We start from the raw sequence: 72089 nt of genomic DNA, 5'->3' as shown, positions 1-72089 counted from the left end.
TATTGCACAATGAACTGGTTAACTGTGCAATTACCTTGAGACCCGCTACACATACAAAGTACCCATAATGCCATAAAAAGCTGCAACCAGATATAAAGTTAGACTTCAAAAAAGGGTATAAACTTTATAGCTGGTTGGTATCCATCTTTAATTTGCATATGTAGCAGGGTCTCCCTGGTGGCTGGGAGTCCTGCAGCTGAGGGGATTTTCAACCCTAGCAGCTCCCAGCAACTGTAGACTCTGGGTCCCAGCAGTGCCCCACAGCTGCCAGGGCCCAGATTCTTAAGATTCCCCGCAGGTGCAGGGATACAGAGTCCATGGCTGCAGGACTCTAGGTCCCAGCAGCTTCAGGGTGTGGCTGCAATCCACAGCCCGAAGGATACGCTGAGAGTCCCCACTACTCAGAGATTGCAGCTACTGCAATCTCCCAACCATGTGGTGCATGAAGCCCCCTGGGAGATTGTAGCGTACCCCATGGCTGCTGGGACCCAAACCGAATGCACCACCAGAGCTGGGAGACCACAGGTACTGTGATCTCCCAGTCACATGGTGGGGGCTCCTTTCACCCCCAGGGCTGGAAGACCACAGCTGCTGTAGTCTCCCAGTTGTAGGGGGATCAATGCACCCCTGGGACTGGGAGACCACAGCTATCAGGGTCCACAGAGGCATTTTGCCTAATGGGTAGAGCCAGAGCTGTTACTAGTATCTGTACTCAGAGGGTAAGCTGAAGTCAAACCAAAGTTTACATGCTGAGCCAGGGTGTTATGAGAAGCGATGTCATGAAGCAAGCCAAAGTCAAACCAGGGTTCTGAAGTTCAGGGACTGGGTACAGAGGCAGGAATGAAGAAACAAGCACCAAAAAAGTCACACGGGTGAGAGCTATTCACAGACTAAAGCTAGTTTATTGTGTACCAGGGTCCAGGTGCTGCAAGATCTCAAGAGCAACCCTCTCAAGAGCAGTCTGCAGGCTGAGGCTCAGTTGGCCCTGCTTAGGGAGTTGAGTGTTGCTGACCTACTTGCTCAGCTGCAGCACAGAGGCCTTACAGTTATTGCCCCACCCTCAAGGGTGGCCTTCAAATGCCCTAGGTATAGGTTTGTTTGGATGAGCCTCATGAAACTCCCTTATTAGGTCTGGTGCATGGACATTACTGGCCAGTTCCCAGGAGCATTCCTCTTGACCATACCCCTCCTAATCTATCGGATAATGCAGTTCCCCCCGATCCTCTTAGAATCCAAGATATGGTGGACCAGGAATTCTTCCTGTCCCTGAACCTGCACAGGAAGTTGAGGAGTGGGTATACAGCCTGGAAAAGAATTTTCCTTATGAGGTCTTAGTAACAAGACATGAAAGACTGGATGTATTCTCATTTTCCTGGGGAGCCTTAATCTTTGGGTAACTGGGTTAATCCAGTTATGGGGAAGGGACCCAGGTACCAGTACTTGACTTTGGTGGATGGTCATGTGGACCACATACAGCAGGTAGACAACTAAACTATCTCCCATGGAGAAGACTGATGATTCTCAGTGACCTCTATGAATTTCCTGTAAGGATCCTTGGCAGCTTCCAGGTGCTCTTTCAACTCCCTTTGGACCTGGTGATGATGCATAACTAGATTAGCTGCAGCTGGTGTGTGGAAGGGCTGGGGACTAGGGTGGGGGATTAAGAGATGAAGACAGGGTGGAAAGTATAATTAGAGAAAAAAAGAGACTAGCTGGTAGAGACACATTCAGCATTACTGTATGCAAATTTTGTGAGGGGAAGCAGAGACCCAATTATTTTGGTGGCAATTTAGAAAGCACCAGAGGTACTGTTCAAAGTATGACTGACTGACTTGTTCTATCTATCAATTGGTTTGTGGATAGTGGGCAGATGAAGTGAGTGGCTGGATGTCCACTAGCTTCAGGAGTTCCCTCCATAAATAAGATATGAATTGTGGTCTGCAGTTTGAAATGATGCTCACAGGGAGACCATGTAGCTGGAAAACATGGTCAATGAATAGCCACACAGTCTCAAGAGCTGTGATGTTCTGAGGGAAGTGCACAAAATGAGGCATCTTGGTCAAAAGATCCACTACCACCTGTATGCTGGAGTGACAGAGTGGGGGACAGGTCTGTGATAACAATTAACACATATCATGTGCCAAGGTTGGTCTGATACTGGTAGTGGCTAAAGGAGGCCCAGTGGCTTCATGCACGGGGTCTTGGTATGAGCCCAAACTTCACAGGAAGCAACATAGCTCTGTTAAAATGCCTTGGACTCAGGACCATGAAGCGAGTCATGGGAAGAGGTTCCAAATATACCTCTTTCCAGAAGAGGGTGTCTGCCTTACTGTTCTTGGTGCCACGGTGGTAGGTAACTGTGAAATTAAACCAGGTAAAGAACAGAAAACATGAGATCTGTGTCTGGTTGAGATTCTGGATGGTCTGCAGGTATTCCAGACTTTTATGATCAATTAGTATCTACCACTGGAAAGTGAGACCTTTCTAAACGGTGCCGCCATTTTTTGAATGCTGCCTTGATTGCTAGAAGCTCCTGGTGCAGAGACTGCCTGGACACTGGTGTGCTTTTTCCTCTGGGCAGAATCTTTTTCTTATTGTCTCCACCTGCATGGGCTCCATGGCTGGGGACCAGAGATCCTTCTGGGTTTTTGGCAGGTGCTGGAGACCAGAGCATCCTTCTACTGGTGTTCTGATAGGGGAACATAGGATCATAGGAAATTGGGGTTGGAAGGGACCTCAGGAGGTCATCTAGTTCAACCCATAGCTCAAAGAACCACCCTCAATTATATCATCACAGAAAATGCTTTGTCTACCCAGGTCTTAAAAACCTCCAAGTATGGAGATTTCACCACCTCTCTGGGTAGCCTGTTCTAGTGCTTTACTACCCTCTTCATGAGAAAGTTTTGATAAACCTGAACCTCCCTTGATGCAACTTGAGACCATTGCTCCTTGTTCTGCTATCTGCCACCACTGAAAACAGTCAAGCTCCACCCTCTTTGTAACCACCCTTCAGGTAGTTGAAGGATGCTATTAAATCCTCATTGTTTTCTCTTCTTCGGACTAAATAAGCCCAGTTCCCCCAGCCTCACCTCATAAATCATGTAACCCCTCCCCCCTAAATATTTTCATTGCCTTCTGCTGGACTCTCTGATTTATCCACATCCTTTCTGTCATGTGGGGCTCACAACAGGACGTGATGTGGCCTCACCAACAGACTCACTTCCTTTGATCTGTTGGCAACACTCCTACTAATGCAGCCCAATATGATGTTAGCTTTTTTCACAATAGTGGCACTGTTGGCTCATATTCCTATTGTGCACTATAACCCCTACATCCTTTTCTGCACGGGTGCTGCTTAGCTAGTCAGTGCCCAGGCTATACTGGTGCACCAGATTTTTTCCATCTTAAGTTCCATCCTTGTTGAGTCTCATGAGATTTTTTTTGTTCTAATCCTCCTATTTGTTGAAGTCTCTCTGAATCCTAGTCCTATCCTCCAGTGTATCTACTACTCCCCCCAGCTTGGTGTCATTTGAAAACTTGCTGAGGGTGCATTCCATTCCCATCATCCAGGTCATTAATGAAAATATTGAATAAAACCAGCCCCAGGACCAACCCCTGAGGCACTTCACTTGACACCAGCTTCCAGCTAAGTTACCATTTGAGCCCAACAGTCCAGGTAGTTATTGCCATTAGAGCCTAACGGTCCAGCCAGTTTTTTATCCACCATACAGTCCAGTCATCCAAGCTGGACTTCCTTAGCTTGCTTGTAAGAATGCTGTGAAAGACTACCAAAAGCCTTGCTAAAAACAAGGTACATCATATCCACTGCTCTCCCCACATCTACAGAGCCAGGCATCTCATCACAGAAGACAATCAGGTTGGTCAGACTCAACTTGCCCTTGGTGACTGTTCTTAATCACCTTCTCCTCCAAGTGCTTAGAAATGAATTCCTTGAAGACCCAACTCCATGATTTTTCCAGGGTCTGAGGTGAGGCATTGCATCCAGCCCCATGTACTTGTACACATCCAGGTTTTCTAAATAGTCCCTAAACTGTTCTTTCACCTCTGTTGGCTGCTCACCTCCCCCCTGAACTGTGCTGCCAAATGCAGTAGTCTGGGAGATGACCTTGCCCATGAAGACTGAAGGGAAAAGGGCATTGAGTATTTCAGCCTGTTCCACATCATCTGTCACTAGTTCACCTCCTCCCATTTAGTAAGGGACCCAAACTTTTCCTGATCTTCCTCTTGGTGTTGACATACTTGTAGAAACCCTTCATGTTCCTTGCTAGCTGCAACTTCAATTATGCTTTGGCCTCACTGATTTAATCCCTGCATGCATGACCAATACTCTTATACTCCTCCCTTGCTGTTTCTCTATGTTTCCACTTCTTGTAAGCTTCCTTTTTGTGTTTTAGGTCACTGAGGAGTTCCCTGCTAAGCCAAGCTGATCTTCTGCCTTACTTGCTGGTCTCCCTGTGCACTGGGATCATTTGTTCCCGTCTCCTTAGTAAGGTTTCTTTAAAATAGAACCAACACTTCTGGACTAATTTCCCCTTCAGACTGGCCTCTCGGGGCATCCCTCCCATTAATTCCCTGAGTTATCTGAAGTCTTCTTTTCTGAAGTCCAGGGTCCTTACTCTGCTGCTCTCCTTCCTTCCTTTCCTTGGGATCCTGAACTCAGTCATCTCATGGTCACTGCTGCCCAAGTTGCCATCCATTTCTACATTCCCCACCAAATCTTCCATGTTTGTGAGTAGCAAGTCAAGAAGAACACAGCCTCTAGTTGGCCTCTCCAACACTTGTACCAGGAAGTTATCCCCAGCACTTTCCAAAAACTTCCTGGATTGCCTGTGCACTGCTGTGTTGCCTTCCTAACAGATATCAGGGTGATCAAAGTACCTCATGAGAACCAGGGCCTGTGATCAAGAAACTTCCATTAGATGTTTGAAGAAAGCCTCTTACACTTCATCCTCCTCGTCTGGTGGTCTACTGCATACACCCACCATGACTTCTCCTCCCCTCCCTGTCATTCCTGAACAGTTTGTACTCATCCACAACAGTACTCCAGTCATGCAAGCTATCCCTGTTAACCAAATCTCTGTTATTCCAGTCATGTCACAGTTCTGTGCAGGGACTTTCAGGTCTTCCTGCTCATTTCCCAGGCTCTGTGCATTCATGTTCACACACCTGAGATTACTAAATGACTGCCCTACTTCCTCAGGAAGAATGAGAAGACCTCCCTGTTGCCCTTTCCTGCTTGTGCTTCCTCCAGATCACCCTCTTCCCCACTTATTTCAGGTCGTCGGTCTCTATTCTCCAGTGAACAAAATTCAAAGCCCTCCTGCCTAGGTTAGCCAGCCTGTGCATGAAGATGTTCTTCCCTCAGCAATAAGGGGATATGGGATCTAATGCATGTCAGAAGGGATGTATGGACCTCACAGCAGATCCCATTACTCTTTTACCTGCACATGTAGAGGGGCCCATAGTCTTAAGAACTAATTTGGGGGTTATTTTTCTTTATTATAGTTCAGTGAATAAAATCAATTGAGTTCAGCATGTTAGACCAAGGTATTCCATGGGCACTGACCAACTGGAATACAGGATTTCCTAGTCCTCTATTATAAATGAAGAAATTCTATTTCCTTTATTAATTTGTTTAAACAAAAATGTCCTCTTATTCTGTTACTGACCTTGTATTTTTGAGGGATAGGAAATGCAAGTCATGAATACTGTACTGCTTAAATAAAAGTAATGCATTAACTGTATAAAGTTGGATACAATATTGTTTTTATCATTTATTATATTAATGTGTATTTTTCTTATTAACTTAACTTTACCTTCACCAAGAATCTGGCCTTGTATCTTCACACACCAAATTATCCTTCTGTGTTTCTACATTGAATGCAACTTGACAGTTACACTGATGAAGCGGAAAATCATTGTTCGGTTATTTCCTAGTAGTTTGCTAGATGATGTTTATATCCTGAAGGAATTTGTATTGGGTTCTCTCTTAATAGGACATTTTCTTTCATGAAAAGGCCCTGTGCATTTGAATTATTATCATTAGGAAGCCAAGCATTTTGTATTTTATTAGGGTGGACATTATAAAGAAACTCAAGCATCAGTGGTTTGGGGAGATAAGGTATAAAAACTTTATAAAGTAATCTTTCAAAAGAAAACATTTTTGTAACAAATCTAGCAATGGCAAAGAGTGAAAAGGCATTGATTCTCCTGTCTAGACTAATGTCCTATTTTACTTATGCTTTGATGTGCGTTCTCAGTTTAAGCAATCATTTGCTGCTTTGGTTCTAAGAAGGTACATTTGTGTGTGTGAACTGTGAATGAAAAACAGAACAGGTTTTGTTGGAGGAATGCTAATTCCTAGGCAGATATTTTAGCATACATGTTCATCAAAAGCAGACAACACACTTTTTGGCACAGGATACAGATTTGCTAAAAACTATTTTTTTTTCACAAAAAGATATATGTTTCTACAAAACTGTCTCATCCCCAGGATAGAATTCTGGAGGAAAGAGAGGGGAACACTTGAGCTTTAGCAATACTTTCTGAAGTCTAAAATAGATTTTATGTTGATAAAGAGATGCTCAAATAGCCATTGGTCCCAGAGTCAGGACACATACCTAGGACTTCTATGTCCTTTGTGGGTGCTTGTACACGTGATGGGGGTTTAATCCCCATGAATGCTTCTACACAGCTCCATTCCCCTCCTGCTTCCTGCTGCTCACTACCTTTACCCCACAGCACAGACCCCTGGAATGGAAAACCAATGGGAATTTGCCTCATTGCTCCTGAAGACCCAAAAGAGGCTGCTTTTCACCTGCTCCTCAATCTGGAAGCCCCAGTCTGGGGAAGGCATGGCGGGGCACAGGGTTTTCCATGCCTCTCATCCCCACTCCATACCCCTGGGGACCAGGAGTGCAGCAGCTACTAATCTTCGGGATCAGTTCTGTCTGAGGAAGTACAGAGACCAATGGAGCAGGGGCAGGTATAGGATGAGTGCCTCTATTGCTCTCTCCCCCCCAAAAGGTATCTCAGTTGAAATTTCTCAGAAATTTCCAGCACTAGAAATGAATTCCTGTTCATAACATGTTTTGGCAGAGACTATTAATGGAGATGTGGCATATGCTAGCAGAATTATGCTGCTGGTATAATTTTATCACCACCCTGAATGACAGAAGCTAAAGCCTTCTTCTGTTAGTGTAGCCATGTCTGCTATGTGGGTGTTATCTTTTCTTGCATCTAGCCAAAATAGCTAAGCCAACAAAACTTTGCAGCGGTGACCAAACCTCTCTGTCAAGAGACTGAATTTCCTGTCACAGTAGATATGCTAGCCTTGAGGCCCTAGGAATTTGGAGACTATGAGCACATCTACATGAAACATTTACTGGAGAGCTACTTAAATTAGTGCCACAGTAAAGTTTCAGTGTCTACATGTGCAGTCCTATTAGGCCACGGGAAACTAATCAACTCTACTGCAGGTTAGTACTTGTAAATAGAAGTACTATTTGGTGGTGGTATTTAGTGTGCAGCAACTCACTTGTAGCTTCTGATGGGGCTGGCGGGGGCATGAGGGTGCTTCAGTGCGGGGCTGTCTGCTGGCTAGCCCTGCACTGGAGTATCCTCATGCCCCAGCCAGCCCTTCCACAGCACATTGAACTGGGTTGGAGTAGCCCCAGGCTGGCAGTCTGACCCCACAAGCCTCCTGTCAGCCAGGGCTGCTCTGACCCAGCTCAACATGCTGCAGTCCTGGACACACATGTAAAAGTGGTACCCAGGAGCAATAAACTACAGTGCAATATGCCCTTGAGTTTATTGCTCTATGCTAATAATACATGTAGATGCACCCTGTATGTACCAATATTTGGTTTCTTTTCCATTATTAACCCAGTGCTCTATTCGACTTCTGTTTGCATGTTAAATGCCTCCTAAAAGCAAGGTTTTCTGCAGCACCCTCCTTTGGTTGTGTATATCTGCCTTTCAAGTAATTTAAAAAAAATGATGAATGGCTGTGCTTTTCTCTTTCTTTTATGAAGCAAGCTTCTAGCACCAGAAATAAAAAAAATTAAAAACAGAATAGGTTTCCTATATCTCACTGCATCTTAACCTTGACGTTGGAAGACAAGTAAAATGAATGGGCTAAATCAGTTCCATGCCTATTTAGTCCTCAAATTCCTTGTTGAGAATGCTGAGAGGAACAGTGACAACAGTGACAGGGACATTTGTTCACCACATCAAACTTCAGCCATCAACTCATTTCATATAGCCACAAAGCAGCCAGAGTGTACTAATTTTCAGCCACTATGGATGTTGGCTTACATTCGGTCACTGGCATGAGGTTGAAAGGCCCAATAATCCTGATACTAAACCTGTGTTCCATCCAATTCTTAAAAACTAAATCATTAAAATTCACTCCAGGCTGAAACTGGGCCTACAGTAGGCACACAACATTTATACTAATAAGATTTCTTCTCCCAAAGGAACTAAGCATTCAGAAAATATCAAGGGGAAAAAAGAAGTAACACAAAAATAAAACAAAAACATTCTGAAATAAGATCAGAAGGGCTGAACTAATAGGGATTTGCAGAGTAGAGGGAAAAAAGTTGATTTAATTTATTACATAATGTGGGGATAGGGGTGAGGGGGGAACTTCCACAGGCACTAGATACATATGTACTCTAAAATACTTGGGCAATGTTAACAGACAGTTTCAGATGCTGTTCCCATCACGTTTTAGATGTTGCCACCAGAAGTACAATGCGTTTCTGTGTACTGTCATAAGTCAGCTAAAACATGTGTAAACATATGCTGTGTCAGTCATTAAGAAAAAGGCTATAATTACACTTTTAAATGTGGCAAAGCATTTTGAAAGTAGCATATAATTTTCCAGAGAGGGAACCTTTATGAAACATATCTTTCCCTGAGTGTTTATACAGCCTGACATCTTCAGGTTTGTCAGATCAAGAGCCCCACTGTGAACAAGAAAGCTTCAGACAAAGGAGCCAATTTGTTCTTTAGGTGCCATTTCAAGAAGTGTGGGGGGGGGGGAGGGAGGAGGAGGGAAAGAGAGAGAGAGAGAGGAGACAGGAGAAGAGCATACCATATTACTTCATGCAATTAAGAAATGTACAGGATCTGGTGTAATTACCAAGGGAATGAATGTTAGCAATTGCTTTGTGTCAAGGTGCAGTTTTCAGTACTGGTAAATGACAAAGTTATAGTCTTATGCTAGATAGGGTCAATGAAAGATATATTTTTTAAACTTTTAATTAAATTAAATAAGTTCACTTCTGGTTTAGACAAAGTGAAATCACATGATTTTACTATAAGGGAGAATTGTTTGGATTTACCATGAGTGAGGAAGGGAAAGTAACACTCCTTTCTGTGCATGATCCCACAATGATGAAAGGAAGATTTGCAAAGCCACCTAGGAATTCTTTTCACCTGCTTCCTATTAAATTAATGGTAAATGGGCAGGTAAATCCTTTGACAAGTTTTGAAAATATCAGTTTAAATGCCCTTATTCCTCAAATCACTTTAAAAAATAAAACAGAACTGAACATTATTATCTTGCAACTGCTACTGAGTGATACTCATTTTCTTTGGAGGCAAAGGAAATACTTTCCTGCATCTTTTATTGAGAATGAGGTTTTCAATTAATTGATTAAAGAAATGAAATGCTAGTGATAATTGCATGATATAATATACATATCACAGAACAAGTCCTGGCCCCTGTTCTTAGGGGTGAGCTTTTCCAAAACTACAATGGGAAGACTGTAGTTTCTTCATCACTATTAAAATAGTCGAAAATGATGTGTGTCAAGGAACTTAGCACCAGAGACAGTCACCCAGTTTGTACCTTATTGTGTTGTTTCTCAGTTCTAATTTTCTTCCTGACAAGTAGATATGGCCAAAAACACACTCCTAGTGATAGGCAGTAGAAAGTAACTGAGTGTCTCTACTACAAAATTACCTCCATTTTGAATACCTATACTTGCCCATAGTGGTAAAACACTATAAATCAGGGGTTCCCAAAGTTTTTATGCCATGGCCCGGCAAACCACGGCCTGGAATTGGCTGCAGCCCAGCAAACTGTGGCCCAGTGGCCACAGCCAACTGCAGCTGGAATTTCCAGCCAGAAGATGGGTAAGTATACCCCCACACCCACAGGCATGGGGTGGTCCACAGGTAGGGGAGGGGTGGGGGTGTCCAAAGCCTGTGCCGCTGCAGGCCCTGCAGAAGGGGCCACAGCCTCTCTGCCCAGCTCTGGAGAGCCGGGGTTTGCTGGTCCACAGCCACTTCTGGTCTGGCAGCCAATCGTGCTGCAGACCGGCAGCCAACCCACCATGGCCTGGCACCAGGCTGTGGTCCAGGGATTGAGAACCGCTGCTATAGAGTATTTACCTACAAGAGCAATGAAAGTTATTTATACATGTATACATAGGTTAGACTCTTGTACCTTGTAAGTATAGAAAAAGCAACACGAATACAAGTCCAGCATTTGACTTATCTGTCCCAAGTAGACTATTTTACACTTGTCATTTTTATTGAATATAATGCAGTTAATATATTGATTTTTAGTTTGTTGAACAGCTTTACAGCATTGTTTGGTTATCTGTAACTAGGAACATGGGTAGTCTTCCTCACAACCATCTGAGCACTCTCTTCTGCATTTTAAAAAAAGATGCCACCTATCCCTCTCATCATAAGAGAGACCTGATTCAACTTTACATGAGAAACAGCCCCAAAAGAAGAACAGCATGTACTGGAGAACACAAGAAATTACCCAGGGGTAAGCAACCCTCAGCATGGGTGCTAGAGTGTGGCACATGAAGGCATTTTGCTTGGTGCACGCACCTCGGGGTGGATGGCAGGGAGGGGGCAACAGCTGCACTGCCAAAAGCAGGATTGGGCCCCTCATGATTCCTCCACCATCTGCCCCTGGCATGCCAACATCTTATAAGTCAAGGTTGTGGGTGTTTTTGGCACTCTGCCCAAAAACACAGCTGACCCCTGGACTAACCCATTATCTTGTAAGGACTGCCCACCTCTCTCTGGCCAGCTGGAGGATGGAAATTAATTGGCCCTTCCTTTCCCACCTGTGATTCTTTTCAGGGAGGATGAAATTCAGACCAGCTACATATTATGCCCATAGAAATGTAATGGCTTAACTTTATCTCAGTATTTAGACTTCTTGAGGTTCTCCTACCTCCATTCTATCCTTTAATGAAACCTACAATATGTTTCGTCTCCTCTCCCACAATCCTTCAGTAGGCCTTGGTTCCTCTGGTAAGTTCCACATCTACATGTGAGATAAATCTGTAAAAGAAATAGTATCTAGCAGCTGGCACTGAAAAAAACAAAAAACCAACTTTGCACATTATGGCCATGTCCACACGCGCAGGGGCATCTGTTTGCAGTAAATTTGTGCCGCTATTTTGTGCTGCAGTGTACACCCCTGCTCATGTGGTTTGCACTTGGACACAATGTCCTGCTACTTCATGTACTGCAGGGCAGGCTGGCTAGGACACAGACTGCCTCAGTGCAGGGGTAGCTGGCAGGTGGCCCCCACGCTGAGGCACCCTTTGCCCCAGCCAGCCAGGGACGGGCACTCAGAGACAGAGGAGCCGAGGGCTGCCTGCTACCATCTGTGTGCTGCAGAGCCCCCATACAGGGGGCACCCTGCACACCAGCCAGTTGCTCCCTAGCTGGCTGGGCCTCAGTGTGCCTAGAGATGGGGAGCAGGCAGCTCTGGACTGGCTGCTCCCCTGTCTCTACATGCCTCAGTGCTAGGACTCCTCCGCGAAGCCCCTGGCTTGAGGCACAGTGCACGCTAGCCAGCCACAGAAGTTGGCTGGAACTCACTGTGCCCCAAGACAGAGAAGTAGGGAGCCTCCTCCTCCCCTGTCTTGAGGCACACTGTGCCCCAACCAGCCAGGAAGTCAGTTTGTGGACTCCACAGCACACAGAGACAGGGGAGCCCCCATCTCTGCATTTGACTCACCACACTGCACTTTGATGTGCTTTGCGCCACTTTTTTTTTTTTTTTTTTTTTAGCGTTTTTTATTGCTAGCGGGAAGTGTCAGTAGCAAATTTTCCCCAAGTGCTGCAAATTAATAGTGTGGGACATGATTTAACATGCAACATGTGCAGTTTGTGATGCAGCAAAGAGGACTGTGGTGCCACAAACCTCATGTGCCTGCACATCTGGATCCAGCCTATGGGGCTATCTAGACCAGGGCCCAGGATATCTAAATCCAGAAACAGGACAGTCAAGACACAGTAGCCAGATCTAACAAGCTACTGGGTTCCTAAAACTCATAGCAATAGTGGAAGAATGAGGCAATCCAGGCTTTTTGTCATATTACTTTGAAGGACCTCAGGCTTACTGAAGAGTTGCAGACAAGATAAAAAGTCAAGAGTCTACTGGAATACAATAGAGCCCCTATTTCCGTCCAGGTTGAGTGCTTTCCACATATTTAACAATAGAAATATTATCTTCGTTCCTAAGAGGTTTGTCATGAACCACAATTCTATTGCGCCTGTCACTGTTCAAGACGTAGAACAAAAAAGATCATCTTTGTTCTAAATTGAAATTTCTCTCTCGTCCTTTCTCCCTTCATTTCTCTAGGACAGAGAAACTTGATATTATAGCATTGTATGTCTTTACACTGTTGATGCAAAAAACATTGGTGGTGGTAATTGGGGAGAAAATATGGGTAAGGAGGTAGGCAATGGGTAAAATGGAGGCCACTGAAAAAAAGTCTTAAAGTTGTAACGAATGATCCTGGGAAAGGCAATAAGAGATTTACCATCAGGAAATGGCTCATAGCTGTGGGATAGCCTATGAAAAATAATTAATTCATGTATATACAGCAAGGAATGTTGATCCTACTGTGTGAAGATCTTTGATCTGCCAAAGAGGTAAAAAGGAATAATCCTTTTCTTTTCCCTCCAGAAGCTGAATTTCAGAGACCTTTCCTGAGGATGGACAGGTTTTATTTTAAAAGTTGCCCGGGAGTCGCACTGAGGATGAGTCAGTGGAGGTTGAAACTGTGATTATTATTGAACTTGAAAATTCAAATTCTTGGAATGTGTTAGAAGAAAGTCATGCTTTGCTATGAAATGAGAAGAGAGATGAGTTGGGGGAAACCACCCGGACAAAATGCAGAGCTCTCCTACTACTGTAACAGCTATTCACCAATTTGAAAATAGATGATTCCTGGCTATAAGTGCAGAACTAGTATACCACTTCTACCACTACTAAAGCTCTTCTGAGTGCACAGTTCTATCCCTAATTTCAGGTGCAAAACATGCCTCTGTTTTATAATAGCCAGGAGATAAACTGACCTAACATTGCATTTTGAAACTGATGGTACAGAGTTTTTGCTTTTCCTTTTTATTTATTTTCATATATTCTAATAAATATAGCTGGGTTATATTTGCATTGAAGGCATTATTCCTGAAAAGCCAGAATTTTCACAAGATTCACAAGGAGAATGGAGTGTGCACTTAGGGCCTGATTCAAAGTCTAATGAAGTCACTAGAAAGACTTACCAGGGGTTTACAAGTCTGCTGTGTGTACTTGCCTCTGCTATTTAAAGTAGCTGGTAGCATCCTGATGAAATAGTGTAGCTCTCTAAAAATGCCTCAGAATACTTTTGATAATGCACAATTTATGAGAAAACTGTTCAATTCTGACTAGGAAGGCTATATTTCTATCATTAGAGCTAGTAAATGTTTTTCACATATTATATTTAAATTGTCAGTCTTGATGAGAATATAGAACAGGCTAATCATAATTACATGTGGCATGAATTTCAGGTAAAGCCTACACTAAATAGAAAGAGTGACAGTGGATCTATAATCATAATAGATCATTACATAATTATATGTTGCTCTGAAGATTAATGGGCATCAAGCTTTTGATATACCCAAAAGAAACAAAGCTGAAGTTCCAGTGTCTGTTTTTCTGTCAGAAGATCTCTCTTTTTTAAAGCCACTCCAATGGCAAGTTGCCTCTGACAACTCTAGGATCAGGGAAAAGCCACACTTATCTGTATTACAAAGGTGACATCTAAAGTGCAACCAGTCAATAATCAGCCTTAGATTTTACAGGCTTATGTAGTACTGTTCAATGCACTAATTTTGAGCTTCATGGCTCTCCATGCAACTTTTTGCTCAGGTCTGAATAACGATTCAGGTAACATCCTAATTTGAATGTAATATTTTACAACAAAAACAAACTCCATCAAACAGACACACATACATGTCAGGATAAAGGGTCATATAGTTTTTTTAAGTTTTCATGTATGAACTATATAACCATATGTAGCATTATCAAAGCAACAAGGAGGTTCATAAAGTAAATAAAGCTGTTCAACAAACTAAAGATCAATATATTAATTGAATTAAATTCAATAAAAATGACAAGTGTAAAGTAGCCTACTTGGGATAGATCAGTCAAATGCACAAATATACACTGCGATGACTGGCTAGGCCACAGCATGTCAGGAAAAAACATGAGAGGTTATAGTGGACCACAAGCTGAATATGAGGTCACAGTGTACTGTTGTTGGAAGAAAAGAAAAAGCCAATAGCATACCAAGTTGTAATTCTTCTATTCTGTTCAACACTGGTGATGCCTCATCTGGAGTAGCATGTCCTGTTTAGGACACTACAAATCAATGAAAATATAGACAAATTGGAAAGATCCAGTGGAGAACAATAACAATAATTATTAAAAGTCTAGGAAACATGATTTTAAAAGAAAGATTGGAAGAACTTGATTTATTTAGTTTAGAGAAGAGAACACTGAAGTGAGGTTTGATAGTCTTCAAATACATGAAGGGTTTTTATAAAGAGGTTGTTGATAGGCTATTTTCTGTGGCTGCAGGAGACAGGACAAGAAAAAGATGTTAATTGTACAGGGGAGATTTAGGTTGGATATTAGGAAGAACTTTCCAAATATGAAGGTACAATAAAATATGAGTGCAACCGATGAATACACACATCTAGTATTTTGTATTACATACCAACTTGGAGAAAAAACAATTATATCGTTACCCAATGTCAACTACTGGCAATAAAATAAACTAATCTCTTGTGGATTGATTAACCTTTGATCATCTGTATACCCACACCACACTGGCATTAGGACACTGTTACCAGGATCTTCTTGCATCTTTTCACCACATTTGACCATTTTGTTATACATATTTGTGCTTGTTTGGTGTACTCTGCAAGATCTTTCATTGTACATGTGCCTGTAAGCAGCAGGCATTACAGCAGGTGTTGCATTGTCTGAGGCACTGTGCCAGTCACAGGTGGTTGAACCAATGGCAAAGCCCCACTGCTTCATTAGCTCCTTGAAACATCTGACTCTGGTACATAGGTAGTTGAGATATCGCAACCTTTGCTATGGCACATCAGCCCCTGGTGGTAAGGGCTCAGCTTCTGGAATGTATATTTGTTTTTTACTGACAAGCATTTTTTTCAGTCTCTTGTTCCACAGTTGTAGTTGCGTCTCCTTGGGTGTCGCATTTAGAAGTTGGGTGCTGGCTTCAAACGTTTGTGTACTACAAAATGGTCATACAACAGGTGTCTCAGATCTTCAGTTTGTCTCAATCATTGTATCCTGCTGGTCACTGCTCTTCTGATGTCAGGTGAAACAATGCCAGCCAGCAGGTACACACTGTTTAGACTGGTAGGTTACCAGGATGACATGTCCATGCTCAATTGAACCCAGGAGAGATTAACTAAATTGCTACTACCACTATTCATTTCTGCCCTTCCAGGAACATTTAGCACTACAAACACGTGCTTTGCTTTGCTTTGCCTGTCATTCAGAGCTAATTGAGGGAATAGAGATGGTAATGAGTAATGAGCCATGGTCTAACATGGATGAGGGACTAGAGGTGCAGCAAAACATAGCATTAGTCATTTCAAACAGAAAAGTATGTTTTATTGGTTTGATGCAAATAGAGTTGGACAGGTGGGCTTGCCAAAAAAGTCAGGACCTACAAACTTCAAAGGCATGCAGGGAGGGCTACAAGGATTTTTATTTTCCTTCTTGAACACAGCCTTTAAAATTTTTTTTTTTTTTTAATTTAAAAGTTTGAAAGGCATACCTTGGAAACAAAGGGCATAATTCCAAAATACTGCATAAGGTGATATAATATGTATACTCTCTTTGAGGTACCTGGAACAACTCTACTAATCTTTAAGGAAGTCTTAGTGAAGTTAATTTATGGTACAGGCTGAACAATTAACAGTTAAGGAAGCTCCCACCCAACTTTAACTTTTACCTTCTTTCAGTTTTGATACTGCAAAAAAGTGAGCTCTATCTGGGCCTGCTTCACATGCTGCAAAATCCAGAACTGAGGAGATGAGGTACTTTGTGGATGCTCCCTGCCACCACTCTGTTGGCACTGGATTTATGGTCCTGCAAGACTGTTCTAGACTGGACATAAGGAAAAACTTATTTACTGCCTGAGCCCCCAAGGCCTGGAACAGACTCCCCCCAAGCACCTACTCTGGACACTATCAAGAAACATTTAGATACTTATCTTGCTGGGATCTTTTGACCTTAGCTGACTTCCTGCCCCTTGGGCAAGGGGCTGGACCCAATGATCTTATGAGGTCCCTTCCAGCCCTAATGTCTATGAAATACCTTCTTCTGGGCTGACCCAAATCCTCAGACCAACCACAACATCTCTATTCAACAGTGGGCAAGCTTTATTGATACACATTGATAGCAGATGAGAATAATGCAGGCAAGGCAAACAAAGTAACTCCCCAATTCTATAACTACCAGTCCTCGAGCTGTCACAGAAGGGAGGTACGTCTGGCCAGCACACGAGCTTCACCTGTGGTTCTCTCTTGAATGTCAGCAGCCTGGAGGTTGATGGCCAAGGCTCACCCCTTCCCTAGTGGGATGGGTGGGACAGGCTGTGCCCTCTATCCATGGTGGCCTGGGGATCCCCCCCTTGCTCTGAAATCCCTCCTTTTGTATTTTCTTTCTCCCCTCTGATGACTTTTCATCTCCAGGCATCATTGATTGATTCCCCGTCGTCATCATACTATGCAGGAAAGACAACAGGGGTCAGGTGACTCCAGCAAGGTGACCGTCCAGTCTCCTCTTGAACATTTCCAGAGTAGGTAACTGCACCTCCTCTGGATAGTTGCCTGGGCACAACACTGGCCCTCTTCCAGTTTTCAGGGACCTCTCCATACGCCACAAGTTTTGGAGGAGTTTCACCAGAGGTTCCGCAATGACTTCAGACAGCTCCTTCAGCACTCCCGGATGAAGTTCACTGGGCCCTGCTGACTTATAAATGTCTAACTTTTCTAACCAATCATGCACCAGCTCAACATCAATAGTAGGAAAGTGGTCATTCCCACCATGCCCATTCTGATCTAGCCGTGAAATCTATTATACATTAAACACAGTTGACCTGCGGTATGCAAGTAACGCAACCAATTGCTTTGGGTGCAAAGAAATGTTCACCACATTTAGTCTAGGTTTTAGACAGTTTACTTTAAGTGGTGCGTCCAGCTATTTGCCACTGCCAGGAGAAGCACCAGCAGCCTGGAGGTAACTCAGGGTGAAGGTAGGGATAGTACAACCCCAGAGCTGTGATGAGCAGCTGGACTTTCCTGGGGTTGTCCTGCAAATGTGTGCAGGAGTCTGCTAGTTTGGATTAACACTTTCTCAATCTAAGTTAGTACATCTCAGGAGATGCACTAATTTAGATTGGACATGCCACTTTTGGCTCATTTAAACCCTCCAAATACCTGCATGAGTGGGCATTTAAACTGACCTAACCCTGATTGTAATGCTTGTACACACTCATTGTTCCTGAATTTGAGCCTGCCAGCCTACTACACTGCAAATTAGTGGCAGCCTCAGTGAGAAGACAGAATGCCAACAACAAACTTCCTGACTTTCACTTTCCTTTTAATAAACATTGTCAGCAGAACCAGAAGTGGTCTCAAATATTATTGAAACATTTTTTCAGGGCAAATCCTGGCCAATATTTTGTTTTTTATTTGTGAGATATTTTTGCTTTTATGCCATTTTTCTAATTTTCACAAATCTTTCAAAAAAGTCCATGTTCATTAAGAGGGGCTAATATAGACACAGTTCTAAATTCTTTTTTTCTTGTACAGCAATCATTTTACTTTTATCCACTTAACCCAGGGTGGACTTGTGTACCCATTCTTTCACATGTTTACTAGGTTTTTGCTTGTAAATCTCAGAAATATGTTAATAGGTAAACACCACTGCAAAGACAGATCTGCCAGAGATATAGTACGGCTCTAAGGGGCCTCCTGACAGCCCCTCTTCCTCCCTGCGTGCAGCACAGAGTTTTGGAACATATGACTAGAAAGACCTCTTGGGTCTTTAAGTCCACATGCTTGCTGCCTCAGGCAACTACTTCAGATAAATCAAGCTCCATCTTAAAACTAGCACTGGTTTGCTGGCTCCACTGTTCATGCCAAAAGCAGGAGTTAACAGAGCAGCTTGGCACCCTGGAAATGGTGGCTTCTGGCTGCTGGCAGTGGCAACAATTGTTATTTTTGTGCCCTGCTCTAGCCACTCCCTCCCTATTTCCATTACTGACCTAAAGACACATATTTAACATCATTCTTGGTTTTGTCTTAATGTAAAACAGGAACATTTTGAAATGTCAAAAAGTTTCAAAGGATGTCAAGAAAATTCCTACCCAGTTCCAGTCTAGGAACCACCCAGTTCAGTCCAGTGCAGGACATGCACTATAACCATTCCTATCCAAACCATTGCCTCAGCTGGAGGGTCTTGTCTCCTTGTATGCTAAGAAACAACTCTTCCTCTTTCAAAGGCCACAAGAAAGAGCTTGTGACATTGGAAAAGGCGTTTAGAGTACGGTTAACCAACTACTGCTCAGTCTTCTAGGAGGAAGCTTCTTGGAAGTGCCAAATACAGGCTCATAACTTGGCAATCCAATCTAAGAGTGGGTGAACCTCAGAATTCCACACTTGAGAGAAGTGAAGATTTCAAGCCTTTCATCTGAAGGCTATACTCCAAAGGCCCTTGAAAGAGTTCTCAAATGCAGCTCAGCCTATAACCATGACAGATGGTTGCCCAAAAGAATGAATGACAAACATGCAAATTACTAAAAACTGGAACTTTGAAGAACATGGAATATGCCCACACCATGTGTAAAGGGGCCTTTGTATAACTGATGATCAAGCCATTGAGCCTTCAGGATGTATTTTAACAAATACTATCTATCATATGTGCAAACAGTATACAAAGACTATATTACTTTGCAGAAAAAGTATGCCTTTAAAAAGTCAGAAACTTGCATTTTGAGTCTCATTTGACATTATGAGAGGTACATAGTAAAATGTTTTTGTTTTCATTTTGATTTTTGCTTCCAATATGCAGGATGGTCTCTCCCTTTGACTGGGAAACAGAGGTGGGTTTTAAATTAAAGAAGGGGCCACATCTTGCAAAATCTACATCAGATTTCATATACTCTTGCAGTTATTTCTCATGGATTCTGCAAAGCTAATTAAAAATGCACTAAAGCTGAGCAAACCTTCATCCTCTTCCACTGGAGTCTTCCACATTTAAGAAGATATGGTTTAAATGAAAAGAAAGGAGAGATACTGGCAAGACTGAATTTCTCATAGTAGTACTGGAGAGCATGCATCAGGAGGGAAAATCCATCAGATGAACATTTAAGAGGAAAACGTTTTTATTTAGAGACTTATATCATCCAGTATAAAGATTAAGTACAGTCTTCTGCATGTACCCAACTTGATATTTGTTTTCCATGACCTTTTATTATTTCATACACATAAAGGAATAACTTTATTTATTTTGTTCAGTCTATGTTGCACTTGTCAATTCCCACAATTCTCTCTCTCTAGACTCGATAGATCTATATTGAAAGTATATCCTGCAAACAGCTAAGTGGGAGGTAGGAGACTGTTTAACAACATCCCACCAAATTAGGAAGAATGAACTTTCTGGGATTGGCACTTAAAAGTCACAACTACATCAAACGGGAAGTTCAATTGAAATGTATTGTTTGTTTTGGACAAGTGATGTTGATAACAATATTCCACACCAGTTCTTAAGCTATCTTCATCATTATAGGAGCTGAAAGCCTTCCAGTAGTCCACTAAGTAACACAACTCACATTTGATATATATGCTTTGTTTCTCTTTCATCGTTTTCTCAGAGACCGAACTGTTTGTGTGTAAAGAATACTGTTCTGGGATAGATTTTTATTTTTCAAGTATTGTGCTGCAAACATTTAGATATGAACCACAAAAATATTCACAAAATGTTCATTCTTCACCTTGCATACATGGACATTGGTCTGTGACTCCACTTTACATCTGGAGCATGGGCCACAGTATACAAAATGGGTGCTTTGTAACTGGAATTCCTTGCCATTGGAAAAGAGGACAGTGAAGGACAAAACCAACAAACTCAAAGTGACCAATGCAATAAAACCATTGTGATGCTTAGTTTATGCCAGCTCCAGCACATTATCTCCTTCCCCTCTTGAGTTAGGCCAGGAACAGGAATGATATTATGTTTCTCAGAGGCACAGTTACCTCCCTGGGCACACCTCCATGTGCTATTAATTTGAAGCAATAAACTCCAGCACATCCACCCATGTGCTGTTGGGCATGAAAAAAACTCTGCAGTAGGGTAGTCATACATGTAGACACTAGATGTTTACTATAGAGCTAATTAGTCTACTCCACAGCAAATGTCTCATGTAGACGTACCCCCTAAATAGCTTCTGGGATGGGATATTACCTATCCAAAGGGCTTAGTCAAACCTCTTTGTACCCCCAAATACTGACCTGGCCTAGTTCCATCATTAATGCCTAAAATGTACCAAATCACAGTAACAGGCTATTGGGCAAACTGCTCACCTGAAAATAGGAGGAAATACCCATATATTATATAATTTCATTGTCTGATTCTCTTTTCCCTTTATTACATTAGCTGCATGGTAACATCATAAATTTCTTTCTGGTACTGTTGTGCATTACTGTGGGACATTTTTACTGAGCAGAGGGCTCTTTCCATGAAATTTCAGAGAAAGGAACAACTCATTAGATACTTGGCAGTTTTGTTATTTTGAAAGCTGCTCAGCACAGACAACTTTCACCTATTAAATCATGAGACAAATCAGATCTATGTGACCAAAATCCACCAAAGCAAAGAAAAATTGTTTAGCTAAGTCCTTGTGCTTAACAGTCATAAATATGCCCTTTTTATTCTTAAAATAGCATACATTAAAGATGAAATGTTAGCCTGGATTCTCAGGCTTTGCATGAATTTCCATGCATTTGTGGGTGGACGTTAAATGATTATATTTCAACACAGTAAAACGTAGTGCCCCGTTTCCTTGCTGGCATCTTTTAAACTAAGTTTTGTAAAAGATTTTACATAACAAAAAAGGGAAACTAAAAGAATGTCAGAGACCTCAGAGCTGATATAAGCAGTTTTCTAAAGGCTTGAGTTTCTCTTCCACTTAACACTCTTTGTACAACTCAGGCAGTGCAAAAAAACAGCAGAAAACACCCCCAAGTTCCTTGCAGGGCAGTTTTTGAACATAGGAATACCCTAGCCTGTGGCTAGTTTCTCTGCCTCCCTGGCCACAGTTGCAAAGCACACTGCACTCTGCCTATTCCTGGCAGGGAGATGGTTGCTGAATAACCATGCGCCACTTGATCCTGAAGCTGCTGTAACTTGCTTTAAGGGCAACTTGCCATAAGTGCCTCCAGTTACTTCTCATTGTTGGCTCCAGGGCTAAGAGCATAGGAACACATGCCTTAAAGAGATTTCCTGCATCCAGGTCCTTACTTTTGCAGACCATCATATAATCCCTTCATTTACTAATCAGACTCCATCTGACACAGTTACATTTTTTGCCTTCTGCTACTCTGATTGGAAGATATGAACAGAATCTAATTTCCAAAACACATTGGAGGCCAGTTTAGACTCATTTGTCCTTTAGCTTAAAAATCTCTTCTTACTCCCTGCCATATTTATGGAAAACAATTTTATTCCCTCTCATCCATTTCTTTTGTTAAGCTAAACAAACCACTCCCTTTTAGCTTCTTCTTCTCTCCATTCACCTGATCATCCCTATAGCCTTTTTCTGCACCTGCTCCCATTTGAGGTCATTTTTCTTGAACATGCACAATCAATATATTGCATAGTATTCCAGATGAGGTCTCACCTGTACTTTTGACAATAGCATCCATACTCTGCTGTCACTACTGAGAATAACTTAACTCATATACCCCATGATTGCATTTGCCTTTTCTCACAGCTGCATGAGATTGGTGACTCATAATCATCCCATGATTGACTAATTTTCTTTCAGCAGAAAATCTGTCTCAAAATCCCACAAGTTTCTCTAGGCCACAATCTACTCCTGCTCTAAGTGCCTTTAGATGCTTGTAAATCTAAATTGTGGAAGCTCAACTTCTGAAAGTGCTAGACAACCCCAGAGAAAAGCTTTGAGATGACAGAGCCTGTGCTCTGGTGACAGTAATATAAAGTGGTGGGAGATGAGCTACGAACCAATAATGTCATTACCAAACACAAAACACTGGATACAATTAAAGGCTCAATGGGGGAATACACTGCACTATTTACTTGGTAGCTGTGCTGTTAGGTTACTATGTAAATATGCATTGGGAGTGTTTTTAAAATGCATCTTGTTTACTATCCATAAAAGTTGTTAACATGTGTTTCATTTAACCCCAAGGAGCTATTTTAATCTCTTGGGTGAATTTATATTTATGCACGTTTTTATAAAATGCATATTACTTACCCAATCCATCATGAGAGCACTGAGACGTTGGAATGTAAATATGCTAAGACTGAAAGAAAAAGCTTCACAAAAAGGCTGATATTTCCAGAGTGAGGTACTGTTTAACTAAGCAAAAATGGCAGTAAGGGCAGCAGAATCAGGCTCAAGATGTTGATTTGCCATAGCTTGAAGTCTTATGCAAATTTCACATTGTAGAAAAAGGGACAGCATGATTGGGCAAGCCATTAGCAAGGGAAGGCCAAGGAGGAAACAGGGACAGGCTTAACAAATCGTTTAATTATATGAGATGCTTCCTGGTAGAATCTAAAGGGGGAGACAGAAGAAGTGCGATGCCCTGTGTTTTCTGGGATTCACCTAGTTGTGAGGGCTCTTGGTTCCTTCTGGCTTTAGTGAACTAGCCTAGTTTCAGAGGTATAACTGGCAAGTTTTGTGCCCTGGGAAAACCCCTGTAGTGGGGGGCAAAGCCTGACCTCAGTTTTTACTGCTAAGGCAGCAGGACATAGGATAGAAACAAACGCCATCTAATATCCAATTTGTGCCACCTTAAAATTTTTTTAAATGGCACAAATGCTGAGCAAATAGATGTCCCTACCTTTTGTTGTGCCACATGACAGGACAATCAAAGGTGTAACAAAAGGCAGTAGTAGACTCTGCCACTTCATTGCAATGGACACCTATTATGTCTGTGGCTCTTTCCCTGCTCAGTCCAGAAGGCTGTTTGGGCAGGGACAACCCTTCTTTCCCTGCTGTCCCAGACCCAAGGTGTAAACAGAAGAGAGAGAGGAGAGATCACTTCACCCCTTGTCCCACACCATCAGGAGGAAGGGGGCACGGGGCGACATGCATTTTGCCCAGTGAAGCAGATCATCTGTTCTACAACACATCCTGGAACAGATGATCTGCTTTATTTGACTATGTTAATTTCTCGCCAGAGTCCCTGGACCCAGCTGCAGCTACTATAGCTTTGGTGCTGGGCTGCTGAAGCTGCAGAACCATGAAATCCAAGGAGCTGACATTGTGGTATCCTATCTGAGTGGGTGCTAGGAGCTGGTGAAACTCACCCACCTCATGTTATGCTACTGCCCAATTTAAGCATACATTTTTAAGGTGAGTTCATACACCATATGCTTCTTAACTGTCCTCTCCACACCCAGTACCTGCTATACCTTATATGTATAGCTATAATGATACAAGGTAGAGGTAGAGCTACAAGTTACAGAAGGAGCATGTTTTGGCCCTCAGCTTGCAGCTCAGTGGAAACAGACTCTAACTTGGTGAGTAAGCACTGCAGAGAGGCAATAAGAGAGTGAAGGATGATACAGAGGATCAGGTACTGGGGCCATCTATGAAAGTATGACCTCAAACTATGGTCAGAGGATTTAATCATAAGCAAATGATAAGGATGAAATGCAGTTATAATAGAATGTACTACAGATAAAGCTAGGCCAATTATTCATCCAAAACTTTTGGAAAATTGATGGTTTTGGTTTCTCAGCTCTAACTGAAGATGTCTGTACTGAAAGCACAATCCACTCCTTCCCAGAGTAAACAGGAAACATTGCAGAATTTGCTCCCATTCCACTGGCAAGTCGCAAGGTAGCAGCACATTTCCTTGCCTCTGGATAAGCATACATACAAGTTCAGTGCTACTCTCCCATCTCAAATGTGTGTACACCAGTTATTTGGAACCAACGTGAGCACTCCTATCCAATGTACACATGGTAGAGGGAATCCTGGTTCACACCTAGAGCTGCTGACACAAGAGGACTAGCATAGGATTCTCCATGTGCAATACAGTTTATCTGTAATGTGACTGGAAAAAATCTGTTGAATTAAAAAGGTGGGGGGGGGGGGGTTCCTTTGAACAACAGGTCTTTAATATTCCATTTGAATGGAATTACATAGGCCCAGAATTTGAGCAGAGAGAATTACCTTAATCTTTGAGCAATCCCACTGAAGTCAACTGAGTCATATACTTGCCAGATTGTGTAAAGTGGACCTAAACAATAAAACCTATAGAGCCTGAACCTTTTTGCAGTTGCAGATTGACGTGAATGAAATAAACTGCTCTTTATACTAGGAGTTCACCTTAGGCAACTTTTCTCTTAATAGTTCAAAAATATTTCATAGGCTATGACCTCCCATATTAAACTGAAGCTGAGAACACAATGTTTATAGCCAAGCGATAATCTCATAAAATTAAAAAATTAGAGAAAAGTGCCAACAGATCTCCAAAAGGTCTATAAAAAGTGATACTATTATTTCATGTGTTATTTATTAATATGTATTAAAATATAATAAATGTTACTGAGAGCAGCAGTCTTTTTTAAGAAAACACTGTTTTGAAAGCTGTCTGAAATGTCAAACAGAATGCATTTTGCAATAGTTCTGTATACATTTTTATTGAATTCAAACTTTTAAATAAATCTTCCAATATCTAATGCATCTTATCAAAGCACAGAAAACCCATTATCTGATTATAAGAACCACCTCAGAACTCACTGTCTTCAATTTTAATGGACTCCTGATGCTCTTTTCCCTGCCTAGACTGTTTTAAAGACATTTTACAGTATTTTATACATTATAAATGGATTCCATTCTTGGCTTAGTAATTCACCTAATGGACAATGGATACAAAAAAGCTCTAACTCCAGGGACATTAAATTGGTTCTAAACTCTGAAAATTACAGCTTTTACAAAAAGAAGAAAATACTAGAAACATGTCTAATGCAACACTGCATCTAATTTTCCACTACCTTCAGATTATGTCTAAAAGCTCCTAAACTTCTTAATGACACAATATGTTAAAATTGCATTCCTTTATATTTAGATCCCTAAAACATTTTTTTTCCCCTACCGAGGTGGTCCATGAGTACAGGAAAAAAACAGATGTGAAGTTCCTGCAGTAGAGAACACAGGAAGTGTTACACTTCACAAGATGAATGGCCCTTTAACTGCAGTTTTGTTGTGTGTGGTTTTTTTGTTTCTTTTATATAATTTTTTGTCTCTAACAGTGGTCAAAGTTAGATTCTTCAGGAGGAGGCATAACACTTCTCTGTGGAAAATAAAAAGAGATTCAGCATCTTATTCTGGGTAAGCAAGGGCATATAAAACTGCAGAACAAGGAAAGGAAATGCGACCCTGAGAGGCTTTTAATTTGAGGACTGTCTTTCAATTATCCGTAACACACACAAAAATCTACCTTTTACCCATAAACATAGATGTAATCCAAAATGCAGATTGTGTGACCTTTCTCCTTGTATTACAAACACAGGTAAATAAGAATGACTATATGACCTGCTACATGGTTATTCATCATTCTATATCCACACATCTCTCATTCAGTATCTCTTCTCCTTCACAGATTAAACACTTCTAGTTTCATCATGCAAACCTCCCCATTCAAGTAATAGGTTCCATTATGTTCTATTTGCTATTTCTGTTGTGTCTATATTTAAATTTAGATTTTAAAGTATCCAAAACCTGAACCTATATTCCAGGTCAGAATAATTAATGCCAGACAAACAGCTAGAAAAACAAAATTCAAGTTCACAGCCAATTAAAACCTTGAATTTGGATTCATCATTTTACCACCCCTTTGACCACTTGTGAACATTAATGTGATAAAGTTTTGTTTGCATGCTGTTTCTGAAGAACAATTTTTACTCTATTGCAAAACAGAAAAAATATATTTGGCCATCTAAATAAGCCCTAAAACCTAAATGACTGAACTAGACAACAACAGCATTAGAACCAGGGTAATCTGCTTCAAACTTTAAAAGATGCCCCAACCTCTTTTTTCCTAATGGTGTTTTCTTATTACTGTGGTCACAGCATGGCCTACCCAGTTATGTTATAGTCAGGTCAATACGGCACCCTTTTCCACAGCACACTGGCAAGACTCAAAGAAGAATAAAGAATTTTTCACCACATTTTCATACATGATGCAAAATAAGTAAGAAATTTTACATAAACTGAAAAAAAAAAAAAAAAAAAAAGAAGAGGCTACTTCTCTTACTCACCAACTGCAGAACTTATATATGCAAAACAGCATACATGAATAAAGAGGAGCCCAGTCATTTTGAGAAATGCATCCATACAGTTCATAGATTCATAGAAGTTAGGGGCTAGAAGGGACCTCAGAGATCATCAGGTCCAGCCCCCCTGCTCAAGGCAGGGAAGACAGATGACCCCAGTGAGGTGTGCATCCAGTTGTCTTTTGAAGATCCCCAGGGAAGGGGATTCCCATAAGTCTTCTTCTGCAGTCCCTTTCAGTCAAGAATGATTGTCTTCTATGATTGTCTTATCTGTGCATCTGAAGATGGCTGATGAGGCCCATCTGGGATTGACAAAAATCTACTGCAACTCGGACATGCGTTTCTGTACAGGGTGGGTGGTGCTGGATTCTTGATCTGGTCCGCAACATGCTGTTTCTGCCACTCCTGCTTTTCTATCTCCTGTTATTGTTGTGAGGTTTCAAAGTACTGAGATCCTTGCAGGAGACTCTCTCTCTGTTTGAGGTGGTCCTGGACCGATAGTCTCCCACGAGTTGACATCTATGTTGTATTTTAAGTTGGCCTTGAGGATGTCCCTGAAGTGCCTTCTGTACCCTCCTCTTTCCTTTATCATGGAGAAGCTGCTGCACATCAGATTCCACATGGCTCTTGACAGAACGGGACCTTGGGAGATGTATCTACAGGACAAAATCAAGCCCAGAAGCTCCCCTCACATGTCAAGAGAGAGAGGAGAGATGTAGAACAAAGTTACGCACGTAGATAACTGTTACACATGGAACCCTGTATGTTAGGCTGGTCATACCTCCTTCTGGTATTCAACATACCCACCATGAAGATGTGAATGGACAAATATGCAAGAAAAATGAACTTGCTCTTATTTTAGGCAAGTTTTCCATAGAGGAGGAAATGCTTCATTGCTTAATCAAGGGTGGTCTCTTTTTCCACAACATGCCTTTGAATGACCTCTTTCAAGAACACATTCTTCCCATCATTTGTTTATAAACAACTGTAGTTTTAAATGTTGTGTGTGCAGTTTCACTGACCTTTTTTCTCCTGACTTAGGAAAGTAACAGTGGTCAATATAACTGATCTTTCAAAAATAAATGACTTTTTTTTTTTTCCTCCCTTCTCAGCCAAGAAAATTTCTGCCTCAAACCTTGATATTGGATACATAAAGTAATTTCATTTATATGCCTGTTATCCCTAGCTGAATTGTCTTTTTTGTTGCATGCTTTCCCCTGTTTATAGTTTAAAGCTTTTTAATATTCATTACTGCAGTCTTGTTTCTTTTTGTTTGTGGTATAGACCATCCAGTGTATTATAGGTTCTTCCTTCGTTAAAAAACTCCCTGGTTCCTAGTAAACTCAAATTTCTCTTCTCTGTGCAATCTTTTTAACCATGCACTGAGACTCTTTAATTCACCCAATATGCCCCAAGCGAAATGCTAACGCTTCTAATAGCAGCACAGAAACTATTAAGAAACTACAAGTTGTACAGTGGCCTGTGCACCTTCAGGTGTCATGTAGAGGGAGCAGGAAGAAACCACACTTTTGGCTCATTTGGCTGCTTCATCAATTGCCTGTGCCTCAGCCAGCCAAACCAAGAGCACCAAACCACCCACTCAGAGATCTGCTCAAAGTAACTGCCCCATTAGCTAACTTTTGGGATCACAGAATAAGCCACAAAGTGTGGTATGCCCACAGTCTCAGGCTGGTTAGGAGAGTTTGACTTGTCCAGGAATGTGTAGCAAAATAATCTACTGTGGTGGACTTTTTCTGAAGCTTCCTTTGTTCCTACAATTTAAATTAAAGTTACTACAATCTTCAACAATTCCCTAAACCATCAGCACCATGGCTATATGTTCAACACAGTTTTGCATGTTCAATTTTCAGACCTGTTATATTCAATGAAATTTCAATAAAACAAAATGTTTAAAGGTTGCTATATATGTAATAGTCTCACTTTTGAAAAGACCAGACCTCCATATATTATCTTATTAAAGAACTGTGAAATATTTCTAATGAAATTAATTTTGATTCAATGGCTTTTGTGTAAAATGAGAAGTTGCATGTAAAAATTTGGCATTTCAAAACATTATGGATTTTTGAGAAAAATGGAAAAAAAGAAGATAATAAATTGGGACAAAAGAAGAATGGGAAAAGTAAAAGGTGGGAGAAACAGAAAATGAGCTTTTTAACATGAAAAATTTCTGAATAAAGAAAATGAAACAAAACATTATGCCTCCTCAAAAGTTATGTAATAAAAATGACAGAATATGGTTTGGGGGTTTGTTTGTTTTTTAATTTTCCTTTTAAAATTTTTTTTAGATGAGCTCTATTTCTTCATTTATTTGGTAACTGTAATATGTACAATACCATGATTTTGAATATATGAGAGAAAATCTACAATAATATGTAATGGAAACAAGACTATATTTGAAGCTTGAAGGTTATAGTCACGGGTGTCACTGGCTGCATCTGGCCATCACAGCCCCCTCATTTGGCCCCCGGTGTTGCCCGTGCGTGTCATAGATCATCTATATGGCACATGCTGGACCGGCTCCACCCACAGGGCATGAGACACTAGCTGCATGCCTGCTCTGGGATGTAAGCCACAAGCAGCAGCTGCCCCAGACTGGCTGGAGAAGGCACCAAATGTGGCTTATGTTCCAGACCAGCCCAAGTTGGCATTGTATGCACTGGATCCAGGAAGTGGGGGGGAGGGGTTAGTGGAGGGGTCCTTGAGTTGGTGGACCAGTCCTGCATCACGTATCCAGCCTGCATGGCCAGATGAATTTGAAACCCCTGCTATAAAAATTCAATGGAAAAATTAAAGTGCATTATAGAATTAACCAAAATGAAAATATACATCCACTAAAGAATAAGGAATCACTTATATAAGATCACTTTATATATTTGTGATCCCAGCAGTAATATTTGCTATTTTGTTGTATGCAGTAGTCTCACTTTAAAAGTTTCTTTCATTTTGAGAGCTATTACAAGTCCCAGCAGTGTTCCCCACATCAAGTGTAGAGAATCACTCTATAACCAACAGAGTATTTCAAAACTAAAGAAACTTTTTAAAATAACCCCTGTAGATTGCATTTTACTTGTACAGTCTGTGGATGCAGAATAAGAAAACAATCCTCTTCCCCCTAATCCATCTCTCTCTCTGATAAAAAAAAAACTGTCATATTATAGAAGATGCAATGTTTAGCAGAAGTGGAGTAATATCTAAAGATTAAATCAAAAAGTTAAATTGCTCTGACTTGTCAAGCCAGAAAACTTTGGTGGTATAAAAAAGAAGTCATCATAAGCTCTTCTTCACAATAAACCATTTCAATGCATACTTTAACTGATTTTCTAGGCTCTTTCAAACCCCATTTTACAGGTCTTTTTTGTTAGATTTTCCTGTAATTTGAACAGTTTTGGTCTTATGTCATATAAGGTGAAACTATCTTCCTGGGCATCTGGTGAACCTTTTGACATACTTGTCCAATACCATGAGGCACTGACTATAGAATACATGAAAAGAATGTGGGAGACCAGAAAGAACTGATCCATGTTAGTCAACACGATCTGCTAAATACAGGAGAATAAAATACTAAGCATAAAGCTTCCAAGGCTCTATTCTTGGATCTTCTACTAATTTGCTACTTTACTTTGAGCAAACCGCTAAAGTCCCCATTTTCAAACTCAGACAATTATGTGCAAGCATAAACACACACCTTTGCATACAACCACCAAGTGATTACATACACCGGTATCATTTTGTGAGCATCCTTCTGTCCAAACGAATGCAAGCATTCTCTCTCAAAAAAGTATGCATCTATTCTTTGCTGGAACAATTTGGGACTAAGATTTGAAAGTTTGTCCTCTGTAAAATAAGTATCGTAATATCTACCTTATCCTGCCTCACAGGGATGTTGCAGGTCTCAATGAATTGTGCTTGTAAAACACTTTGGAAATCTTGCATTAAAGCTGGTTATAAGAAAACAAAAACACTTTGATTACACTACAGTAAAATCCCTGTTATCTGGCATTTGAGTAACTGAAACACTCTAATAACTAGCATTTCGGTTGGATGTGGGGAGGTGGGGGCTCGCACGTGGCCACGGCTGCCTCCACCCACCACCCTGCACTGTAGCCGCTCTGCATGCGGCCACTGCCACCTGTGTCCAGCCAAAAATTGCTGGCCTCATGTAACTGGCATGTTTAGATACCCAGAACCCCCCATTCCCCACTCATGCTGGATAACAGGGATTTTACTCTATATATTTTAATTTAATTTCAAGTAGCTTTTTAAAACAGGTACTTCTAACCAATATGACACACAAATATGCAGCAAACAACCTGAAGCTTCAAGGCTTACAAAACACCATGTAAGAGGCATTTTCAAAAAGAAGATAAAGAATATACTGGCATTACATCCAATGTGTGATGCACAGAGTTTCCTTAAATATCTGCCATATACATGTCATCTTCTTATTTTCACTTATTTTCTTCATCTTCAGAAAACACTGTTGACACTGGAAAGGAAATTTCATTCTTTTGTTTTTTTGGCAGGGGAGGTTTCACAACTTCAGAGCCAGAAAAAAAACTGGTGCTATTCTCCCACAGAATTTCCATTGTGTGAGAACATACCGCGATTCATTATCTTCATCTTGACATTTGAAGGCCCAGCATGTGGTCTATTTTCCCATCTTTTAAGAGTGAGCAGGGGCACTAGCATCAGAGAATGCAGAGACAGTAGTCATTGAGGATGGGGGCAGGGAAGAGAAATCATAAGCACTGCAGCAGTTGTAGGAGCAGCAGTAAGAATTCAGCAGACATTGAGTCTGACTTTTATTTATATGAAAGGCCCATTTTCACCACCAGCCTTGAAGAAAAGAGAATCGGGCCCAGTGGTTTAGGTATTTCTCTTGCCCTTTCCCCAAGAATCCAAAAGGTGAAAGCTTGGGAAGAGGAGGGGATAAGAGAATATACAGTACAGTAAAAAATATACATGCTATCCATAAAATGCTGAGCATTTCCCTTAAAGAGGCCCTTTGGGTTCAAAACTGACACCTTAAAAATGTTGTTATCTGGTGTGGAATAGATGCAATGAAAATTTCATGACCAGATTGGGGATATATTTCAGGAAATGGTAGAAAGATCTACCCCCTTAATGAAAAAAGAAAATAATTCATCTAATAAAGTTATCATCAGGCAAAGCCAAATTCTATTCTTGATTAAAGATAATCCTTGGAGAAGGTGGCTGGAAATCTTAGGGAATTATTTTAACTATTTAAATATACATTTTATCTATTTCTTGAATGTTTACTCCGATTATATTTAGTATTATATCAACTAAAATTACGTTAGGCTTATTAAAAAGGCATCTTAAAACCTGGAGAAGAATCCACAGATATGGTAAAACATTTCTTCAATCATTTCTTTTTCTCTCTTTTCTATGTATTTATCCTTTCAATACCCATGTGAGATTATAGATGGTTTGTCATCAGAAGCAATTGTGCAACGGAACTGATACATACACTCGACACTTGGAGGTCAGGAGTACCAGGGTTAGTTTTAACCATGAGTTCCAGCTCCCTCATTCACATTGCCACTCAAAATAGCAAAGGCAAGAATGATCAAGACAGAGTTGTTCTTTAAAGCCCCCAAATCATAACAACTTTGGGAATTTATTTAGCATTCCTGTTAATAAAGTGAACCACATCTATATGAGAAAGTGAATCATGTTTTTAGTGATAGAGATGTAACAGGAGGTGACTTAGCATGATAAACTGCTCAAGTGTAAACAAGAGCTATAGCACTGCATAATTGAGAAAGGGAAACAAGGGGATATAGGACGAGATCACTGAGGTTGCTCTAGCAGAGAGAATAGTCTGAGGTTCCTGGAAACAGAGCTTCAAAATATAACTGCCATCAGGGAACAACACAGGGTATAGCACTTAAACACTAAAGTGCTGCTAAGAGACATCTTATAAGTGCCTTTGATAGATAAATAGCTATCTAGATTAAAATACATAACCGGTTAGATAGAAACAGAGGGCTGCCAAGAATTTGTATGCTCATTCACAGATTACAGGTTTCCCTTGCTTTATGCTGTACGTGCATTCCTGGAAAACGGCGCATAACTCGAATTTGCATAAAAGGAATCCACTTTATAATGTAACAAATAGGGATACGTTCCAAAACCTTGACTGTACTGACCTCCAGACCCATTTCTACCACTTTTATAAGACAATTTTGGTATTCACCAACAGCAGACAGTACACACAAGCACAGGGCACTATCATAATGGGAATGGCAACTACAGAAACATGTGTCACAGACAATGACCAAGGAGCACAGATCCACACAGGAAACTATATTTTGGTGCGCCTCAGTCCCACAATGCACTGCACAAAGCAGCTGACTGCAGGCTATTGCATAAGAATTAATTTACCTCACATATAACAAATTTTTGGTATAAAAGGGTCAACGCATAAGAGTGAATTCACACATACAGAACCCACATAAAGTGAGGGAAACCTACATAGGAGGACACGGTGGACTTTGTCTTTCATCCCAACTAAATGAAACATACCTGCCTAAAAAAATCATTACACACACTTGCACAGAAATCGATACAATTACTACAGTTACAATTCCTAATTTAGGAACAAAACAAAGCTCTACTAGGAAATCAAAACTTCAAACATTTAGGAAGGTCTGTCCTACCTTAATAGCTTATTGGGCTAAACTAGTTAAGGCTTACCTAGCCAACAACACACAAAGGAACGATATGGCCAGTATTACATCTGGCCACCTTTGACTCTCCAAGCTAAATGAGATTCCTATTTACAGTTGGATAAACTGGGAGCAGTCTTTGGCATGAGTCTAGACCAGGACTTGAACTATGCCATCAGTACCATAGTAAGATACCACCACTACTCTGCCACCATCCCCCAAATGATTGTGAGTAAAGAGAAAGCAACATGCATTATAAAAGAATGGCAAGTAACCTGTATATGCCTCTCCTGAGCCAAGTGGCCATATATAGAAAGCACATTACGCTCATATGTCTGCTCTTGTACAGCTGGCAGAGAAAATAAACACTCCAATTGAGATTGTGTACCACTAAATCCAAAATTTAGCAACAGCAACATAATCTGCTGCTGGTGAAACATAGATGCAAATGAAAGGAGGTCACCCAGGTAGGCAGGACCAAGATAAGAGCCCATTTGGAGCCAAGCACTGGGGAAAGACCTGCATAGCTGATTGTACCTTCTCTCGAGTCTATCAGCTAGGAAAGACTGACAATGTACTTAGATTCATAGGAGCTAAAAAAATGTAGGAAAAAAGTTTGTAGGAAAAGAGTATGATTAGCAAGATATTTGCAAAGTGGTATCACTGGATCACTTCAGCAGCATGTTCATTTTATGTAAAATTCTTAGATACAATTTTGTGGTAACCAAAAGGAAGTTTCATTTGTAAAAAGACTTGTTTCCCCTCAATCTATAGAAGCAACAAAGCAGCTTTATACTGCGTATCATCTTCTATAGAAATTGGGCCTGTGTGAAGCGGCTAGTATTCACTGTCCTGAATCAATCATTGTCCTGAATCAATTTAGCCAAATCTGATTCAGAGATTTGGCTGCTGCTGAATCACCCAGGCCCATCCCCCGCCTGCTCTCCCAGCCCTGGCAATGGCTGCTCTGCTCGAACCGGCACTTTGAAGAAGAAAGCCCCAACTCACCGGTCCTGCCAGGCGGCCGGCGATTCTCGCTGCCCCCCGCTTCCTCATGCCACTTGGGGGGCTCCATCATGAGTCCCACAAAGCCCCAAGGCCGCTGCAGGAGGGGGGTTCTTAAAGGGCTGGAGCTGGGGTGGGTGGGGCAGCCATGGGGAGGGCTGGGGGAACAAAGGGGGGGGGATCAGGGGCTCTTGGCAGGGCCACCCATGCAGCATGGGGAAGTGGGGGGCAACAGGGATTGCCCCTGCCCAGCAGTACCCCATGAGTCTGGGATTTTTTTAAAGCACTGGGAGCTGGGGCAGGCAGGGCAGCCATGGGGAGGGGGCCAGGGCCTGGTCTCCTCCCCCACCCCTACTTACCAACTCCTAATCCAGCTGCACTTTCCTGCTGCAGCTACCAGGGACCGTCTGAATCAAAGCTCTCCAAATCTTTTCTGAAGATTCAGAGAGCTTCAAATCGATTCGGAATTTTAATTGGTCCCCTGATTCGATTCAGATTTGGAGATTCAGCCACTGAAAATGGGGCCAAATCTCCTCCAAATCAAATCACCACCCAAAACTTCTCACAGCCCTAATAGAACTAGGCAGTTCCTTCTGAGAATATTCCCAGGATCAACTCCTTTTCCACCCAGGAAGGAATCCTCAAGTTATGCAAACTATCTAAGAAGCAAGCAATGAAGGGTTGTCACTGGCAGGGGCAAAAGAAATCCAACTAATGTTTTAGTCAGCAGGCCAGTGATGAAATAGGTGCTTTTTTCTTTGCACATATCTTGGTAAGAAGTGCTAGGGTTTCTCACATATGGACCAGATACCATCAGTGAGTGATGTTCTGTCAAGTGTGGCTTTGAAGACTATCGCTTCACTGATAGTGGATACATTATAGGAGCTCTGTGATAAGATTGCCAAGATGCTTACCTGCCCCCCACCATCTCTTTTGCTTATCAAATTTTGAATTTTTTTAATTTACTTTGGGATTTGTACCTACATGAGAGGTTTCTGGATCCTTTCTTTTACCCACAATGATTAACTGACCCATTATTTCATGACATACCTTCACCCCAAAACATTCAAGCTCTAAAAGCCTCTTCAGATCTGTTTGCAACCTACCTCCCTATCTTAAAGACTCCAGGCACAGCGCAGACAAAAAATGCTTAGGCTCTCTCTTGTTTTGAACCAGTTGGTAAGCTCAGATTTTCTAGGAAGGACTGACAATTGTCTCCTGCCTACAATTACTGGAGAAGAGGGTAGAGTTTATCTTCTAGGATAGCTCAGAATCTAGACAAACAGAAATCAGCTTGCTGGTCCCAGTGATGGCATATTTAAAGATAACTGGTTTACATGGGAAGAGGTCTCTTCTTTTGGCAGAAGTAAAGAGATAAGAAGAAAATAAAGGAAGTATAGACAAAAGTAGTGGCTTAAAATACCTTAAAATGCATACAGTTCTGGATGTGCTTCCAAATGGATTCAAACCTGTAATCTTCTGAAGTGTCACGAACTCACCTTTACACGTGAATTTAATGAGATTGTCCATGATTTCATAAGCAAGCCAAAGAATGTGGAGAACATGCTTAACCATTGCACACAAGTCTGAGGTCACACTTCCTTTACAGCCCATCACACATTGTGACAGCTGCAAATGCAAAACAGCCCACCCTTTCACAAGCCTAGACAGCAAATATTGATCAGATGAATATCATTGTCAACCTTATAAGCGCTTGAATGCCTCCTCAAACACTATAACACTACTGATGACTCTGCAGTTCTACAGAATGATGTGAGAGACTGGATGGCTTTATATGCATCCAACATGGTGTCAATGGAGACCTCTGGAAATGAACTTGGAACCTACTAAAAAGACTTGACATGTGCTGAACCACCTAATACTGACCTGACCCATGCCCAGTTTACTTGGTAAAAGGTAGAAGGTCCATCATGAAAGATAGCTTAGATGCATTTGCTATTGCTGGTGGTCCATATTTAACAGACTATATCGTATGAGTTACCACATGAGAATCCTAACATAATACAATAGCTTGGTTTATGCCGTTGTACATTTATGCTCTTCAGTACATCTACATCATCAAGTCAAAAAGCATACTTTTCCCCCAGTGTAAAAAAACTATCCTTAGAAACTTCACTGTGATTCTTATTAGTAAGATTTCTGAATGCACATCCGAGATTAATTCTGAGGAAGCATGGAGAAAGAAAAGCTGTGGTACCTGGAAACAACAACAAAAAAAAAGGTATAACTGGAGAAAAAAAAAAAAATCATAAAATCATCAATATTCACATAGAGGTAAAGTAGGTCCACTTGTTCAAAAGCATTAGCTGCTTCTGCATTCTATAAAATTAATTCTACAACTGCCCTCTCCATTACTTTCATCAGGCAGACATTAAGGGCATAATGTTAGATGTCTGCCCTCCCTTCTAATAAATGGATGCACGTAGGTGCAAACTAATGTCACACAATATACTGACCCTCCCTGCTATGGGTCTTTCAAGAGGACTCTATGTGCAGTACTAAACACTTACTGCTGTGGAATTTAAGCTGCCCATTCTCTCGTGTTTATTGCAAGCATGCTTTAGGGCTGCATAGGTCATTACCTATGACCTAACAACAGGTCTTTCTACTACTATGTCTACAGTCTTCTATATATAATGGTTAATGCCATTCATTTTCAGTTGATAGTGTGTCTTACTGAAGGCAACTGAGAGAGAGGTTGATGAGGACTGGGAGAATTCAGAATTATATTATCACAGATTATTGGTTGTTTAGAGACAGAATCAAGAATCACTGAATGCAACTTGCATTGTTTCAGAATTCAGTTCAGTGTGGTTTAGCAACTGTTGGCCTGGAAAGTTTGTAGTAACTGAGCAATTCATTTCCTTCAGTTTTTTTAGGAAAGCACGTATCACTGAGACACTTATTCCCTATCGTAATCTGAATGGAGAGCAGGAGACCAAGTTTTCACCAAGCACACTATGCAGTATGCTCTGATATTTGTTAGGAGTTGATTGGTGCCAAAAAACAGCACACTCAAAACCTCAGAGGGAGATTACCATAATTATGTACATGACCAAGTTTACAGCAAATTTGATTTAAAAATTGAAATAAATAATTTCAAAAATACTTTTGCCAATATTCAAGGTGTCAAGTATGTTGATCTATTATGACTAGATATTGATACTATTTAAAAATGCTCGTGGTTTATTGTATTATTTTTAAAAATGTGGCAAAAGAGTGCTTTGAGGGATACATTACCCCTAGGAATGATTCAGCACAAGAGAAGCCACTGACCTAGAAACTGTGGAAATAAGAGCTTCATAACCAAAAAAGTATTGAAATAACATGTCATTTTAACACTTTCTATATCTTGAAACTGCTATTTCCTCAGTTCATAGGCGATTCATAAACCACAGGACTTATCAAGTTGAATACAATCACAAGTCTGCATCTGTGTTATACGTATTTTTTGAAAATATGATGCGTTTACAAAGGACAGATAACTGTTTTCCCTCTAAAGCCTAAAATATATATATAAAATCTCTTAAGACATGACTCAAGTTTTTCTTCTTACTGAGAAATTAATCAGCATGCATTAAATAGATATGATGGAGTCAGAACTGATTACTAATCTTAGCAACTGTAAGTGTAGATATTATTAACATTAATCTAAAACTGCAGTGATCCAGGCCAGAAGCTGAGGGGTGCTCGAGCATGCCCCCCTACTAGGCTACAGCAGAGAGCTTGGGACAAGATTAGCCCATCCACCATGCAAAGGGAGGTTTGTGGGGGAGGAACAAAGCATCCTGGGATGTTGGACAACTATGAGTTAACTTGAATCAGGATGGGATCTGGGAAAGAAGTTCAACAAACCAATTTAATCTAATCAGTTAAAGTCAGACACTGCATCCATCCAGGTTTATTTTAACTGGGTTTCGGCCATTGTGAAAGCAGTTTATGTGCACTAAACTTCTGTTACGTTACAGATTTGAACTCGTTTCTGATCAGTTATACTGGTTTATGTGCAATTTCAGTCCCTGACCACAGTGTTACAGGCAAAGGTGTACCATTGATTGATCTTGTGTCATCATTATAATTTATTGTAAGTTTTTATTACAGTATAGTTTTCTATTCTGTTAATTCTCTTTAATCATCATTGCATGAGGAAAACATGTTTCCTTCCTGAGTTGTCTATAATGGCTAGGGATAGAAAATACATATAAACTGATATAAGTGATTGGAAACCAGTTCAAGTCTGTAACACACCAATTGTTCAGTGCACATAAGCTGCTTTCAAAATGGATTAAACCAATTTAAGATAAACTTGGATGGACGTAATACCAGACTTAACTGATTTAGGTTAAATTGGTTTATTGAACTTCTGTTAGAGATTCCCTCCAGATTCAAGTTAACTCACCCAGCATCCTAGGATGCTTTGCACCTCTTCCACAACCCCCACGCCCCTCACTCCTTGCAGGGTGGGCAGGTTAGCCTTGGCCCATGCTGCCTGCTTCAGTTGAACAGGGAGGAGTGCTCTAGTGCTTCTGGTCTGGGCCACTGTAGGCATGTGGATGCATTTCCAGAATCAAAAGTGAATGCTTATTCACTTGGTTATCAGTTCAATCTTTTTTACTGTCTGTACTTGGCCACTTAGAGTTAAAATAATGCTAAAATCATGCTATGGGTAATTTGGCATCCACTAGTTTACACAAGCAGTTCAAATGATTACTTCCAATACATGTTATACCTTGCACTTTTCAACAATAACTTTATCTACCCTTTTACTCCCATTCTCCTAATGTTTTATGTGCCTATGAAACTTCTCACAATCCTCAAGCATGAACCAATGATGTAACTGTTTGCCATTTGCAAAGGTTACTAATTTATTTTTCACCCCTTCTTCCATAACTTTAAGAAATATATCCAATATCACTTCTCACAGATTCATGAGGAAGGCTGCTATGATAACTTTCTTCAGTCAGTAGGATCTATCCTGGCAAGCCAAGGTACCAGTACTTTTGGGGGAAAGGGTTTATGGGACTGAGCCCGAGAAGAATAAAAGAAACCTTATTGTTGCTATCAGTTTCTCGCATATTAGAGAGATTCTAAAAGAAAAATAATTCAGTTTATAAATTGCAAAATTGAATTGATGTCAGTATGGCTTGTTTCAGTTTGCCCATCAAAGCAAAATTATGTAGTTTTGGCAAAATGGCAAAAATGTAGTTTTGACAGTATGACCACATCTATGCTAGGAACCTTTATTAGCCATTTACTAGCCATCAAGCTGCAGAAGCTTGGGTGTGCATTAGAGAGTCTCGCTGCATTATGTCGGTTTCTTGTACTCATCCGACTTGTTTTCACTGATTTCTATTTTCAGCAAAAGACACAGGATAAAAGAAAAGGTATCGTGTTTATTTCATTGAGACAGGGCATCTGGGAGACGAGGCTCAAATAGATACACACAGAGCAAGGAAGAAAAAGGAGAATAAGCAAACACAGGGAATAATCTGGATGCAAATCCCAAAGGGCCCAGAAAACTTACATTTTTCCACAGAGCAAATGATAACCAGCTGAATCCACCTGATTAGGTCTTTACAACTTTTAAGCTTCTGCCTTTGGAATAGAAAACTATTGGCATAAACTTAAATCTTGTAAGAGCATAGTTAAACAGTTTCATATGTTTGTCAGTTATTGTTTAGAGAAAAAGAAAAAAACTTTCCCCTTTACATAATATCTACATATGTTACCATTTGACCATAACCATCCCACAAATGCCATTCTACATTTCAGATTATGTATAAATATTATATTGCACATGTGGCAGTCACTAGGCTGTACCGTATTCAGTGACTTTGTTAATTCCATAGAAACATATAGGAGAAAAGCAGTGACATGGGGTGTATCTACACGTGATGCTTTACTGCACAGTTGAACAAATAAAATTACTGTGTAGTAAGCATCAGTGACTACACATGCTGATCCTTATTCTGCAGTAATTTGCTGTATTCGACAGTTTGCTACCTGAAAACGCAAGAAGCAAATTAAACTGCTAAGTAATTACTGTGCAGTATGGCACATGTAGACAGCCAACAAGGACCAAATTTGATCCCAGTCAACCAGACAGGAGGGGGCGAGAGATTGCTCCCTGCTGCTGGGGCAAGCTCCACCACCAGATGCTGGGCAGGGATAATGTCCTCCTGCCCCAGCAGCAGGGAGCTCCCAGTTCCTGCTTTTCCATCACCAAGAGTGGGTTGGGAACTTTCTCTGAGCCCCAGCTCCATGATCACAACCACAGAACAAGGGCTGGGAGCTCTCTGCATGGGGAAAGGTCCCCTCCCATTCTGGAGCTGGCGGGTGCCCTGACCAACTGCCCCTAACCAGAACAGTTCCCAGCCAGCCCTGGGCTACATGGGAAAGTCTGCATTTGCAGCCTGGTGGTAGCTAGGGACTGTCCCATTTCAGGCAGTCCCCAACCAGCTCCAGGCTATATGTGCAGACTTCCCTGCATACCCCGGGGCTAGCTGGGACCTGTCCCAGTCAGGGCCTGACCCAGCCCTGCAGATTTCTCCCAGCCCTGTTCCCCAATTTTGGTGATTGAGGCAGGGGGCTTGGAAAAAGTTGAGAAGGAGGGGCAGGTCCCAGCCCCCTGCCCCAATCTGCCAGTGGGGCAGCTATCAGCTGGGTGGGAAATCCTGGGTGCTCACTGCTAGCTGCCCCACCAGCAGATCAGGGCATGGGGTTGGACCTGCCCCTCCCCTGAAGTTCTTTCCAAGACCCCTCCCCCCCTACTGGGGACCTGGGGTTAGGAGCTCCCTGCTGCTGGAGCAAGGGAACATTGTCCAAGTCCAGGCTCTGTCACTGGAGCCAACCCCAGCAGCAGGCAGCTCCTGTGGGCAGGCAGCAGTCTTCCAGCCCTGACCAGGAGCCTAGAGCTCCCCTGGGCTGCTGCAGGGAACCAGTGCAAGGCCAAAGGGGGCAGGAGAATACTGCTGCCAAGAGCAGCACATCTGCTCCCAAATCCCCATACATGTAGATGCCTGCCCAAGTTGGGTTTACTCTAGAGTAATTTACTTTACAGTAAATGCACCGCACAGCATATGCATGTGTAGAAGCACCCACTGTCACAAAACCAAAAAAAAGCAGACATCATAACATAATTATGGTCAGGTATAGACATTACACTTTTGCCAATATAAGTGATTGGTAACCAGTCTATATCTATAACAGAACAGAAGTTTGGTGCACATAGAACAAATTCTGCCATTTTTAAACCGATCTAAGATTTACACCCTCCCCACTAAAGGGTGAACGTGTGTGATGTTTGCCACTGATCTAAACTACTTTGCTTACAGCAAACCATGTAACATAGATAAATTCCGCCTTGGGCTTTTTGCATGTCTACACCTAAACAATATATGCAATCCTGGGGCTGTTATAGTGTTTTTACTGCTATTTGTTTGAGAAAACCAGTAAACCCAAACTCATAACAATGAACATTTTAAACACACTCCCATCATCAACATCATCGCTTACTTTGTTTTGGACCGATAGGTTTTCCTATACTTTTTCCAGCACCAGAATCAGTATGCACATGATCTTACAAACAAAAACATACCATTGCTTCTAAACTAATTTACATTGACACAAACGGTACACAAAAAAAATCAGGCAAGAGATCAAATAATGTGTTAAGAGGAACAACAGCTAAGACCCACCTCCCACCTAGGGAAACAAGGAGACTTCTGGTCTACTTTATAATGAATTAAGAGAGTCAAACAACAAAGCAAGTAATAAAAATGTCAAACTTTTTCCAAATGTTCCTCTTAGGAAAAACACTCTGAACAGCTTGCATATTGGAGCCATCATAAATGTTTCTGCTAAACATATGTGGAACAAAAATATATGTAACTTATTACACCAATGCTGCATAAGGCATGTACCATAAATCGTCTCATATAAAAGTCCACTTACATATGCAGCCTATATAAAATACATACAGCAGACTATCTTCATACATGAAACTTCACTCTCCCAGATATGCCAGCATTCATCATTCATTAACCCAGTTTTCCATTAGGAACCTTTTAATTTCCTCTCATAGAGCTAGAAATGAATGGGAGAAATTTTCCATAGCAAGTTGCAAAGCAACTACAATTATTGTCCTTCAAACCCCTACTTAAAACCCGTCTTGGCAATGATGCCTATAGAATATATGGCAATCATTAGGCCAAAGGCATGGTATGACTGTTGGTTATTATACTTAAAAGACTGCTTCATCAGTAGACTATCCACACGATTTGTCCATTTCGTTGCCTCTCCCCATGCACTTGGACTGTATATGCTCCTTATGTATACATTTTTAATAATATATTTCTTCTCACACAGAAAAAAGTAAAAACTATTCCACTCTTTCTAGAACCCCATTAAAGCACGTAAAACACAAAAGCCTATGCCAAACTTTAGATACAGTGCTACATCTCTTCAACAGAGACCAAGAAAGCCACAGAGACTATAGCAAAGATAAATTTCAAATTCTAATAGACACAAATTGACTTTAATATGTTGTTCCAAAGAACTTCAAACTACCAAAAGTCACAGGGGAAAAGACTAGTGTGATGATAGTAAGTAGCAGTCACACATGTATCAGAAAAGCTTTTAAACAAAACAAAAACAAGCAAAAAACCCCCCCAAAACTAACCAAACAAACAAACTTGTATAAAATATTACAGTTTCCTGACCCAACTCCCCTGCCAACACACATACACTTTGTTGTTAACAAATTCCCAGCAATCTAGTTTGTTCCCTTTGAGAACCATGTTTTTAAACTCCATCCAGCCAACTGAAATTTATGTAAAAGTCTTACAGCATGCAAGAAACCAAGATTCAGTCTGGTACAGTAACTTGCCAGTAGGAAAAAATACCCACAGAGACATGATGAAAATAATAGAACAATATGACTTACGGTATCAAAAATCTACACAAAACATTGCCTGAAAGTGACATCCATTACAGCCCTTAACAGAGAGAGGATGTGAAAGCAGACAGAGCATGCTGTTCAGTGTGCACAAATCAGAGAAAAGCTTATAATCTTTGAGGGCAAACCCTTGGCCCGAATAGAGGCCTTTGGAAGAACCCACTGTGGTGAAGTGAAAGCAGGGCAATCAAAATGCAATGGCAAGGAGAGAGGGAGGTGCAGACAACCCATGAGCACCCCAGAGATTGTGAAGCCTCGGAATGGACACTTGAGAGTGTTGGAAAACTGAAGACAAGAACGGGCAATTTCCCTGACCCTCTAAATGCAACATCCTTCCCAAAGATGACTAAGGCTTCCTAAGACCACTGAAGAAAATGACTGAAAACCTTCCACAACCCTTTCCCTCTTTTCTAGGATCACTTCACTCATCCTCACCCTCCTGGGGCTACATGGGAATGTTTTAACCAGAGTTCCACATTAAAGTACTGCTGGCTCATCCTTAGGAAGGGAACAAGATATAGGAGTATTATAAAGGAATCTGCTTTCCTGAGCTTGCACCAGATGTGGCCCTGTGCATTACAGGTACGTTAATGATATCTCAGAGCCAAACAACTTCTGTAGACTTTCTTGGGAATCTGCAATAGTAACTGAAGCCTCTGTTTAAAAGGGAAAAATATCTGACCCATCAACCTTCCAATCCATAAAAAAACAACACCTAGCATTTTAATTGTCTAAAAGACATTGCAAAGCCCACTTAATTCATAATTAACAATAATGTTGTTAACATCACTTATCACAAGCAATCATTGCAGTATTCAGTGTTTTCAATTATTTAGAGACTTAAAGCACTTTCAGACTGATGTGCTTTTACTTTGGTTATGAACTAGAAAAATTATGCAAATGGAAACTGATAACAAAAACATTGATTTCCCTATTTGTTTTTATGTACCGATTTACGTAAAACATCCATCATTATGATACTTGTGTTTAGTATTTTTATTCTGTTATGAATTCAAAAGACCAAAGCTTAATTTACCAAATTCTTTACACAGCAATCAAAGGAGAAGGAAATCAAGCAAACAAACATAATGCTTGTTTCTCAGGTGGAAACAGGATAGAATAGCCACAGTGGGATAAATAAATGATTGCAACTTTGATTGTAAAATAATTACTTCCAATGGCAAATTTTCTCTTTCTTGTTCAATGTTTTACAGACACTAGGCCTGATTTTCCACTGCCCTGCACCTTGAAAGATGTTCGCTGAGCAAAGTTAAGTACCAAATCACAACTCTCCAGCCGTAAATTGTCTGTGTTCGCATTGTTCACAAGAAATGAAGAACCACTAAAGACAGGGTAAACTAAGCAAGATTTATATTCACAAGGCTTTCACCCAACTTTCAACACCTGCTGCCTTGCACCCTGCCTTCTACCCCTCAAAAAACTCAGTACGTCACTTACCTAAGCCAATGAAAGCCACCAACAAGTGGTATTACGTTTAAATCCATGCAAATACTTATATAAAGTGGAAAGTCATGGAGAACTAGTTCTGTCACACTCCTTTTGAAATTAAGGACAACTGTAGAAGTAGGAGGATGAGCAGAAACAGACACAAGCCTCTTGTGTGGACAGTCAGACAGTGAAGTTTCAATTTTAGCTAGCTTTCAGACCATTCTAGTACCTGCAAGTTACTGGTCCCATATTCTCTTGGGTGGTGAATAGTCATAATTCCCCAACTTTCTGTCACTGGTGACTTCTTGCTCCTAGGTACATAACTCTTTATGTCTACCAGGGATCTTTAAGCACAATATTTGTAAAGCAGAAAGCTGTTGTTATCTAAATGGCTGTAAAGGGTTAACTAGTTCGCGCTGCTGTCCCTGGGCGCATGATACTGTTACCTACCTGCAAAGTTGCTAGAGATGCAATCATGCAGGGAGCTGAAGTGTTCCTGGATCAAACACTACAAAAATTCAACAAGGCTTTGGAAAGGGAAGTGGTTTACTGCAGCTGCAAACTAGATGGACAGGTGGGTGCATTGACTCTTCACATTGCAGTTCTACATGGTCTTAATTAAGTCTAATTAGACCACAGCACCTGCTCCTCTCCTCTCCTGTGCACCTGGATAAGATTTATTTCCTGGACTATCATGGTTGCAACAACACTCCAACCCTACTATTCTCTGTATCCTTGACAGCATTAATCTGGCATTCTGAATTTGGGGAAAAGGAATCAACAACTCAACCTAAGATTAGTGGATGATGTGTGAGAGACTGATGGGTTTCTCGAAATAGCAGGAGATGTTGTAGTCACATGGAGTCCTCACTACTGCTTGCACTACCATTAGCAGATTTGGTCTAATACTGCTGGTGTGTGGTTAATGAAACTTTTCCCAAGTACATAAAAGTCTCTGCTGATTCAAAGAAAGAAGTGTATAGTTTCATCCAAAACCTATTAAAATCAACAGAAAGACTCCTATTTAAGTGAATGGATTTCAAATTAGTCCCACAGTGTTCTTGATCTGTAGGGAAAGAGAGCACAAGAAAAGAAATAGAGGAGGAGTTGAGGCAAAAAATATTATGTAATAAAATTAATTTCATTTTCCTGTCTCCTCACATTAGAGCTGGTCAACATTTTTCAAATGATTTTTCCATCAACATTGTTTTTAATAAAAATCTATTCTTTGCCAAAATTGAAAATGCTCAGTGTTCTGATTTTGCTGGCAATAGATAAATTGTTTAATTTTTTAGAAGTTTCTTTGTTGTTCAACACTTCTTTTTCTTATTTAATGTAGATGTAATGTTAATTCTTCTTTCCTTCCTTTTCAAAAAGTAAAAATTTTCACCTATCAAAATCAGGAAATTATTTTTTGTTATTTTTAACCCTCATGGGAAAAAAAATATCAAAGTTGTGTGTCATACTGATTGTTCCCATTTCAATGGGTTCTATTTCTAATTCATTTTTTAAATATATCATAAAGATAATTCAATGTAATAAACTCTCAAAACATTTTCTGCATGTATCCCATTACCAAAAATACAAATCACATACAAGTTCCCTACATGTAAAAATGCAATACTTGATTTGCGTGCATGCACGCACGCACGCACGCATACACACACACACACATCCATTTCTTTCTCCTTTATGTCAGTTCAGCTAAGTATAGACAGACAAAAAGCCCAAGTCTGAATTGATCCAGTCTTTGCAAGTTAATCTAAGCTGCAAAGAGTAAACTGAGAAACAACTGTTCTGTTACAGGTTTAAACCAGCTTCTGATGACTTAAACTGGTTTATGTGTAACTTCTGTTCCTAGCCTTACTAAGGATGTGGGATAAAGGCACATTGGTCTGTACAACTGTATTCTATCTCTGTGTGCATGAGTGTGTAATAAGAAGAAGAATAGTAAACATACACATAATATACATAAATCGAATACAGTTTCATGGAACAATGCATAGTACAGTTGATAAGTGTTTTTATTCTCCTATCCCACACCTACAGTAAATGACAGCAGGGAGCAGGAAATGGAATACAAAGGCAGCTCTCCAGTTGAGAGATTCTGTTCCTAGACTACTTGAAGTATGCTCCCAGCCCTTGTAATGTCAAGCCTAATGCATTCTGGTTCCTTTCAGCCTCCTGCAATCTACTGGGAAGAACTTTATTCCAGGTTTATACAATGATGAGAGCTGCCCTTGCTACCTTTTTCTAGTATTTATAGTATACACAGGAACCTTGGGTCATTGTGAATCACTTCAAGGTTACTTTTTTTTCCCCTTTACTTCTAAAGAAATGTGAGCTGCATCATCCAGCACAGACCACATATGAAAGGAGTTCAACAATCTTGCTAAGTGGCTGCTGGACAATATGCTACATCACATGGTAGAGGATTAAAAATAGGAGCATTTCAAAGAATAATAGATGGAACAGCTAGCCCACAAATTAAAGGCTGACTTTACAGAACTCAGGAGGTGTTTTTTTAACCCTTTAAGGTCATGTTCAGTTGCAGACAGCTTGCTGGAATTCAATGATTCATTCATATGACTTCTCCATCTCTTCCGCCAAATAGTCATATATAGAAAATGGAGCAGTGTTATTATTGTTGTTGTTGTTATTTTCTGTGCAACATTTTTGTGAAAAAGAAAAAAGAAAATGAGACATTTGGGCTACAATCTTTGTTTTAAAAAATACAGTAGAAGGTGCTGCTTTTTTGCCCCCCAGGTATTCTTACAGTGAGGGGGCAGCTGCATCACAGATGCTTCTCAGTGTGTCAGCCACACCAGGTGAGAAACCTGTAGCCTCTACCTTTTTGGAGGCTGTTTTCTTACATGTGGTGTGCCCCCCACCAGCGCTCTGTGGATCAGCTATGGTTCCTCCACAGACACATCTGGATTCTGATGTAATGCCAGACTTCCCTTCAGGGACTGATTGATGCGTAAATGCAATGACATAAAACAGCCTTTTCAGAAACAAAGTTTATTTAATCTCAACAGCAGGAATAAAGCATAACAAGGAAGGGATTTTCAGCACAGAGAAAGAGACCCAAAGCCAGACTAAGGAAGAGACTCATAGTATGGCACAGCCAAACTATAGCTTACAGAGCCACAGCAACATTTGAAATAGAAAGTCTTGGAGAAGCGATGGATTCTTGCACCTTATTTTGAAGTTCATGTATTCTGTAAGCTGATGCGGTTTTGAGGCTCACATGCAATTTTCTCCTTCTATCCCATGGACCATATGATGTTCCTATTCTTTGAAGCTAACCTCCTTCTTTTTAGGAGACCACCACCACTTTCCAGGGCTAATTCTTTTTCAATGTATTTAATAACCCCAGAAGAGGGGCACCAGGAACAGGAGTTGTTGTCATGGGATATAAAACATTTTTAACAAAGTATAAAGCAACATTTTAACAAAAAGATGCTCTCAGAGATTCTGCTATGCAGAAGGTACATCTACATGAGACACTTTACTGTGCATTACACTAATCTGATGCTTAGTAAAGCATCACCTTCTACATGTGCACTGGATTTACTGTGCATTAAATTAGTCTAATGTATCATTTGCTAATACCAACACATACAGGTAATAGATAAACAGTGCATTAGGTAATATGCAGTAGTGCATGTGTAGGTGTTGACTAGGAGCAATTTTGCTCCCGGTCAGCCCAGTCTGCAGGAGACCACTGCTGTGTGACTACACTCCAATGCATTGGGGAGCTGTGCATACACATTGGGACCCATCACAATGTGTACAGTGCCAGGAAAGCTGTGCCAGCTGCACGAGCAGTTGTCTTTCAGCCCTTTGCACACTGGGACAGATTCAAATCTTTCGAATCTCTCCAAATTGATTTGGAGGGTTTGGATTTCATTGGGAGAGATTAAAGGGTCTCCTGATTTGATTTGAATTTGGAGATTCAGCCACTGAATCGGGCTGAATCAACTCAGGGACCGAAGCTTTGCACAGCTCTAGTGGGTACTTTGTATCTCCCTAGATGAAAGAACAAGCTGCGGTGAGCTGCACTGTAGAGGAACACAGCAGAATACACTAGCAAGATGCAGTTGTGCTGAGTAGAGAGCTTAAGGTCTTTGTACATTTTGGGGAACTGCCAGCCCTTGTGTGGCATGAGTCAATCATGCTAGCCGCCTTGTAATAATTTTTTATTGAACATATGGATGCAATTAGCCTGAGTCATACAGCTTCTGCCTAAGCTGAGAGTCATCACAGATAGTGAAATAATAAAAGTACCCTCACAATCCATCCCTATTAAAGGGAAACATACATTTCTTCTTAATGTGAGCCTGTCTCTGATAGCAAGCATTTCTAGGGCCCAGCTAATGATAATTGCAGCTCACTATATTGATCCACTTTGGGCTGACTGTAGGTACAGGCAGACAACCCATCTTTTATGTTCTTACTTTCAGTTCTTTTTCACACACACACAGTTTCTAAGGCAGAACCAAAATGCACAAGCCCACTTTTTTTCCATCAGTTTTAGCTATATGACTGGGCAATAGTACAACCTATGTGTTACTTTATTTGGCTGGTCTGTTCACCAGGAAAAGGCACACTGGATGTACATTTTAATGGTTCAACTCATTCACTGTTGCTGAGTTTGCAGGTTCTGTCTCTCTAATCCCATTATATGTACATATGGACCCTCACAGAGAATAACACATGCTGGAGTAAGGAGAAGTAAAGCTTTATTCTGTACTTCTTTGATTGATCGGGCTCATGGTCCTGGCTCCGATTTTCAGGTTGTGATTCACCTAGTATTCCCTGCTGCAAGGAAGTGGAGAAGCAGTTACTAGGAGGCCTGGTTTTGCCTCTTTCATTCACTAACGCAGGTAGCTGTGTGTGAAGAAGTGAGTAAGCTCCTCCAAATGAGGAAACGAAAAGGAAACATAACTTGCTTCTCCTAGAACAGAGGGTTAGTAGGGAAGAAATTGTGTCTCTGATTGCAGTTCATTCTCTAATTTGCTCTAGGTGTACAAACTGCCCTTTTCTCAAGGCAGATTGTAAGATTACTATCTAGCCTTTAATATCCAAGTTCATTGATATCTGATTTGGTACAAGAGCTGTTTGTTTGCTAGATGCAACTTTACATGAGCACCCTAGCCCCTTTTATATCATGTTTCAGGTGCTGTCTTGTGGCAGGTAGACATAAACTAGCTGAGTCAAGTGCATGGGGACCTATGACAGTTCTTTCATGCTATGAACCAAGATAACATTTGGCAGAAGTAACAGCATATTAAGTGCTATTTAGACTGACCATCTCTACATTTATATTTGCTTACCATTTAGGGCAGGGGTGGGCAATAATTTTAGCTGGAGGACCACTTAATGAGTTTCCGGGACCTTTCAAGTGCCACATCCAGCTCTCCCATCCTCTTCTCTCTCCTCTGCTCTCTCTGTCTCTCTTCTCTTCTTTTTGTCTCTCCCTCCCTCCCCTTCCCTCCAGAACCTGGCCAAAGCTGGAGTTCACCAGGAACCCCAACACTCAGCTGTGGATAAAGGCAGGAGCTTCTGCAATGCTAGGCAGGAATCACCATCAGCTGTAGGTACAGCTAGCAGGTTCCAGAGGCCCAATGCAGAACCTGCCAGCAGTGTCCACAGCTGACGCTGCTGCCTGCCTGGTGTGGCAGAAGCTCCTGCCTGGGACCACAGCTGAGCGTTGGGGCTCCTGGTGAACTACAGCTTTGGCTGTGTTCTGGAGGGAGTGGGAGCGAGGGAGGGAAGGAAGGAGAGAGAGACAGAGAGAAGAGAAGAGAGAGAGAGAGATGATTGCACCCATCCAGCAGTGCAGAAGCTCCTGCCTGGGTCCATGGCTGATGCTGCCAGCAGGTTCCAGGTTGGGGCTCCAAGATCGTGGTAGGGCATCACTTGCAGGTTCTGTGTCCAGGTTCCTGAAATGCCAGCAGCATCCACAGCCTGCCTGCTTTAGTGGAAGCCTTGTGTCTGAGTTGATGCTGCTGGGTGGAAGCTGTCCCACCTACCCACCTGGCAACGCACGGTGGCCAGAGCTTATGGTTGTCCATGGGCCAGATCCAAGGAGTTGGCAGCTGTCCACCTATGGGCTGGATCAAATCTGTTGGTGGGCCATGTTTTGTCCTCCCCTGACTTAGTAGATCCACTGAGCACCATCCACGCTTGATAAACTCAAATTTTAGGCCACCACAGAAATACTGCCACTCTTTATATCAAACATGATTATTGCATGCATGATTCTAAGACACAAAGTACAGAAGACTATCAATGATTTAATGGAGGATATCTTCACTACATCCAACTCTGGGTTAGCTGGCAAGTTAAAAAGAAATGTAAAGCAAATTGAAAGATGAAATGATGCACAGATGCTGGACTACATTAGAAATGTTTAACAAAAAAGAGAGAGAGAAGTATTTTAGAAGGACCACCAAATGCTAATCAAGGCTGACGTCAATGAACGAACTGAATAAATATGAGAAAATATTGGAAGTTTTGTCATGCATCCAACTGACCAAATACAATAGTCCTTCTCTCTTATTAGCCAACAATGTAGTTCAAGCTACAACAGTCAGTCAAGCAGTAGATGAGGCTAACACTGAGCCTATATAGATACTGAAGGGAACTGGAGGCACATCAGAATAAACTGGGTTGAATTTTAACATCAACGCTTTCATATCCAAAAGATCCTGATTAAAAAGCAACTATCATTGGCCTATTTGATGTCTGCTGAGGAGCACTCAAAAAGACAAAATCAGAAAGAACAAGCAAATGTCCTAACCGCAAGGATAATGACCATTGTGTGGTAGGCCTCTCTTTGGATTTGTCATCATATGAAAAATTTCAAAAGACCTCTTTTTCATTCTATAAGAAAGGAAAGCATTTGTCAAAACCTTAATTTTTTTATGTAACAGAATTCTTGTTTTCTAGCCAACCCTCCTAATGAGCAGATATGCAAGTAACCTGCATCTCAGCACTACTTTGTAAAGTGCTTTGCTTGTTTTCACTAAATGTTTTATAAGGGAGTATAGAACTTAGGTTCAGAAATGATGAGTCTTATAAAATGGTAAAGAAAGATTTATGCTGTAAGTTGACTTCATAATTTAACTTTATTTCCAGAACCATTGTGCCCTGAATCTTCCATAAGACTAATTGAATGCACTTTCCAAGGAATGGGTGATTTTATATTTTTAGGGGGAATAATGTCTGTCATTAGAAATGTATGGGGTGGGGTGGGGGACGGACACAGATGGGTTAGCTCTGATCCAGCTGCGATCTTGATGCAGTACTTTGTTGAAGTCATATCTAATTAAACTACTTTTGTGACAAGTCTGAAAGAATGTTTCCCATAAGCTGACTTGGAATAAATCAAAGCAGTGACTGGTCTTTAGTTCTACAGAAATCTACCTAAAATGCCATGTTTTTACATCACATAACTTGATACTTTTATTGACTTAAAAGATGTTGCGGTGGGGAAAACATGCTGTTTTATTGATTTCCAACAGCATTTCTTCATAACTAAAATCACAGGGTGGCTGTGTTTCACTCAATATGATGAGGTTTAAAAATTCATTTGTTTGGCTGGATTGAATACTAACGACTGAAATAATTTTTCTTATTGTGTTAGCTGATGGCAGCAATATTTGTTGGGAGTGTTTCATGTTCACATGTAAACAATATTAAAACTGCACATGAAATCCAAATTTGTGCCTGAATAGCCAGAGAGCAGCTGAGCTGTCACCAAAATTCTTCCACTAGCAACTTGGAAAGACAGAATAAGATTGAAGACACAGAGTAGTTGAGACTTTGTGGACTGAAAGGTCATACCAATGAAAAGCAGACTAAGAGCCTGGATACAAAACAGATTTACTCTCATGTAATCCACCTTTATAATGGTATATTATATGATGCATTTGCCTACAGAGAAGCATCTTGCTAAAATCCATTGTAGAGTTACCTCTGGAAAAAAAAAACTATCAATAAGAATGCATCAACCTTAATGACAATAATACAGGTGTTGTGTGTCTGCATTTAACCTGAGATAGCCATTTGCTCCATCCAAACAGGCTCTTACCTACGTTTCTGCCAGCTGCAAGCCACTGATATAACTGGTTGTCCACCTGGGATCCCGATGTAATTTACATCAACATACAGGATTTATATTTATTATAGCAGTGTTAATGTATCAGATGTACAATCCCTGAAATGAAGACATTTCCTGGTACATGAGTAATCACAGGGGGCTTCAGTCTGGGTGAAATTAATTTCCTATGCAAAGAGACTGTACAAGGCTTGTGGGCTTGATATATTCATATTCTTTCTGAAGGATGATTTTTAGCCAAACACAAGTTCTGCCTTATTCACACGTAAGTTATTAGAGATACAGCTGTGTGGTATACAGGCTAGGAATAGATGTTGTATTTGCTCCTGGACAAGCTGTGCCTGTGTTTGTCTCTGAACAGAAATATTCTGGGATTGGCATGTGCACACATCACCCTTCTAATCAGGGTTTAGTGAACAGCTGAAGGTACTGCTGCTTTTCTACCATTGATTCAATGAAGCAATCACAGGATAATCATTCAGGTGCATTTGGCATTGTCCCAGAGCAACCTGCTAGTGCTTCTTATCATGGGGAACTTTTTTATGATTTAGCCTGGGACAATGGACATGGATATCTAAACAACTAATTTTTCCTAGGATAAGATGATTTTTTCTGGGATGAATACAGTGCCTACTTGCAACTGAACTGTGGGTTTCCATAGTGTAGCTTGTTAGACACCTTAGGATTGGGGTTTTGCTTCGTTAGAGATGCATAGAACATTAAGTGAGGTATATACATGTATGCCCAGTTCAACTAGGATTGAACATATGTGTTCGCATTTATGTAGAAGTATATGCCACTGAATCCCAACCTACTAACCATGCACATATCAAGGCTGCAGGTAACTGTAAAAATGCCACCTCATTCCAGAAGAGGTACAGCACCACAGGCAGCCATCCTTCTGTATTTCCTGCTCACTGGGCACATCTACATGTGCCCATATGGCAGGAATGAGCATAATACTGACCGTGGGCTGCAGCTGGCCCACCAGGCAATTTCATCTGGCCTGCAGGCATCCACCAATTAATTGTACCCCACCCAGCCCGTGCGCTTTGCTCCCACCCTCATGTGCAGGAGGGCCCCAGTCTGGGCAGGGCTGCTGCTGCCACTGCTGCAGCTGCCAGGGGACCTGTTCAGCTTCCCTGGCCTCAAGCAGCTCCTTCTCACGTCCCTGCTGCAGTGCTTGCTCTGGGCAGCAGGTAGAGAAGCTGCAGCTGGGCAGGAATGCAGAGTGTGGAGCTGGTGGGAGCCCAGGGCCCATACCCAGCAGGGTGATAGGAGCACGAGGCTCAGTTGAGTAGGGTGTGGTGTGAGGTTTTGCGTATGTGAGGACTCTCCCACACATCCCCTGCATGGCACACAGCCCCCACTGCCAGCAGAAGCAGCAGCCAATGGCAGGCCCTTGGGGTGCTCATGGTCCATGCAGGCACAGCCGCCCAGTGGCATGTGGCTCTAGCCACTTCCACGAGATGCACATGGCAGCAAAGAGAAGAGCCAGGCCAGCCTACCTCTATTGTGTGGGGCTTACATGCAGCAACTGGGACTTGCACACTACTGGGGGGGAAACCCCACATGATGAAGCCTGCTGCCTTCCCTGCTCCCTGCCACCATGTGCAGCTCAAAGGACTCTGTCACAAGTGGTGGGGAGCCCTGCTCCCCGCTTCCTGGTGGAGTCCCATGAGCTGCACATGGCAGCAGGTAGCAAAAAAGGCAATCACCTCCATCGCATGGGGCTTCCCCACAGTGGTATGTGCAGGTCCCAGAACTGGCTGGAGCTATGTGCTGCTGAGCATATGCACCTGTGCAGGCCATGAGCACCCAAGGGCCTGCCTCTAGCTACTGCTGCCTCCAGCGGCAGGGGCTGTGTGACATGGTGTCATGGGGTGGAGAACATGTGGGAGCATTCCCACCCCGCCACCCTGCATCACAGCCCACAAACCCCACATACCCACATCCTCCCCATGCACCCCCTCAATATATATACACACACACACCTGCAACTACACCCCACCCACCATACAATATACAAGAGTAAGACTTTATTTTTGAGCTATTATGCAATTACCTCTATGTTCACTATGCAAACACATATAAATCAGGAAAAATATTTTAAAAATGCAATTAAAATACATTATAGTAGATGTTTGACTTTTAGTATATGATTTGGTTTTTTCCTTGTTCCAAGATGGCAACCCCTTCCCAAAAGGAGTACTTCTGGGGGCAAGGGGAGGGATTTCCAGTGGCAAAGGTTAGGGGTTAGAGGGACACATGGGTACCTAGTGCCTCTTGAGTCAGGGGAGGCACATCCAGTCAGTGGCCGGTCCTGGGGCAGCCAATCACTATGTCTGGATGATTTTTAAATGTTAAAGGCACTTAGATACAGTATGCTAAATAATATTTTCTTGAACTTATAATATAAGGGAACTATTAGGGGAAAAAAACAAACTGCTTCCTTTCATTGGTTTCCTTTTTATCTTTAGTGTGCCATGGAGATGCTATATTTCCAATTTCAAGCAGAGCAAAGTCAGTCCCTAAATGTCCTTGGTGCTTTCCCAAGAGGTAGTGAAAGACTTTTTTAGGGTTTGAGTATAACCTGCATTTCAATTTCAAATGTAGCCATCTGTATGTGACTGATGTTTGCTGATATAAGTAAATATGACGTTCCCTAACCCAATGCTTACTAGAGTACAAAGAAACATGTTAGAACACTCTACAAGTCTCAGCTCTTATGAAATATTCATGGGATACTTATAGGGTTTTTTTCTTTATTTTTTTTTCATCCAACATAAAAGTGCTTTCATTTGCTCGTTGTAGCTAGTATTTTTGGAGCTGAAAAAGAGGCATTTACTTAAAACTAACTTTGTTACCAAAGCAGTTAATGCTGCTTATTGCAATGATACACTGAAGAAAATCATCTGCAGAGTGCTAATTGTTAACCCTTGATATTTAATAATGTCATATTTTTCACGCACAAATCCAGTCCTGCATGATTAAGGCACAGTAGATTAGATACCAGATGTCTAATAGAATCATATCTTATTACTAATTAATAGTAGACAAGATTAGAGTCATTAAAAAGACCCAGAGCCATCTTTTTCATGCTCCCATAATTGTAAGATGTGTGTGTCAGGCACTTGCCATCCGGAAACTATGTTGGCAGATAATTCGGATAATATGTTGCTTTACAGGGTGAAAGAATAGTCAATACTCATTCTTTTTTCCCCAAAATATTACCTTTTATAATGGAAAAGTTAAGTATAATTAATATGTTCTGCTATTTTACTGCGTAAGATAGGGAACTAATGGGATAATGCAAAAAGTGGATTTTCAATGAATCTGAGCTCACCAACTTTTCCCTGGAGATGATGCAAACATTTTATTCATTTAATTTCACCTAAATTTATACTGTCTCCTCTTCTGAGTTTTGGGTTCAAATGAGTTACAAATTCACAAGCTAGCATTAGAAATTAAAATGGGATATGGAAAACTGCCAAGATTTACCTATCTGTATCATACAAGGAGTTATTAGTTTACAGAACTCTTGAATTCGGGGGCCAAACAATACTGTGATTTTGATAAGTAAGTTAGTGCTATAAATCAGATTTAACCTCCACCATGTCTAGTTTTTAGTATAGGGATTTATAGCAGTGGTGCTAAACTGGTGCAAACCAGGTTAATTTTCTGTTGCTGAGTGTTCATGCCCTTTTTAATCAGAATTATGTTGTTGATATGCTTTATCCAATCAGATGCAAAGCCATAAATGCACCAAGGTTTGCAGGAAAGTTTACTGATATTAATAAACCTTTAGATGACCTGCTTCAGAGACTTGAAAGCTAGATTCTGACTGCAATATCTGCTCTGAACAAAGAACAGCAGCAAAGGTGTAACTAACAGTTTCAGGACCCTGGGCAGAGATACTGTTGAGCATCAGAGAGCAGGAGGCAGGGGTATGAAGCACCAGAGAGCAGGAGCATGGGATGCTGCTGGCACCCTCATCTAAATCAGCATCCAGGGCTGGTGTCCCACATGCCCTGTCCTAGTTACACTACTGAGGAACACACTGTTATACTACTCCTGGAGCAGTGTATCTCTGCTATAGGGGGAGAAAGTACTCTGTTGTGTCTACCCCAAACTGCATACACTCACACACTAAAGGGGCGCATCTACATGAGAAATTTACTGCAGAGCTGCCTAATTAGCTCTGCAGTAAAGTCTCTATGTCTACACATGCAGTTCTATTAGGTTGCAGTAAACTAATAAATGCTGCCACAGACTAGTACTTGTAAATACAAGTTGTGCAGGAATGCACATGTAGATGCTGATGAGGGCTGGTTGGGACACAAGGGTGCTACAGTGTGGGGGCTGCCTGCTGCCTAGCCCTACACTGAAGCACCCTTGTGCCCCAGCCAGCCTCTCTGCAGCACGCTGAACTGGGATGGAGCAGCTCCAGGCTGGCAGACTGACCCCCTGATCTCCCTGACATCCGGGGCTGCTCAGACCCGGCTCAATGTGCTGCAGTCCTAGACACATGTGTAAATGCAGTGCCTGGAAGCAATAAACTCTGGTGCGATATGTGCTGGAATGCATTGCTTCCCATTAATTGTACATGTAGACGTACCCGGGGTATAGCAGCTCTTTGTGACCAGCTCCACGCCTCCCACACTGCTGCCCACAGTGCCAGTAGCCAACACAGGGGAAAAAAGGGGAACCTTACTCCCCATTTATTCCCTTGCTATCTGAGCAACAGTTTATCTCTGAATTTGTCATAAAAGAATAAAGCTAGGCAAGTTTAATGGTTTCAGGGCTTTTCCTGAGATTGTATAACTCAGGTCTTCTATTACCTTTGCTTTCCTGAAAGGTAAAATCACTTCCAAATTAAAAAAAAATATTGAACACACCAGCAATATTTAGAACAGTAGTTCTCAACCTTTTCAGATGCAAAGCACCCGTCATTAGACTCAAGGCAGTCCTCCATAACTTCTTGTAAACTGAGCATCCCTCCATTTAAGAAATGAATGTATTTACTATAGTGCTTACCTCCTTGCAGAGAAGCCAAGCAGTGGTCAGCCAGGAATAAGCCTAAGCCTGCCCTTATCTCCTCATACCTGCTTATCTCCTCACACCATCCTTCAAAGATCTTATGGCACCCCAGGATGCCCCAGCATCCTGACTGAGAATCACAGATTTAGAGGAAAAGAGAAAAACAAATAACCAAAAAAATGTGGAAAGGAGACTTTCTACCTGTTACCATAATTTTGTTTAATAAAATTTCATTTTTGGCTGGACTTATTTCATGGTTGCATGTACATTGCTATCATATACTGTGGCTTGGGTGGTATTCCAGTATTAACTATAAAATATCCTAAGTGCCTCAGCAGGAGGCCATTCTGTGTAACAAACAACTTATTTTTTTAATTTACTTACTTAATTTTTAATTTACTTACTCAGTTGGTCTAATACAAGATATCACATCTAAGCAAAGAACCTTGCCTGCCAAAGAACTTATTTATGTTTCTAACGTAAGGGTGTCCAACCTTCAGCATGCAAGTCACAAGTGGCTTAGGTAGCCTGTGTGTGCAGCACATGGCAGATTGGGGGAGAGAGGTATGGGGAAGGAGCAGGGCACACAGAGGCAAATAGGGCAGGGAACAAGCAGCAGAGCAACCAGTTGGTCAGGGAATGGGTATCAGAATGGCACTCAAGGACAAGGAGCCTACCTTGTGGACCTACCAAAAAGCTTGGTCCCCACTTTGCTGCAGATTAGCCCTGGGGTATGTAGAAGCATACACAGTTGTTCCCACACTGTGGGTCACAACCCCAAATGGGTTTGCAACATCAGCAGATGGAGTCATGGGGGTGGGGGACTGTGAGTTGGGTGTGAGGAGCCATGCTGAGGAAACGGGGCCATAAAGTGGGTCATGCTGAGGAAAAGTTTGGGAAGCACTGATGTAGTGCCTTGAGAGAGGAATTGGCTCCTCTGGACCCACTGCCATCTTAGGTGACTTGCACAGACAGCATCAGACTTAATCTTGCCAAAATAAAAACAACAACGCAGACAACAAGAAAGGTTTAATTTTTTTTCAACTATTCCCATTTCCCTTCCATGCATCTTGTCAAAATATGTCTTCAGGCACTATTAAAATGACAAATACATGAATGGTCTTATCCACTGTACAACATTTTCAATTAAAAAGAAATGATTGTTGCCATACACTGGTATCAGGATGCCAGGATGATTTCCTATTTTAAAAAGATAACACTATCTAAACAACACTTCAGTAATTTTTTCAATAGTTATCACTTATCTTTCTGTGAAACGCAACATGTGGCAATAGGTATCTTCTATTGACTGCTATACGCTGGTCTTTTAATAAGTGGGCTGGGATATTGCAGCTTGCTTTTCAGTCTTAAACAGCTATTACAACCCCAAACATATCTTAACTAACCCCCAGTTTTACAGAAAATACAGATTCAGCATAGGACTTAGCATACCATCACATTTTGCCTAATAGTAAATCCTACTGTAAATGCTTTTCTGAGTAGATGTTTTAAAGAGTTAAATAAATGTATCTTGGTTATGATAAAAAACAAAGGGGGTACATGATTATAATATGCAAATATTTATATTTTAAATTCATTTGGAGTTTTACCATTGGCTTAAATGCAGAACTTCAATATCACGTTTGTTTGATTATACATCTACACATTATGCATGTGCAGACATTGGTTTTGATGTACAAAAGATCTCCAAAGATTTTTCTCAGGCATATCTTAGCATATTTCCCAGGCATATCTTAGCCATATGCATTTGAAAAATTGACCTATTCAGACATTTATATTCATAATACTGTTTCTCGCATTGTTTCAATGTTTTTAAAGTACTTAAGTTTTACACCATTAAAATGTTTCTTAAACTATTTTAAACCACTCAATATTCACTCTTTAGGCTGTGGTGCTCGGTTGCATTTGGTCAGCTAAACCATATGTCACTACATTCTCTAATTGTATGAATACACAAATAGTTACTGCATATTTGAGTATACAAATGCTAAATTTGTTTTTCACCACATGTGACATTAGAACTTGCCTTCCGGTCATGCATGTCAGTAAAAGTAGATAACCTAAATATTTGCAGAACACTCAAAAAAGACACTGATATTGTCTAGGCCAGTGGTTCTCAACCTGTTTTGTATTGGGACACGTGTAAACATCGATAGGCAGTCCTGACCCACAGCCTTCTGACCCTGCATCGGTGTCCCTCACTCCTGACCCACAGCAGCCTGGCCCTACCAGTGCCCCTCACTCCCAAGCCACAGACCACTAGCCCTGCCGGTGCCCTCATAGATTTCATAGACATTAGGGCTAAAAGGGACCTCGTGAGCTCATTGGGTCCAGCCCCCTGACCAAGGGGCAGGAAGTCAGCTGGGGTCAGATCACCCCAGCAAGATAAGCATCCAAGTGTTTTTTAAAGGTATCCAGAGCAGGTCCTTGTACCACTTCTGAGGGAGTCTATTCTAGACTCTGGAGACTCAGACAGTAAAGAAGTTTTTCATTATGTCCAGTCTAAAATAGTTTTCCAAAAATTTGTGACCACAGACCTTGTCTTCCCTTGGGGTGCCCTGGTGAACAAATGTTCTCCCAGTTCCTGATGCACAGCAGTTATATACTTACTAGCCAACTGCCCATCTAGAATGACAGGGGGAGAAGGGGGCTGGGATAGAGTGCTGCCACCTAATGCCCCATGCTGCTGCTCTTTTGCCTCTCTCAGGGAACGGGGTAGGGGACCCAAGGCCAGTGCTACTGGCTCCAGCTCCCCCACCCTCTGCCCAGACCTCGGCGTGGCTTCAGAATCATGGTGGCCCTCCCCCATGCTTGGAGCATTCTGATTGGCTGGATTTTTTTGGAGGGGGGGGGAGCAGCAGGCTCAGGGTGACCCAGCGGCGGTGGGGAACGGGAGGAGCAGGCTCAGGGCTGACGCAAGGGAGTGAGAGCTTGCTCCTCCCCTCCCCCCAGAGCTGCTGTGTTGGGCTCAGCTGGGCCAGGCTGGGCCCACTGCCCCCGCCTCCCACTGCTACGGCTGGACAGCTTTTCTCACACCTTGGGCTCAGTCCCCCCTCCTGCGTTGGGCCCAGACCCATCCCTCCCCTGGCCCCACCGTCACTGCCAATGCCACAGTGCACCCACTCCTCCCCCCTGCCATGCCAGGACCATTTGGGGATTTCATTGATTTCATAGACATTAGAGCTGGAAGGGACCTTGGAAGATCATCGAGTCCAGCCCACTGCCCAAGGGGCAGGAAGTCATCAGGGATCAGAGGATCCCAGGAAGATAAACATCCAGATGTCTTCTGAAGGCATTCAGAGTAGATGCTTGAACCACCTCCGGTGGCAGTCTATTCCAAACCGTAGGGGCTCGGACAGTAAAGAAGTTCTTCCTTATGTCCAGCCTGAAATGGTCATGGAGGAGTTTGTGACTGTTCAACCTTGTCATCCCTCAGGGCACTCTGGTGAATAGACATTCCCCAAGATCCTGGTAAGCACCCCTGATAAGCTTAGAGGTGGCCACCAGATCACCCCTGACCCTGTGCTTTTCCAGGCTGATGAGTCCCATTGCTCTCAGCCTCTCTTCATAAGGTCTACTTTCCTGACCTCTGATCATGCGCTTGGCTCTCCACTGCACCCTCTCAACCTTCTCCACATCCTTTTTGAATTGAGGAGCCCATAACTGGATGCAGTACTCCAGCTGCAGCCTCACCAAGGCTGACCCCTTAGCCCCAGGAAGTCTGCTGCTTCCTGGGAGCCAGTATCTGAGACATTGTGGAGAAGATCCCCGGGCTCCTCTGGCCCATTGACCAGTACCCTATGCTCGTTATCCATGTGGACACCAATGACATGGCTAGGAGCAATGCCAGCTGGGTCATGAAGCACTACAGGGATTTGGGAGCGGGGCTTAAGGGTTTGGGGGCACAGGTGGTGTTCTCTTCAATCCTCCCAGTCTTGGGCTATGGGTTGAGGAGGGAGAGGAGGATCCAGGTAATGAACCAAAGACTGTGGTCCTGGTATCATCGGGAAGGCTTTGGCTTCCATGAACACAGTCCACTCTTGGTAAGAGAGGCAGTGAGCTGCTGGGAAGGGATGGCCTCCACCTCTCTCCGCTGGGGACAGAGAGAGGCTGAGTACAACGGGAGAATGACATCCTGGGATTTACTTGAGAAGCATCTACGGATGCAAGCAAATGTTTTGCTTACTTTACTAGCAGCAATATCACATTGAAGGCTCATGTTCATCTTGTGGTCAATCAAGACCTCCAAGTTCCTTTCGTCCGTAGTGCTAACCAGCGTAGCACTGCCAAGCCTATAAGGATGCTACAGGCTTTTCCTCCCAAGGTGGAGAACCTTGCATTTTTCAGTGTTAAACACTATCAGGTTCTCATCCACCCATTTCCTGAGCCTGTCAAGGTCAGCCTGGATCACCCTCCTGTCCTCAGGTGTGAACGCTTTACCCCAGAGTTTGGTGTCATTGGCAAACTTGGCCAGTCCATTTCTGAGACCAATGTCCACATCATTAATGAAGATATTAAATAATATAGGCCCAAGGACAGAGCCTTGAGGGACCCCACTGGTTACAGGGTACCATGACAATTGACTTCCATCTACCACCACCCTCTGGGTCCAAATAAATCCCAGGACATCATTCTCCCATTGTACTCAGCCTCTCTCTGTCCCCAGTGGAGAGAGGTGGAGGCCATCCCTTCCCAGCAGCTCTCTTCCTCTCTCACCAAGAGCGGACTGTGTTCATGGAAGGCAAAGCCTTCCTGATGACACCAGCGCCACAGTCTTTGGTTCATTACCTGGATCCTCCTCTCCCTCCTCAGCCCATAGCCCAAGACTGGGAGGATCGAAGAGAACACCACCTGTGCCCCCAAACCCTTAAGCCCCGCTCCCAAATCCCTGTAGTGCTTCATGACCCAGCTGGCATTGCTCCGAGCCGTGTCATTGGTGTCCACATGGATAATGAGCATAGGGTACTGGTCAATGGGCCAGAGGAGCCCGGGGATCTTCTCCACAATGTCTCAGATACTGGCTTCCAGGAAGCAGCAGACTTCCTGGGCTAAGGGGTCAGAACAGTCGATTGCCCCCTCAGTCTCCCTCAAGATGGAGTCTCTCATGACAAGGACTTTGTGTTTTGTCTTGAGGAGAGCGGAGGTGGTAGCTGCAGTTGAGCCTGTGTTGCCTGTGGGAGCTGGCAGCTTAGCAGGCTCTGCTGGGGCTGCAAGAGGTTCATATCTGTTGCAAAGTTGCAGCGGGGTGGGGACCTTGGTGTGGTGGGCCTTGGGGCCCTTGACCACCTTGGTCCATCCCCGTGGCTGGACAGAAGGGAAGGTCCCTGAGTCTTCCCTTGTTCTGGAGGGTGATGGTGGTCTACCCTCCACCTCCCAGGGGAGAAGAGCCTGGCAGTAGGAGTCGATCTCCTGCTCACAGTCCCTGATGGCATGCAGTCTCTGGACTGTGGCCTGGAGCTCCTACATCTAGCATGCCAGAGACCCCAAAAGGGAGCAGACCTCACAAGGGGAGGTGGCCATGCTCCCAGACCCCAGAGCCTGAAAAAGTGACAGGCAGCCCCCACAGCCGCAAACCACAGGCTTCGTCTGTGTGGAGCCCAGAACCATGGGCTCTGTCTGGGTGGAGGCCTCTGAGGCACCAGTGGGGGAGGCTGCAGACCCCAAGGGGACCCTCAGCTTGTGGCACATGCCCATCCGTGTCATGCCGCTGGTGGGATGGCTATGTCTGGCACTCGCTTCCCTAGGGCCATCCCACTCACCCTCCTGTGCTAACTCCACACTAACTAACACACCAGGCAGACAAGCTTGCTTGTTTGCGCAGCCTGTTCACGTGGCTCCCTGGGGAGCTGGGCAAAGTAGGGGCTAGGGTGAGGCAAGACCTTCCTCAGCTCCAAATTAGCCACCTCCCCACAGCTGGGCTGGGGCTAGTCCTCCCACCACAGGGCCCCACTCACCTCTGCCTGCTACTAGGGGTTGGTGGGATAATCTGCAGCAGTTGGAGGTTGCTGGGGAGCTTTGGAGTGCAGAGGCGCAGCGGGCTTTCACCCACACATCTCGTGCCACTCCCAGTTTTTTTTTTCTGTTGGCGGGCCCTTTTAAACTACATGCATGCGCAGTGGGCCCGCCGCTGAGTCTGAATTACTCCTGGGCAAGGGGGAGCCCTGCCCAGGATTTGAGGGGACCCTGCCTCACTCACTCACTGGAGAGGGGCTGGTAAGTACCCCCTCTCCTCTTCTCAGGATGAGAGGAGCAGGCTCTGGGCTGATGCAGGGAAGGGAGGGGAGGAGTGGACCCAGGCCTGAGTGGGGGAGGAGGCCCGCTCCTACCCTCCCCCAGCCACTGCTGCAGCTGTGTCAGGCCAGGCCTGCTGTCCCCATTCCTAAGCTGCAGTGGACTGGCTTTCCCCCCACTTGGGCCCACTACCCCTGCACTGCGTTGCGCCCAGGTGCACTCCCCTCTCCTGTGTTGGGCCCGGTCCCACTCCCCTCTCCCCCATGTTGGGCACAAGCCTGCTCCACCCCCACATTGCCTGCAGGGAGCGGGTAGGGAGCTGGCCTCAGCCCCCCTTCTGTCTGCTCTGTTGCCACCACCTCCAGGGAGTGGGGGGTGGCGAGGGAAGCACAGCTGGTCTCACCCCCTGCTCTGTCCCCTGTGTCCCCACCATCATGGTGTCGGGCTTCCTTCTGTCAAAATGCTTCTTCATGCTCTGATTGGCTGTCTGTCAGCCAATTAGAGCACAACAAATGGGCTGTTTGTCAGCAAAAGGGCACAGCAGCCCCCTTGGCTCTCCAGGGAACTAGCAGACCTCCTGTGGCTGAACTCCAACTAGCTACAAGCATCAAGGACAATAAAATGTCCTTTTTTAGATATGTGGGGAGCCGGAGGAAAAGCAAGGGCAACATTGGACCCCTGCTAAACCAGATGGGACAACTGACAACCGACGCCCAGGAAAAAGCCAACCTATTAAATGGGTACTTTGCATCAGTCTTTCATCAGTCCCACAGGATGCCCCTGTCTACTACAGGACAGGGGGGCCTGGGTGAGGGAGGCCTGGGTGAGGGAGATTCCCTGCCTTCCATCAATGCTGATCTCATGAAGTAACACCTTGAAAGGCTGGACACCTTCAAGTCAGCTAGCCCTGACAATCTACACCCCAGGGTACTCAAGGAGTTGGCTAGCAACATAGCCCAGCCCCTGGCACAGATCTTCAAGAACTTCTGGTGCTCTGATGAAGTGACTAAAGATTGGAAGAAAGCCAATGTGGTGCCTATCTTCAAGAAAGGGAGGAAAATAGATACGGCAAACTACAGGCCCATCAGCCTGACCTCTATCCCAGGGAAGGTCTTAGAAAAGATTGTTAAAGAGGCCATTCTCAACAGACTGGCCAACGGCAACATCTTGTGGGATAGGAAGCATGGGTTTGTTGTGGGTAGGTCTTGCTTGACCAGCCTTATCTCCTTTTAAGACCAGGTGACCTATCACCTGGACAAGGGAGAGGAGATTGATGTCATATATCTTGACTTCCAAAAAGCCTTCGATCTGGTATCTCATGATCACCTCTTGGCAAAACTGGCTAATTGAGGCCTTGGGTCCACCACAATCTGCTGGCTGGAGAATTGGCTCCATGGTCAGACCCAGAGGGTGGTGGTTGATGGAAGTCAATCGTTGTGGTGCCCTGTGACCAGTGGGGTCCTCCAAGGCTCTGTCCTTGGTCCTATATTGTTCAACATCTTTATTAATGATGTGGTCATTGGAGTCAGAAGTGGACTGGCCAAGTTCACCAATAATACCAAACTCGGGGGTAAAGCATCCACACCTGAGGACAGAAGGGTGATCCAGGCTTAGCTTGACAGGCTCAAGAAATGGGTGGATGAGAACCTGATGGTGTTTAATACCAAAAAAATGCAAGGTTCTCCACCTTGGGAGGAAAACCTGTAGCATTCTTATAGGCTTGGCAGTGCTACGCTGGTTAGCACTACAGGTGAAAGAGACTTGGGGGTCATGATTGACCACAACATGAATACGAGTTTTCAATGTGATGCTGTGGCCACTAAAGCAAGCAAAATGCTGGCATGCATCCATAGATGCTTCTCAAGCAAATCCCAGGACTTCATTCTCCTGTTGTACTCGGCCTTGGTGAGGCCGCAGCTGGAGTACTGCATCCAGTTTTGGGCTCCTCAATTCAAAAAGGATGTGGAGAAGCTTGAGAGAGTCCAGAGAAGAGCCACGTGCATGATCGGAAGTCAGGAAAACAGACCTTATGATGACAGGCTAGGAGCTATGGGCCTCTTTAGCCTGGAAAAGCACAGGCTCAGGGGTGATTTGTTGGCCACCTATAAGTTTATCATGGGTGCTCACCAGAATCTAGGGGGGATGATTGTTCACCAGAGCACCCCAGGGGATTACAAGTTCAAACAGTTATAAACTCCAGCAAGACCGTTTCAGGCTGGACATAAGGAAGAGTTTCTTCACTGTCCGAGCCCCCAAGGTCTGGAATAGCCTGCCATCAGAGGTGGTTCATGCACCTACACTGAACACCTTCAAGAGAAATTTGGATGCTTATCTTGCTGGGATCCTATGACCCCAGCTGACTTCCTGCCCCTTGGGCAGGGGGCTGGACTCGATGATCTTCTGAGGTCCCTTCCAGCCCTAATGTCTATGAAATCTAGGAAATCTATTAAATAAAGCATTACTGACAGACAGACAGAAGGACTTAGGCTTTTATAATATTAGATAGGCTACCATCAAGTCCCACCTGAGCCTTCACTTCTCTAGGCTGTAGAGTCCTATGTCTCTCAGACTCTCCTCATAAGGCCTGTTCTCTTGACCTCTAATCATGTGCATGGCTCTCCTCTGAACATAGGCAATCATAGGAGGAGAACGGGGGGTGGGGGGCATATTCCCCTCCTGAAATTGGCCCTCACCAGCCAGGGAGTGGGGAGCGCCAGCTGGTGCCCCCCTGAAATTGGTCTTTGCCAGCCAGGGAGTGGAGAGTACTGGCCGGTGCCCCCCCTGAGAAGCACTGGTGGCACTTCCAGTTTGCAACTGGCAATTCCAGGGTCAGCAATCAACTGCTGGGTGCTCCCCCAGAGCCAGAAGGCACCAGTCACCCATACTTCTGGACTCCATTACTCCCAACCCACAGTCTCTTGCCCCCCCCCCAGGGCATGCTGGTATCCCTCACTCCCAACCCAAAGCCCCCTACCCCCCCCACCTCTTGCCTCAGGGGACCTCCAGATGCCCCCGTCCCACTCAGGCCAGAGCATGGTGGCTGTGGGAGCTCTGGCTCATGCAGGCAGCAGCAGAATGAGTCCAACCCAGCATGGGATGGAGGGAGGAGGAGGGGAGACCTGTGGTACCCGCTCTACCCTGGGCTGGGGCTACCATGCTGCGCCAGGCAGCCTGGTCACAGCCCCACCCACCCCCACCAAGCAGCATCTCCCAGCTGCCCACTTCTGTGAATATGAACACTGGCCCTGATGCTGCCAGCCCAGTCACACAGCTCCATGCTATCCCCAAAGGACCTCTCTACCCCTTCCCCCATTGGAGGGGCGGGCACATTTCCCCTGCCCCTCTTCCCTGACACATGCTCAACACCTCACCACCTTCTCCCAGTGTGGGCTGGTACCCGCCCCACACACACACATGGACAGTCCCAAAGCCCTGGACTTCCAACCCCCATTCCCCATACACTTACCTGCATCCAGCTGCTCCCACAACCCTGCCTGTGGTTGTAGTGGTTGTAGCGGGCACTACTATGCAGAGCCACCCGCCTCAGGCTCCAGACCCAAAAATCTCACTTCAGGAGTCTCCCATGGGGTGCCTACAGTCGGCTGTCCCACTTCCTGGAGAACACCCGTAAGCCTGGGGTAAAGCTGCCACCACCCAGGCACCGGTCTCTGTTAGGGCTCTATGCACCCCGGGTCACACAGACCCTGAGAACCTTGGGGTTGGTTTGCTCACAGGTAATATTTCTGGGTGCCTCTTTCAGCCTGATGCATCCCAAGCTAACCTCAAGCAGGACTGAGGGAACATAAACAGACAAGCTCTTCTGACCAAGCTCAAAGCAAAAAGGCCTGCCTCTCTCCCCATCACAGTACCACAGCAAGGAACACTGTAACCTGATACCTTAATTATTATTTTTTGGGGGGGGAGGGGGGAGGGGGTGGTAGAACAAGGAAGTCAGAATATACTTTGAGCAAACATAAGCAATCAGAGTGTTATACAGTCTTGGACATAACAATCCTTTTAAAACGCATCTGGCCTAGACATAAATACAAACTCCTGGCTAGTTTCCAAGTCTTTACTTAGAGAAAATCATCCAGGCAGCAGCCTGGAGTAATGTTGCTTGTTGCTATCCAAATGCTTGCCACCAGGAAGAGAGGGTTCCCCACTCCCCTCAGGAATTTATCTGGCCAGATCACCTGGTTAACTAGTCTGAACCAAAAAAGAAAACAAGAGGCAGAGAGAAAGTGGGGGGTTCCACCTGGAATGACCCAAGTGATGGACAGAGAGAGGGGGATTTCTTCACAGGTTGCATGCCAGCCACATGCATGTGTGCATGCAGAGACAGAAGTGGCATCCTCTGCCTCCAATCGCCTCAAGCTGCCCCTTGCAAGCTGGAATGCTGCCAGCCTGTAAGGGGAAATCCATGCTTTTCCATGTTTTTCTGGGACTTGCTCACAACCCTTTCAAATATTCTTGTGACCCACTTTTGGGTTGCGACCTGCAGATTGAGAAACACTTATCTAGACCTGTGGCACTCAACCTTTTAGTCCCACAGGTCAGATGAGTGGGATGGAGCTGGTCCATGGGTCAGAAGGAGCCCCACACACCAGGATCAGGCTTTGGGATCAAGCACCACCTCTTCCTACCTCCACGTGCTGGGATTGGTCCCTGAGGGCCTAGTACTGCCCCCTTCCCACTCCAGGTCTCTGGGATTGAGTCCTGGGTGCCTAGAGGTACTCTCCCCAAGCCCCGCCTCATGCCAGGATTGGACCCTGAGACTAGTGCCTCCCCTAGCTGGTCCTGTACACTGGGTTCAGACAGCCGATCCAGCACACAGTGCCTGAGACTCCCCATTGGTCCAGAAATTGGGGGGGGGGGGGGGTGGAGTGCTAGTGCAAAAATCCATCAAAATCAGGTCCAAACTTGACATTTCCTAGCTATCTGGATGCCTTGCCATATATCAGATGTATTGTTTAATTATACTTGAATATTTATACATTATATATTTCTTTCAACAGCTCCAAAGCACACAGAACCATTATGAATCGAGTTCCCACCAATCTAGTCATAATGTCATCTTGCAAATATGAAAGCTTCCAAAAAAAAATTCCAAACAACTACCTAAACAACATTAAACTTTTCTCAGATGACTTGGTTTGCTTCCTTTGATATTTAAGGTTATCAAGAGACACATGCCTCTCTTGAAAATCTGATAAGGCAAATGCCCCGCTGTGTTGAAGACATTTGTTATGAGTGAAAGTGATGTTTAAGGATTTATACAATGAAAAGGTATAGGTTATTAGACATTTTTATAGAGTTTGTTGAAGAGAGACGTTCCAACAAAAATGAAAAGAGTCCAGTTGTGTAAAATAAATTAAGAGAACTTGATTGTGGAAAACAGATTATTCAATCCGACTTCACCATTGACTTGGTAAGAAAGGACTATAGACATGAGGCAAGAAAAATGTTTTGCTCTTGACATTTTGAAAGAATCCTTTGGTAGGCTTTCTATCTATAGCTCCTGAGTACTTTTTATGCCACTGTTTCTTATTCAGGTTATTTTTGCATGGAACGAACACATGTGCTCATCTCTCAGTAGCCAAATACCATATGCTTTTGTAGTGGCTTTGAAATCCTTTCCCTTCTCATGTTGATCAGGTAGTATCAAAAAAGAAAAATAAGACTTTTGTTAACACCATATGCATTTCCAAGAAAATGTGATTATTTATTGATTTTATGTGTTTTTTTTCTTATAAGCTTAATGATGACAAATAGGGTGACAGCATGACAAGCTTCAAGCCTGATACTGTCACCCTCCTTAAAATTCAGTAGAAGCTTATGCTTGTGAGTAGTTTTACTGGGAAATCATGGGACTACTAGCATGAGTAAGGTGCTCCTGAATGTTATTAAGGGTCTCTATAGAGCCCATAAGAATTGTTTTTCTCCACACACCATTGAAATGCAGACATGTGGGATGCAGCCATATTTCAGAATAAGAAATAATTTTTTGTCAGAATCTGGGCAAATGTCTCCTGTTGGCCGAGTGGCAGCTAAGCAGCTGTCAAAATATCTAGCCACTGAATCCCTGGGTATCTCTTCAGTCACTGGCTTTGTCTTGGGTTTGAAGGAGGCAGACCCTGCATATAGCACTGATTTCTATGACCTAGAACCCATAAACCCATTTGCTCTCCACATGATCTAGGCACTACTCCTCAGTCTTCCTTTCCTAAAATCAACAAGCCCTCTTGTTTAAAATTAAACTCCTTAAGAGGCACATGATAGATGTAAGCAAAAATAGGCTTTGCACACGGATTTAAACACTCCATTGCTTTAGTTAACAGACAAAGAACAGGAAAATAAAAACAAGCATCTTCATATATGCAATGTCCTTTACTTTATGTCACCATTCCCTTTGAAGGCCCTGGATCTCCCACCTTTTTCAGGAAAGCAGAATTTCACCCTGTCTAATTGGTCTCTCAGCACAAATAGTGACACCCTCAACTTGAGCCACTGAAAATAGCCTAGGAAAGCAAATACTTCAAGTTTTTAGCTTTTTACAGTCCTCTACCCTCAATCAGGCTACAGAAGGTGATCACAGAGCCCTGCCATGCGACTTCATTAGCAACAAAACGCTCCCCCTTATAATTCAGCTCTTCTTAGGCAGGCATTAACTTATTGTCCAGGATGTTTGTATTTAAAAATAATATCAACTCCATTTAATGATCCAAGAGTAAGCAAAGTAGAATATGGCTATTAACAAGGTCAAAACTGCAAAGGGAGGCATGCTTTTGGGGTATGCTAGGGAGCCCATATGATTTCTGTAGAGTTTCTTTCATGTTAAATATGTATCTTCCATATATAGGCTGTTTTCAAATTAGTCAGAGAGTTAACCACCAAATTCCTGCTTTGTAAATCTTAACTTCAGCTAGTGAGAAGTTTGAAATAAGAAGTTGCAATAGAAAGCAGTAAATATACTTTGAATTCAGCGTTAAACCTGAACAGTTTTATACTATTGTTTCTATTTTGCTTCCTGTCTTGCTCCTAAGTCTTTAAAAGCAAAAAGTTGAGACTGTAGTTTCAGGCAAATTCTGAGTTATTCATATTGATTTCTACTGAAAGAAGAAAGAGGCCACTATTGATGTTTCTGCTGTAAAGATTCCCTGTTTATAGTGCAAAGCGTAGCTATGTGTATCCAAATTTTCTCTTAAGAACTCATGCACCATGATTTGGATAGTATTCACACATTCATTTGTCTGTCTTGTGGCACCCTGAGGTCTTCCTAATGGAACAAAATATGCCCAAAAGCCTGGGCCACTTCATTCAACAAAACACAGGTTATCAAGGTGAAAGTCTTCTTTAACAACAACCAAACATTTATTCAGTATCCAATTACTCATCTCAGGACTTGCTATATGCATCAGAATAGCAAGGAAATATGCTGTTCTGGATGTTACTTCTTTCAGATTCTATTAAAACTGTAATAGCCTACTTCCATTATACCTTTCCCTGTATATTTCAATCAAAATGTCACTTAGCTGCTGCTCCTAAAGTGCACTTAATATTTTCATTAAAATCAATAAAGCCAAGAAATGACAAGGGTGCAGGTGGATGCAG

General features: G+C 42.7%; 1 long non-coding RNA gene across 1 annotated transcript; it reads right to left on the bottom strand.

Annotated features, from left to right (window-relative positions):
- Positions 1-25277: 25277 nt before the first annotated feature.
- On the bottom strand, positions 25278-45701 carry LOC132249514 (uncharacterized). Its single transcript, XR_009460989.1, has 3 exons — positions 45509-45701; positions 30797-30873; positions 25278-27570 (listed from the first exon to the last, which is right to left on the bottom strand). It is a non-coding gene; the product is annotated as an uncharacterized LOC132249514 (long non-coding RNA).
- Positions 45702-72089: the final 26388 nt, after the last annotated feature.

This window comes from Alligator mississippiensis, chromosome 3 (assembly GCF_030867095.1).
Source record: "Alligator mississippiensis isolate rAllMis1 chromosome 3, rAllMis1, whole genome shotgun sequence".
NCBI lineage: Eukaryota > Metazoa > Chordata > Crocodylia > Alligatoridae > Alligator > Alligator mississippiensis.
Note: the sequence above shows the minus strand (reverse complement) of the source record. Positions and strands in the feature narration are given on the sequence as shown.